General features: G+C 34.3%; 3 protein-coding genes and 1 non-coding gene across 4 annotated transcripts; 2 read left to right on the forward strand and 2 right to left on the reverse strand.

Moving 5' to 3' along the window:
* Window positions 1-1,391: 1,391 nt before the first annotated feature.
* On the reverse strand, window positions 1,392-1,498 carry LOC133039534 (small nucleolar RNA R71). Its single transcript, XR_009688672.1, has one exon. It is a non-coding gene; the product is annotated as a small nucleolar RNA R71 (small nucleolar RNA).
* Window positions 1,499-19,628: 18,130 nt separating this feature from the next.
* LOC115724524 (AAA-ATPase At3g50940) lies at window positions 19,629-22,165 on the forward strand. Its single transcript, XM_030653821.2, has 2 exons — window positions 19,629-20,921; window positions 21,594-22,165. Exons 1-2 carry the CDS (start codon window positions 19,881-19,883, stop codon window positions 21,951-21,953), a joined length of 1,401 nt encoding a protein of 466 aa, XP_030509681.2. The 5' UTR covers window positions 19,629-19,880; the 3' UTR covers window positions 21,954-22,165.
* Window positions 22,166-22,958: 793 nt separating this feature from the next.
* Window positions 22,959-25,021, forward strand: LOC115724959 (H/ACA ribonucleoprotein complex subunit 4-like). The gene has a single exon (XM_030654341.2). It carries the CDS (start codon window positions 23,178-23,180, stop codon window positions 24,900-24,902), a length of 1,725 nt encoding a protein of 574 aa, XP_030510201.2. The 5' UTR covers window positions 22,959-23,177; the 3' UTR covers window positions 24,903-25,021.
* A 1,240-nt stretch (window positions 25,022-26,261) lies between these two features.
* LOC115725687 (probable caffeine synthase MTL2) lies at window positions 26,262-35,914 on the reverse strand. The gene is made up of 4 exons (XM_030655276.2): window positions 35,840-35,914; window positions 28,819-29,238; window positions 28,430-28,693; window positions 26,262-27,394 (listed from the first exon to the last, which is right to left on the reverse strand). Exons 1-4 carry the CDS (start codon window positions 35,912-35,914, stop codon window positions 27,023-27,025), a joined length of 1,131 nt encoding a protein of 376 aa, XP_030511136.2. The 3' UTR covers window positions 26,262-27,022.
* Window positions 35,915-60,549: the final 24,635 nt, after the last annotated feature.

The raw sequence follows: 60,549 nt of genomic DNA on the forward strand, positions 1-60,549 counted from the left end.
TGGTTATGGATTTATTTCTGAACTAAATTTCCCATTTAGGGAGGATGATGATTGTTGTTTAATGTTTTGCCTAGTTAATGTTTAATTGCCATTCCTCCATTCTTGTTTGTGAAATTATCTTTAATTATGCTTAATTACATGTTTAAGATTGATCACCTTGTGCATGCTTTATGATCTCAATTCGAAATCTGAAAAGTGAGAATTGAGAATGCTAAAATTGGATAATCGATGTTCTATGTGAAACGAGAGTATTCACATGACTTATGTGACAAGTAGATTATTGCTTAATGCTGATTTCATGTTAGTTTAATTAAGAGATTAATTAGAGAACAAGAGATTTAGAATCTAGAAGATCTGAAAAGAGCTAGGTTAATTTATAATCTGTCATTCACTTCAAGAAAAGGATAGCAATTAGGCATTAACAATTTAGGTAAACATACAACAGGATTCTCCTCCCTATTATCTCATCTTGCTCAACTTTCACTTGTGTTATTTAAATTTTCTGAATTACTTTCATTCTGTTTCAATTATAAAAATTATTGATTTGCCAAATAGAATTATAAGTATAATTTAGTAGTAATTAATCCAATTCCCTGTGGTTCGACCTCACCTGCGTGAGTATACTACTTGATTGCGTGCACTTGCGTAGTGTTTATAAATTATAGCAACAGGTTTTTGGCGCCGTTGCCGGGGAATTGTTAAAGATTAATATTACATAAAATTATACTAACTTCTACTTTGGTATATTTTCTCTTGCTGATTTTTCTAACCTTTTTCTTGCAATATTTTCTTGATCTATTTCAGGAATCCTAAGTGCATGTGTCGTCAAGGACAAGCAGTCATATTACCAGTTGATCCTGAAATCGAGAAAACTTGCAGGAGGAATCGAAAGAACAAGAGGCAAGAAAGAGTTTCAGCAACTGCTGAAACATTAGAAATCATGGCTGCCAATATGAATAATAATGCTGGAAACAATGGGGGTAATAATGGTAATAATGGAGGTGCCGTGGAAGATCAAGCTAATGGCCGTAGCTTGAGAGATTACATTCTCCCTACTCTGACGGGAGTGCAGTCATGTATCAGGCCACCGGCAGTGGATGCAAACAACTTCGAGATTAAACCTGCCATCCTTCAAATGGTGCGCCTTCGCCCGCCTTGGTGGCCTCCCTTCTGAAGATCCTAATCTGCATCTCTCTAACTTCATGGAACTTTGTGAAACTTTTAAGGTTAATGGAGTTAGCGATGATGCTATTCGACTGAGATTGTTTCCATTCTCGCTCAGAGAACGAGCCAAGAGTTGGTTGAATTACTTGCCACCCAATTCTATTGCCACCTGGAATGATCTGGCAACAAAATTCTTGTCAAAGTTCTTTCCTCCAGCCAAGTCTGCAAAGCTGAGAGGAGAAATCAATAATTTCTGCCAACAAGATAATGAATCTCTCCATGAGGCTTGGGAGAGGTTTAAAGATCTGATCAGGAGGTGTCCTCATCATGGTATAGAGAAGTGGATGCTGGTTCACAACTTCTACAACAGGCTGGTTGGTAATACTAGAACTTTAATAGATGCAGCAGCGGGCGGAGCTTTTATGAGAAAGAGTGCTAATGAGGCGTATGATCTATTGGAGGAGATGGCTCTAAACAATCAGCAGTGGCCAACTGAAAGGAGTCAATCTAAGAAGGTAGCTGGTGTGTTAGAAGTTGATGCCATCACAAAGTTAACAACAAAGTTGAGGCATTGACAAAAATAATTGCAGGGCAAGCTAAACAAGCCCAAATTGTTTGTGAGTTATGTGGAGGAAGTCATCACTTTTCGGAGTGTCAAGCAGATGTGGATGATTTGCCAATGGATGAAGCTAAAGCCATTGGGAATTTTTCACAGAACAACAACAACAACAATTATGGGTTCAACCAGGGTAACAACCGAAGAAATAGTGGGTTCTATCAGCAAAGAAATCAGAACCAACAGTTTAATCAGCAACAAGCCTCTGGTGGAAGTTCTAGTTTGCAAACAGATTTACTGCTCCAATTTATGACTGAAACTAGATCTTCAATTAAAGACCTGCAGACTCAGATGGGCCAGCTAGCAACTCAGGTAGCAACCCGCCCTCAAGGAAATTTGCCTAGCACAACTGAAGTCAATCCCAAAGAAAACTGCAAAGCAATTACCCTGAGGAGCGGTATGAAGTATGATGGGCCTGAGCTACCACAACCAGTTGAGGTAGATGAAGAAATAAATGCTCAACCAGTGCAAACATCAACACCAACAGCAGAGAAGGCTACTGAAAGCTCAGCACTACCACAACAGTCTCCACCGATTAGCATTGATCATCATGTGAAGATACCCTATCCTCAGAGGCTCAGAAATTCAAGCTTAGACAAGCAGTTCACCAAGTTTCTAGAAATCTTCAAAAGACTTCACATTAACATTCCCTTTGCTGAAGCTTTAGAGCAGATGCCAAGTTATGTGAAGTTTATGAAGGAAATTTTGTCAAAGAAGAGGAAGATGGAAGATTATGAGACAGTGGCTCTAACTGAAGAGTGTAGCGCTATTCTACAGAAGAAACTCCCTCCAAAACTCAGAGATCCAGGGAGCTTCACTATTCCATGCACTATTGGAAAAATTGAAGGAATAAATGCACTATGTGATTTGGGAGCCAGTATAAACTTAATGCCTTTGTCAGTGTTTAAAAGACTGCAGCTCGGTGAAGCAAAGCCAACCACGGTAACTCTTTAATTGGCAGATCGATCACTAGCTCATCCTAGAGGAGTCATTGAGGATGTGTTAGTAAAAGTTCACAAGTTCATCTTTCCAGCTGACTTCATTGTTCTGGATATGGAAGAAGACAGCAATGTTCCTATCATCCTGGGGAGACCTTTCTCGGCAACAGGGAAAGCACTAATTGATGTTCAGAAAGGAGAGTTAAAGCTGAGGGTACAAGGAGATGAAGTTGTATTTAATGTGCTCAAAGCAATGACCTACCCTACGGCTAGTGACAACTGTTTTGCAATTGATGTGGTGGACCAGTTGGTGGAGACAAAGACGCATGCTGAAGACCCTCTTAATCTGACTTTGGTACAAGAGGAGGTGGTGGAACAAGACGGTAAGGAAGCTTATGAGTATGCTTTGTGGCTCGACTCTTATGGACCGTTGAATAGAAAATACTATGAAGAGTTAGGAGTCATACCAACAAAGCCTACCCCATCTACTGAAAAGCCTCCTCAACTAGAGTTAAAAGTCCTACCAGAGCATCTCAAGTATGAATATTTGGGAGAAAATAAGACACTTCCTGTTATTGTGGCATCTTCCCTATCTTCTGTAGAGACAGACAAGCTATTACGGGTGCTAAGGAAGCATACAAAAGCCATTGGATGGACTTTAGCAGATATTAAAGGGATCAGCCCTTCAACTGTAATGCACAGAATCTTAATGGAGGAAGGAGTGAAGCCAACCATTGATGCACAACGAAGATTAAATCCACCAATGAAGGAGGTTGTCAGAAAAGAAGTCTTAAAGTGGTTAGATGCCGGGGTAGCGTATCCTATTTCAGATAGTAAATGGGTGAGTCCAGTCCAAGTTGTTCCAAAGAAAGGAGGGATGACGGTGGTGAAGAATGAAAAGAATGAACTCATCCCAACCAGAACTGTCACGGGATGGAGAATTTGCATTGACTACCGGAAACTCAACAAGGCCACAAGAAAAGATCACTTTCCACTCCCATTCATTGATCAGATGTTAGACAAGTTGGCAGGTCAAGAGTACTATTGTTTCCTTGATGGGTACTCAGGGTATCACCAAATAGCTATAGCACCGGAGGATCAAGAGAAAACAACATTCACATGTCCATATGGTACTTTTGCTTTTCGACGAATGCCATTTGGGCTGTGTAACGCTCCAGCAACATTTCAGAGGTGTATGATGGCCATATTTTCAGATTTAATAGAAAAGTGCATCGAGGTGTTCATGGATGATTTTTCAGTGTTTGGTTCATCGTTTGACCAATGTTTAAGCAACTTGGAATTGGTTTTAACAAGGTGTGAAGACTCTAATTTGGTGTTGAACTGGGAAAAGTGCCATTTCATGGTTACAGAAGGAATAGTGCTGGGACACAAAATCTCGAAAGAAGGTATTGAGGTTGACAGAGCCAAAGTATCTACAATTGAGAACTTGCCTCCTCCAGTTTCAGTTAAGGGAGTTCGAAGCTTCTTGCGTCATGTCGGGTTCTATAGAAGATTTATCAAAGACTTCTCCAAAGTTGCCAAACCGCTATCCAATCTTCTCGCTAGTGGAGTACCTTTTGAATTTGGGAAAGATTGTCTTGAAGCATTCCAGATTCTCAAGGATAAGTTAATCTCAGCACCGATCGTGACTACACCAAACTGGGAATTACCTTTTGAAATCATGTGCGATGCAAGTGATTATGCCATTGGAGCAGTTTTGGGACAACGGGTTGACAAGGTATTCAGAACCATTTACTATGCAAGAAAAACCTTGAATGATGCTCAACTGAACTACGCTACTACAGAAAAAGAGATGCTGGCTATAGTGTTTGCATGTGACAAATTTCGACCCTACTTGATTGGCAATAAAGTGATAGTGTATACAGATCATTCAGCAATCAAATACTTGATGACTAAGAAGGATGCCAAACCACGACTCATTCGATGGGTTCTTCTTTTGCAAGAATTTGATCTAGACATAAAAGACAAGAAGGGTACTGAAAACTTGGTGGCAGATCACTTGTCAAGACTAGAGCTGGAAGAAAGTCAGAATACGAAAGAGGTACAAATAAATGAACAATTTCCCGATGAACAACTCTTTAGTGTGAGGGAAAGTCTTATGGTACCATGGTATGCTGATTATGTTAACTACTTAGCTGCCAATATCACTCCTCCTGAGCTATCTCGCCAACAATTAAAGAAATTCTTTTCCGAGGTGAAACATTACTACTGGGAAGAGCCAATCCTCTACAAGCACTGTGCAGATCAGATAATAAGAAGGTGTGTGCCTGAAGAGGAGATGTACTCTATTCTTAATCACTGTCATGCTCTACCATGTGGGGGACACTTCAGTGGAACTAGAACAGGTGCCAAGGTGTTGCAAAGCGGATTCTTTTGGCCAACACTTTTCAAAGATGCTAGTACTTTTGTGAAGGCATGTGATCGTTGTCAGCGTACAGGAAACATCTCAAGGAGAAACGAAATGCCTTTGACAGGAATCTTGGAAGTAGAGTTGTTTGATGTATGGGGGATAGACTTTATGGGTCCTTTTCCTTCATCATTTAGCAATCTATACATTTTACTAGTTGTGGATTACGTATCAAAATGGGTAGAAGCTGCAGCAACACCAGCTAATGATGGAAAAACAGTTCTTCGGTTCCTTCAGAAGAATATATTCACACGGTTTGGTACTCCCCGAGCGATCATAAGCGATGAAGGGAGTCATTTCTGCAACAAACAGTTCGAAACACTTCTTTCAAAATATGGTGTTCGTCATAGAACTGCCCTCCCTTATCATCCGCAAAGTAATGGCCAAGCCGAGATTTTTAACCGGGAAATAAAGATGATTCTGGAGAAAACGGTGCAGAGATCATGGAAAGATTGGTCAAGAAAGTTGGATGACGCATTGTGGGCCTATAGAACAGCGTTCAAAACGCCAATCGGGATGTCACCATATCGGTTGGTGTTTGGAAAGGCGTGTCATTTACCGGTGGAGTTAGAACACAAAGCTTATTGGGCAATGAAAACTCTGAACATGGACTTAAAAGCTGCTGGGCAGAAAAGACTACTACAGTTGGATGAGTTGGAAGAATTTCGAAACGAAGCTTATGAGAACGCTAAGATTTACAAGGAAAGAACTAAGAGGTGGCATGACCAAAATCTAGTCAGAAAGGAGTTTCAACCTGGTCAACAAGTTCTACTCTTCAACTCAAGACTAAAGTTGTTTCCTGGTAAATTAAAGTCAAGGTGGTCAGGGCCATTTACGGTGATCAAAGTGTTTCCCTATGGAGCAGTGGAACTAAAAGGTGAAGGTCCTAATACTTTCAAAGTGAATGGGCAGCGATTAAAGCTCTACTTGGGGGGTCAATTTGATCAAACCAAGTCCGCCATGATTCTGGCGCCACTGTGAAGATCTCGATCAACGTCTAGCTAAGCGACGATAAAGTTAGCGCTAATTGGGAGGGAACCCAAGTGTTCGTTATGATTTAGTTGAACTCTTTTTAAGTTTTACTGTTATTTTTCTTTTTCTCCATTTTTTTTGTTAGTGAAAAAAAAAAAAAAAACCCTTCAGTGGCCGCGGCGAAGGAATGCTGGCCGCGGCCATTTAAGCCTTACAGAAAGGGGCTTAATTTCACGATTTCTCGCCGCCGCGAGGCTATATACCGCCGCGGCCAGTTAAGCCTTACAGAGAGGGGGGTATTTTCACGATTTCTCGCCGCGGCGAGATTGGTCAGTTAAAGTTTAAAAACCCCAAATCCCTAACATTTCAAAAATCACACCCCATTCAAACCCTCTCCTCTCCACGCCGAAAACACCCTATTTCACCATTTTTCTTCATCTAATCCCATTCAAAATTCCTTTTCACCAAATCTAACCATAAACTTTCATCATCAATCATCCTAAACCCTTATTTCTCTCATCAAACACTAATTCCCACTCAAAATCAACCCCAAATCCCTAAAACCTCACCCAAAAATTTAAAAACCCTTATTCATCCTTTTCTTTCTCAAAAGCTTCAAGATTTCAACAATGGAGGATGATTAAAGGAGGAATTGTCATTGAGGTATTGATTCTAAGACTTCCAATCCAATTTTTATTGAAGAATTTGTGAATTTGTTGGATAGTTTTGGATTATTTGTTGGATATTTGGGATTTTTGCTATATACATTGTTGAAATTATTTGTGTGAATAGAATTGGGTTAGATTGAAAGGGAATTAAGTCCCGGGAAGTCGATTTTTAAGGGGAAGTGCTGTCGAAATTTTGAAAAATCTTGAGAGTTAGAAAAGAATTTTGGTGAGATGGGTCCAAAGAGGTCAAGAGTCAATGAGGAAGGGGGAGCTTCATCATCCAACCCACCTAGGGGTCGCTCTAATCTTGATAGAGTTAGGTTTACCAACATGGATGCTCAAGAGCGGTTTTTGAAATTGAAAGATAGGGCATTCATTGAAGATAGAGGGATAGACATTGTGAACCTAAGCCAAACTGCCAACATTCCCCCTGCATTTGCATCTATTAGGGATCAAATCCTACATAGGCAGTGGACTAAGTTCGTGGATGTCACTGAGCGTGGTAACCAAACTCTAGCTTTGGAATTTTTAGCCAACTGGCCTGAAAGAGAGAGGATAGCAAGGTAAGAGTTAGGGGGGTTAGAGTGCCTGCTACCACAGCCGATATTCATGCTCTTTACGACCTCCCCACTTTCACTGTAGAGGAGCAACCCTTGAAACGGCAATTTCGAGAAAGAAGTTTGAATTATGTGGATATTGCTGAAACTCTAGGGTATCCTGGCCTGAGGTTCCATGAGCTTGCTGGAGAACCATACCAATTGTACCGATGTGAACTTAACCCAGTGGCCAAGGCTTGGCTTTACTTTGTTAGTGCAAGGTTGCTCCCAAACAAGCATTTTTCTGATGCTCAAATAGACAGGATTAAATGGGTTTATGGCATCATGAAAGGGTATAATTTGAATGTGGGGGATATTATTCGAGTGACCTTTGACATAATGGTTGAGGGATCTTCCGGTGGAGGACTTGGGCTGGCTGGAATTATCACTGATTTGTGTGAGAAACATGGGGTACCGCAGTACTCATATGATACCAAAGCACCGCCACAGCGCCCTATTAACTTGGCCACTGTTCTTCGCTTCAAACCTCCTCATCCTCATGGTCAACCGCCAGTTCAAAGAGGTCCTCCAGCAAGAGAAGAAGAGGAACATGAGGACATCGAACCACCACGTCTTGTCGGGCCTCTTGACCCCGCCATGCAGTACACTCACGACCAGCTGAATTATCTGATTCGGCAGAACATGCATATGCAGAATTACATGGCCCAGCGGAGTATCTTTGATGAGCAGCAGGTGGCTCAATTGAACACACTTGTCACGAGAATGAATATCGGTGTGGACGATCTGAACTATTTTGCCATGCCACCCCGCTTCAACCCTTATGACCAGCCACCGCCGCCAAACCCCTTCTAAGGGGCTCAGGTAAGTTTCTCTCACCCTGGTTTATTTTCACACATTCGCGTTTATTTTTTTTAGTTTAGTTTGTTTTAGTTTTGTTAGTCCTGTGTGATAGCTAAATTGAAAGATTGATTGAATTGTTGTTATTCACTTGTGCAATGGATTAAAACATAACTGTGTGCTTGACTTGCAACTGTTTGAATTAAGATGGATGTGTGCTAGGAAGTGATTCATGTAGACTTAAAACATTTGTTATTCTCGCATATCACTTCTGTTCTATTTGGTTTGTGGAATGATTGATTGTACATGAAATAGAATTTGTTTGACATACTCTCTTGAAGCGAAATGCTTGATTTTTTTTTTTCTGTTTGGAAAGTGATTTAGGCAAGTTTTCTTTGGAACGATTGAGCCTTTCAAGCCTACCTAGAAATTTTTACCATAGTATACCCAAAGTTGAGCCTTAGCCTGTTTTAAAAATTTTCACCACTTAACTGAGCTGAATTTGTTATATTTAACTCTTTTCACCCTGAACATACCTTATTATGCCATGAGCCTTGAAGCAAGTTTGGGGGGGGGGGGGGGAAATAAGTGTTGTAAGTGGAAAAATAAAGTGTAGGGGTGAGAGATTGAGAAAAAAGAATAATATTGTGTGTTGTGCCTCTGAAAAAAAAAAAGAAGAAAAAAAAATGCAAAAATGTCTTCTTGAAGAAAAAAAAAGTTAAGAAAATGATGAGGTACACACATAAGAAAAATTGCAATCTCTTATTTCTGTTTTTGGGATATATGGAAAGAAAGCAAAATAAATGTCTAGGCTTGCTTGGTTAATAGTGCTTATGGTATAGTGTAGCTTAAATGACTTCTCACCTACCCATGTACCTAAGCCATGCGATGTTAACCGAAAAAGACCTATTGATTCCAAATAGAAATTTGTCAACATTAGTGGAGAGAGGTATGTCGTTCAAACTTATTGATCATGTGTTAGTGGGATGTTGGAAAGTTTAGAACAGTTGTGATATTGTTGGCAATTGCGATGTTTTATGTTTGTATGACTTACTTACTTGTAAATTGCACATTCAAATTAGTTCTTAGAGTTGGCGAGTTAAAATTCTGGTTATTGATGGATTGAAGTTGTGCAGGTGGTGGTAACAGTTCAATTGTCGGAAAGTTTAGCTATCATTGTCAGTTTGTTTTTAGTTTAGTCTTAGTTTACTCGGGGACGCGTAAAGAGTCAGTTTGGGGGAGTTTGTTAGGCTATTTTTAGCCTATGTTTTGGATCTAATTTATGTGCGTTTTTCGCTGTGTTGGGACGGAATTACGCTTGTTTTCTATGTTTTCAGGTTCTTTGGAATAAAAGAGGTCTCGGGTGCAGAAATTCGATAAAAGACGTGCTGAGCCGAAGAAAACACAATTTCTGAGTAATTGTGCATATCTGGCCGCGGCTAAACACAACTTGGCCGCGGCTAGATCTCGAAGTGTTTCAAGGTCACAGTCGCCGCGGCGATGAAGAGTCTCGCCGCGGCCATTTAAGAGATACAGAAAGACCCCTAATTTGCTATTATCTCGCCGCGGCGAGAAGAAGCTTAGCCGCGGCGAGATCCCGTACGGACCAGGGGCATTTTCGTCCATCGAACCCTAAATTTTAGTTATAAATAGAAAACTGCGATTGGAAGTCTGGGGAAGCAATTCGGAACCCTAAAAGACAGCAGAGAGCGGCAGGAAGAGCACAGAGATTGAAGTGAAGATCCAGAATTCATCCACCAACAGTTCTTTTCTTTATTCCTCTTTAATTTATTTATGTTGAATATTGCTATAGGAATGGTTATGGATTTATTTCTGAACTAAATTTCCCATTTAGGGAGGATGATGATTGTTGTTTAATGTTTTGCCTAGTTAATGTTTAATTGCCATTCCTCCATTCTTGTTTGTGAAATTATCTTTAATTGTGCTTAATTACATGTTTAAGATTGATCACCTTGTGCATGCTTTATGATCTCAATTCGAAATCTGAAAAGTGAGAATTGAGAATGCTAAAATTGGATAATCGATGTTCTATGTGAAACGAGAGTATTCACATGACTTATGTGACAAGTAGATTATTGCTTAATGCTGATTTCATGTTAGTTTAATTAAGAGATTAATTAGAGAACAAGAGATTTATAATCTAGAAGATCTGAAAAGAGCTAGGTTAATTTATAATCTGTCATTCACTTCAAGAAAAGGATAGCAATTAGGCATTAACAATTTAGGTAAACATACAACAGGATTCTCCTCCCTATTATCTCATCTTGCTCAACTTTCACTTGTGTTATTTAAATTTTCTGAATTACTTTCATTCTGTTTCAATTATAAAAATTATTGATTTGCCAAATAGAATTATAAGTATAATTTAGTAGTAATTAATCCAATTCCCTGTGGTTCGACCTCACCTGCGTGAGTATACTACTTGATTGCGTGCACTTGCGTAGTGTTTATAAATTATAGCAACACCAGGGCGACACACTGGGTCGAATAAACCCAATGTCAAGCATCCCCTGAAGTTGTAACTTAAGCTCCTTGAGTTCTGCTGGAGCCATCCTATATGGAGCTTTAGAAACAGGTTCAACTCCAGGTGCCAAATCAATTACAAAGTCAATCTCTCGCTGTGGCGGCAATCCCGGCAACTCCTCGGGAAACACATCAAGAAAATCTTTCACCACCCGGACTACCTCAGGCCCAAATGTTTCAGGTCTGCTGGAGTCAAATACCACCGATAGAAATCCTACACAACCATTGCATAGTAAATCCCTAGCTCTCAGCACAGAAATAACCGGGATCCGAGACCCCTGAACCGATCCAACATAAACAAATGGATCTTCACCTTCCGGCTGAAAAGTCACCATTTTACGCCTACAATCTATACTAGCCGAATACTTGGATAAGAAATCCATTCCCAGTATAATATCAAACTCAGTTAGTTTCAATTCTATGAGGTCAGTATTCAATTCCCTATCTTCGATCCTAATTGGCATAGACCTAATGCGCCTATTAGAGATAACCAATTCCTCGCTAGGCATTAGGGTTCCAAACCCTCTTTCTAAAATATCACAAGGCCTACCCAAAAGGTCAATCACTCTTGTAGCCACATATGAACGTGTAGCTCCCGAGTCAAATAATACTGTAAATAACAAGTTGTTGACGGGAAGCTGACCTGTCACAACAGAAGGACTGGCTGCAGCATCAGCTTGGGTAATAGCAAACACACGAGCAGGTTCCGGTTTCACCTCAGCTTTCGACTCCTCTTGCTTTGCCTGGGGGCAATCTTTCTTGAAATGCCCCACCATGCCACACAGAAAGCATGTCTTCCGGTTACATTCTCCTGGATGATGTTTCTTGCACCGTGGACACTCAGGGTAGGAGTAACCCTGGCGTCCTCCTCTGCCTTGGTTCCCACGAAACCGCTTGCTTTGCCCCGAGCCACCAGAAGCTGGAACAACTTTTCTTTTCTGCTCAGTGGTGGAGTCACCACCATCCCTACCATAAACAGGAGTAGGAACAGTGGGGGTTCCACCAACACTCGAGGTCACTCGGGGCTCCTGAAGGAATTTCACTGCTCCCTCGGCTCTCAAAGCCTTTTCAACCATCTCCGCATATGTGGTTGCTTCAGTGGTGGTAATCACTAGGTCATGTCGAATCTTTGCACTTAAACCCGCCAAATATTTTTCTTTCTTGCTAAAATCAGTCGGCACAATTCCCGTCGCCAACTTAGCCAACCGATCAAACTTTGTCGTGTATTCAGTAACCGACATTCCCTCGGTTTGAACTAGATAAGTGAACTCTTTTCGCTTTGCACTGCGGACTGCTTCATTGTAATACTTGGAGTTAAACAACTCCTTGAATTCTTCCCAGGTCATCAACGTGACGTCTCGAGTGAGGGTTATCAACTCCCACCACACGAGAGCGTCTTCCTGAAACTGGAAAGTGGCGCAGGTCACCCGGTCATTTCCAACCACTCCCACAAAATTGAGGATGCGTTCAATCACTGAAAGCCACTGCTCGGCCTTCATCACATCAGGGCCTCCCAAAAACACTGGAGGTGCCTGTTTCCAGAATCTTTCATACAGCGGCTCCATACAGTTGCCAACAACAGGTTGTTCTGCTGGCACCGCAGGAACTGCAACGGCCTGAACCACTTGAGGAGGCACAGCAGGAGGACCCTGTTGCCTCAACCTTTGAATCTCTTCATCTTGCTGGCGGATTCTATCTTGCATCTCAGAAAATCTTTGCTCCCAATCAGGAGGAGCTTGAGGTGGATTTACAGGGCGACCACCCTGAGCTCTGCCACGGCCACGGCCGCGACCACGAGGATTTTGAGGATTCCCCTGACTGCCTCCGGTCTCAACCATGCCACCTGACTTCTTGTATTTCGCGGGGCATCCATTTAATAGGACTTAGCCTGCGAATCCATAAGCCAGGCAGGTTAGACAGCGATCAAAACTTAACACCGCTCTTAACGACTTAAAGGCAACACACTTTCTTTTCTTTTTAAAGAAATATATTTAATTTAGATCTAATATGCTTCCTAACAAGCTTTCACATTCATATTTATTTAAAATACTAAACAAGTACGGGCTTACTGAACCGTGAACCGAGCTTTCTCTGATGAAGATTGTACATGTCATAGCAAGCTTCGGTAGACAAACCTGGCGGCTCTGATACCAAAATTGTAGCGCCCTAATGCTAAAGCACGCTACAGTGCTTTTTCAATTATTGTGCAATCTTTGCTAATCAAAGAAATTTCTCGAAAAACGTGTCAAATTAAAACTTTTGCTTTAAATATTAAACTTTGCAATATAATATAATAATTACAAATTCTGGGATCCCTTTTTAAACTTTGTAAAATTTACTTTTCAAACTATACATTCAAAATACACAAGTTCTAGGTCTCACAAGGACTTTCAAAATATAACTCCCAGATGTCCCGAGACCGAACACTCCAGGTCGCGCTGCTTGACATGTACAATCTCATCCGAGCTCAGGTTCACTCCTGTTCAGCCTTCGCCTTTCCTTTACCTACACATAGAAGCAGAAACTGTGAGTCAATGGACTCAGTAAGAAATGCATATAACATACCATATAATTTCCGACCTGTAAATAGGCGCCCATACACCTATTTACAGAGCTTAACAGATGAGTATGAACGTTCAATACCAGGGTACAACCACTATACCACATACACATCGTACCTCACTGTACGAGTGTTGGTAGGGTTTACCCCGATCACTGAGTAACACTAAGTGATGTACCACACACCTTAGCATTTTCCCATGCTTATGTTGGTATCACTGTATCGTACTCACAATCACAATAATCACTATACCAATGCACTCTATAACTTATTCATACAAGTGTTGGTAGTGCTTAACATAATTCAAGCATGCATATATAAACACATATACACACATTCAGATAATCACATAATACATTATACACAGTTCTTACCTGTTTTCCGAATTCAAGTGTGCTGGCCGACCTGAACGGAATTCACGTGCTAGATGGACGCCCTAATCACAATAATTGCAACACAGATGAGTGACTCACTAAATCACTTTCCGGGACTTTAAACTTGAAACTAAAAGTTTCCCTATCGATAAACCTCATGGCAATACCCTAAATATCTCAAAATTGGCCAAAACTAGGGTTCTGGAATTTCCCAAACAGGCAGACCGGTTCCCAACCGGCAATCCGGTTCTGGGTCACCAACCGGTCGACCGATTGGTACTGGTCTCCCAGAACCGGAATTCCGGTTCTGCTGCTGGGAACCAAAAATCATCCCCCTTGATTCAATTCAATCCCAAACCTTACCAAACTCTCCAGTATACCTATACAATGCATAAACAATAGAATCCAAGCAGTAATTCACAGAACAAACCAATAAATCCAATTATGCCATTAAAGCTCAAAGCTTTGAACTTTAAACCTAAAATTGCATAAAAACCATCTACACCCATGAAAACCAGCAGCTAGGACTTAAAATCAACTTAACTAAACCCTAAAATTCGAACCCTAGGCACCTCAAGCCTTAACAGCCCCTAACTTACAATTTCACAAACTCAAATCAAAGAAAAAACTTAAAATCATATCTTTAAAAGTTCTAGGGCTTTACCTTAGTTGAAACCTCTTTGAATTCTAGCTAAATCCCAGAAAAATGGAATGAATATGTTGATCCTTGCCCTGGTTTGCTTCAGCCGAAGGAAAGAGAGAGAGAGAATTCAAGAACAAAGCATTTTTTTTCTAATTTTTCCTTTTCTTAATTTTCCACAAAAGACAAGAGTTTTTCCCCAAAACTCTTTGCTGAAAAACAACTTAGATTAGGTGTCAAACACCTAGGCAGCCACCTCACTCACCTTAAACAAAAGACTAAAATGCCCTTTAGACTTAAAACTAGGGTATTTCTAAAGCTAGGGGTAAAATGGTCAAAATCCATAACCCCGCTCAATCTCGATAATTTAATTTCTCTAAAATATTTCCCACTATGAAATAAGGTTCTAAACTTACCCATGTGATCAATCTAGCCATCCATCGCATTTTTCGTTGTCGCCGAGCAAAAATTACAAAAATAGCATATTACACATATAGGTTAAATAATACCCCTAGAGTTTAATAAAATCTCCGGAATTGAGAAATTATAACTCTAATATTTATTTCTAAATATTGGGGTTCACAATTAAATTAATTCACAAATAATAATAAAATAATAAAAATTAGTGCTAATTGCCTTTACTAATCCAAATTACTAGAGCGGTCATTACAAAGTTCTTGGATGGATACTGCTTTCGAATCCAAGAGATCCTATCTTCGAGATTACGGATCACACCATCCAACTCTCCAAAAAAAATTCTTTTTCCATTTGCAAAGAAAAGTAAACTTAAAGAGGTTTTGCTACCAAAAACAAAAAAATAAGGGGGTTAAATGTATAAAAATTAAAACATAAAGAGCTTTCACCGCAAATTCACCTTAAAAATATTATATAATTGCATTAGTATTCTATTGTTTTTCTTTCCAAATTACTCCAAATTCCCAAAATTTTTCTCTAACTTTCATTCTCTCTTCTCCATTATCAGTCCTATGTCTCTTCATTTTCTTATCAGTTTAGTTTTCTTTCATTATTTTCTAATGTCTAAATTTATCTAACACTTCAGTTGCACTTTTCAAAATAATAATCCATAGTTTTTTTGAGAAATCATCAATAATAGATAGAAAGTACCTCCATCCTGAGTGAGATGCAGTTCTTGAGAGTCCCCCACAGATAATTATGAATGTAGTCAAGTGTTCTCTTGGTTCTCTTCTTTCTAATTATAAATTTGACCCTGTAAGATTTACCAACACACAATAATCACAGAAGTCAAGCTTTTCAAGTTTACTTTTTCAAGCAAACCTTGTTTGCTCAATTCACTTAGTTCTCTTTCACTCACATGGCAAAGTTTCTCGTGCCATAATTCTGTTTCTGAATCCAATTGCTTGCTTGACACACATGCTTTGGTGTTTGTCACACTAACACCTTCAAGAGGATAGATTCCATTTGATTTTCTTCCCCTCATAACTAGCATTGAACCCTGCAAACTTTCATGACTCTATTCTCAATCTTGACAAGAAAACCCTGATCATCTAACATTCCAACAAAGATTAAATTCCTTTTAAGATTTGGTACCATTCCGACATCTTTCAATAGTCTTTCCATGCCATCATGAAGTTTCAGCCTCACAGTTCTAATTCCTACCATTTTGCAAAACTTATTATCACTAAGATACACAGTACCAAAAGTCTCCTGGTCTGAATTCCTCGAACCATGATTAGTTTGGTTTCCTATGAAATGAATACCCAGAATTTTTGATCCATTTAAAATTTAAATTCTCAGAGGTAACAAGCAAAGTACTAGCCGAGTCATATCCATCACTCATCACACCTGCATCTTCTTCAGATCTTGCATCACCTGACTTTGCCTTTTTAGACTAAGCCTTCTATATTTTCTTCTTTCTTGCAATGATAACATTTGATGTTCTTCCAACCACTAAATTGTGATTTCGATCTTGATTTTCCTTTTGTTTCTTTACTGCCTTTTCTATTCTCACTTCTTGTATACAATCCATCACCATTGCTAGAGTTCTTTAACTCACTCCTTTGATTAAGCTCCTTTGAACATCATCGAGTGTAATTGATTCTCTCCCATACAACATTGTACCCTTGAAATGTCCAAATGATTTTGGCAAGGAACTGAGTAATAACAATGCTTGATTTTCATCTTCAATGGTAGCCCCAATGTTCTCAAGATCGAGGATCAATTTGTTAAACTCATCAATCTGTTCTCCAACATATTTTTCTTCCATCATCTTGAATGAATACAAGGACTGCTTTAAATACAATCTATTCACCAAAGATTTGTCATGTACAATCCTTCAAGCTTCAACCAAATTCCAGTAGCTATGGTTTCTTTAGTGATCTTCCTCAAAACCTTATCTCCAAGGTTCAAGATTATTGCACTATGAGCCTTTGCAAGAATCTCCTTCTTGTCTTTGTCAGACATTGCCTTAGGAAGAGCCTTTTCTCCCATGCAGAGCCTCATACAAGCCTTGGTGAACCAGCAAGGCCTTCATCTTCATTCTCCATAGCCCAAAATCATTCGAACCATGAACTTTTCAACATCATATTTTGTGGCAGCAATGACTTCAAGAACCTACTTTGATACAAGTTTGTTGTGAATCAATCAAGGCTTATGATGCAGAGAACAACTAAACAATCAAACACACTTTCAAGAACCAAATTATCTGAGACTCAAAAAATGGTAATGAATAAAAACATAGAATAATAGAAGAGAATAGAATTAACGAGTTCGAGCTAGTTACAATGCTCTACATCTCGGTTGGAACAACAACTATCATTTCTTCCATTGATCATTGTTTAGAAGGTTATAAGAATCTTTCAAAGCCAATTGAGAGTTACAAGACTTACTTCTCTCCCAAAGATTTTACATCTCTCTCTCTCTCTCTCTCTCTCTCTCTCTCTCTCTCTCTCTCTCTCTCTCTCTCTCTCTCTCTCTCTCTCTCTCTCTCTCTCTCTCTCTCTCTCTCTCTCTCTCTCTCTCTCTCTCTCTAACCTTTTAGAATTAAAAATGACTATCTCACTTATGCTCATCTAGTTACAATAGGTACTGATAGGTATAATAGGCTAATGCCATTACTAACCGATTTAACTAACACCCATTCTAAGTTCTCCATGTTATCTCGGGAAACAAGCTCTCTAGAATGGTAACAAGCTTTTTAAAAGGACTTTCTAGACATGCAACAAGCTTAATGGAACAAGCATTCTAGAAGGTCAACAAACCTTTCCGAACTTCTTTTCGGAAGGACAACTAGCTTCCTGAAATTGCTTTCTGGAAGGAAACTAATTTTTTGGAATTGCTTTCCAAAAAGACAATTAACTTTCTGGAAGATGAAACTTGTAACCATAGCTAATAATATTTTTGGAAAAAGGGTAAAAATTAGCATAAATTAGTAACATGTTTAGTTGGGCTAATTATTTTGTTATCGAATTAACTTTTAAGCATAAAATGTTAAAAATTTTCTTTCAATATTACATACTACAATAGAAATTTAGAGAAATATGTTGTCTATGAATTAATGGATGAGAAGGAGAAACTAGCTAAGCTACAAACACCTTAATTAATTCAGCTCTTTTGCATTGAAGGATTGAGTCCAATAATCCTATGTTTACCTTATGTTAACTTACTAATTATTGAAAAAATTTGTAGTGTACTTGAGGCTAGCTCAAGTGGTCATAGGTGGGTGTGTGTATGTTGGAGGTCTTGGGCATGGCCGGCCATGATGGAGTGCAAAGTGGGCTACTGCACAGGGTCCAAAAAAATAAAGGGCCTAATATATTTTTTTCTTTAATGCCTAATAATTTTTTTTTAATGAACCTAACTTTCAAAAGAGCTAACAATTTGTCATTAGTCATTTCTATCCCAATGCTCAAAGCTCATTTTCAATTCTATTAATGCTTTTAAGTAAAAAAAAAAAATATACTACTGCTATTTATTATTTTTTTCAAATTTTTTATATTCTTTTTTCCTTATATTTTTTTTTTGTTCTATTGAAATCAATAACAATTTTTATAAATAGTTGGAATTTGTTGGTGTTTTGTAAAATATATAACTGAATGATAATATTTAAAAATATTATTTATAAATTACATTTTTTTGTAGGGGCCCAAATTTTAAATTAGAACAGGTCCTCCAAAATGTTTAAGACGACCCTGGTCTTGGATTCGAGTCCCTGGTAAAACATGGTTGTAATATATAAACGCTTAAATAAAAGAAAAAAAAAAAAGAAAAAATCGTAGTGCTATCTAAAGATGTATTTTATAGGTCTTTTATCTCTTTTGGCATATAGGTTAGCTAATTTATTTTATTTTATTTTTCTAGAATTGTGTATACTTAGGATTATATGTAAATTTTTAGAAAAATCGAAATAGACAGTAACAAAAATAAAGTTCAAAAATTTATTACCATGTGTATAAGAAAAAAAAATAGTAACACATGCAACACAATAATTTAACCTTATTTTAAACATTATAAACTATTTCAATATTTTTTAAAAGTTTACAAGTGTAACTATATAAAATGACTACACCATAGAATTATTAAAAAAAAAAAAATTAATAAAATGTATCTTAAAACAAAGAGTATTTGACAGTAAAATCTTTAAAATTACTAAACTGTTACTAAATTTATGGTGTCATTCGATTAGAGCTACTATATATTGCTTATGTGTACACTCTTATACACATGATATCTTTGTATTGATACACCTAATATTATTATTTAAAATTTATTTTAAAATTAAATAAAACTACAAAATAAAAAATAAAATATTTAAAAAATATATATTATAAATTTTGAAATTTTTTTAATAATAATATTAGGTGTACTAAGACGTATACAAGAGTATACACATAAGCCGTTTATGTTACATTTAAATGTAAAAAAATAAATGATACTTTAAAAGTGTTTTTTTATTTTTACACTTCAAAACATTTTTTTTTTTTTGTATTTTTACGGAATTCTACATAGAAACTCCTATTGCAACTAACAGAGCAACCTAAAATTAATATAGCAACTTACATAGAAACTACGGTAGAAAATACTTTAAGAAACCCAAATCGTAAATTTAAAAAAAAAATTAAAAAATAATATATAAACTAATTTTCTTATTTTAAATTTACTATTAATTTAATAATTTAAATAATTTTACCACTAAAATTTAAATTAATATAAATGAAATAATAATTGAGACTTATAAGAGTTTAGCCGAAATACTCTAAAACAAATCAAACGTTACGTTAGGGGCATATTACAAGCTTATTTATCCTTAATTATATTATATAAAAATAAAAAATAAATAGAAAGAAATAAGATAATTAAATTTCATTTTTTTTGATTGACTCAACAAAACCAAAGTCGGTCGTTTATGAGAGAGAAATGGGTATGATGAAAGAAGTCAAAGTCAAAGACGAGACTGAAGAAACTTCTCACTCATCTCTCAGATCAAAATTCGTAACACAATTCAACAATCCAACACTAACCCACCATTTCTTTCATCAATTTCTCCAAAACCCATCTTCAAAATCCTCTCAAACTCACCAAAAACCCTTCCTTTCCTCACAACAATGTCTTCATTCAACAATCTTCAAATACCCTCCGCCACAACTATGATATCCACCGCCGCTTCCGCCGCCGCCGTCGCCATGGTAGTCCGGTCATTCGTCAGAGAATACGTCCCTCCCGAGCTTCAACACCTAATCTTCTTGAAACTAAGAAAGTTCACGAGTTCACTCTCTTCCCAACTCACCCTGGTCATCGACGAGTTCGATGGTCTTACATATAATCACATCTTCAAGGCTGCAAAGATTTATCTCAGACCCACTAATGTCCCTTCCGATACAAAGCGATTCAAAGTTGTTTTACCCAAAAAAGATGAAAACTTTTCAATCACATTGGATAGAAATCAAGAGATTGTTGACTCCTTTAATGGGGTCAAACTAAAATGGAGATTCTTTTCAAATCAGATCAAATCTAAGTACATTTCTAGTCCTGGTTCTCGTGGTCCGTACAATTGGAGTGTTAAGTCTGAGCTTAGGTTCTTTGAGTTGAGTTTTCATAAGAAGCATAGAGATATGGTGATTGAGTCTTACTTGCCTTATATTTTGGAGAAATCTAAGAAGATTAAGGAAGAGTTAAAGACATTAAAGCTTTTCTCTTTGAAGAACAGAATGTTGAGAATGAGAGGAGGAATGAATATGTGGGAAGATGTGATTTTTGATCATCCAATGAGTTTTGAAACTCTTGCTATGGATTTAGATATCAAGAAGAAGGTAATGGAGGATCTTGAGAGGTTTGTTGAGAGAAAAGATTATTATAGGAAAGTTGGAAGAGCTTGGAAAAGAGGGTACTTGTTTTTTGGTCCTCCAGGAACTGGGAAATCTAGTTTGATTGCTGCTATGGCAAATTACCTTAAATTTGATGTATATGATTTGGAATTGGCAAGTATTAGGAGTAATTCTGAGCTTAGGAAGTTGTTGATTTCGACTGCGAATCGGTCTATTCTTGTTGTTGAGGATGTTGATTGCTCTATTGAATTGCAGAACAGGCTTAGGAAAGCTAAGCCTAATAATAAGAGTCTCCATCAATCTACAAAAAGGAAATATGAGGTAATTATTAAAGTCTTGTTTTTTTTTTTTTGGTTTCTTAAGAAGTTTATGGACATGAATTGTGAGTTTTTGATTCACCTTGAGTCAACAATGAAATTTCTTAGCAAGAAAATGTGATCAAGAAGAGAGCTGTTGAATGATTTTTAGTTAGTGTAAAGAACAGAGATGTTGCCATATTTAGAAACCTTAAAAAGTTGAATGAATTAGCCTTTGAAAACTTTAAGGTTATGTTTAGAACTTGGATTTTAGCAAGGAAAGAAAAAATGTAGGAAAAAAAAAGTGTGGAGAAGAAAATTTTGTTGGATCAAATTTTTCTCTATACAATTTTTCTGTCCATACCAAAGATGAGATTTTATTTATTTATTTAATCATTTTTTTTGCCTTACTTTTTCTTTCTCCATCAAAATCAAACTTTTAAACATCACCTAAAATATTGTCAAAACTTGATTTTTCATGTTAAGTGAGATTAGAAAGCTTGTCCAATCAAATTATTATATTTATGAGTTCATAAGGTGTTTTTTTTTAATCAAAATACTTAAGTTGAAGTTCCATGCTTGAATAGAAATCCTATGCATTAATTCTTTCAAGCAATTGCATATTAAAATCATACCTATAACAGTCTTATTTTAGATTTGATCACATTTCTCAGCTCTCATTTGGTAAATTTTTCAGGTGACTTTATCAGGATTGCTCAATTTCATAGATGGATTATGGTCTAGCTGTGGCGACGAGCGTATCATAATACTCACAACGAACCACAAAGACCGTCTGGACCCTGCTCTAATTCGCCCCGGTCGTATGGATGTGCATATCCACTTGTCACATTGCACCCCATGTGGATTCAAAATACTAGCCTCCAACTATCTAGGGATCACAGAGCACCAACTCTTCTCGGAAATAGAACAGTTGATAGAGACAACAAAGGTGACTCCCGCCGAAATAGGAGAGGAGTTGTTGAAGATTGAGGAGCCTGAAGCTTCATTGAGAGGTCTAATTGAGTTTCTACAAATGAAGAAAGGAAAAAATTTGTGATGAAAGTAAAACATCTCTTGCTTTGATTAAAAGGTTATAGAGAAGTGAAGATATAATGAAATCTATATTAAATTCTTACATTTACCAAGTTAGACATAAACTGGCTGCTTCTTCAGCTTATTTTATGTTCTTTTATTTTAACCTTTACACTGATTGAAGACACAGGATTTTTCTTACTAAGTCAAATAAAGAAAGTAAAAAAATTCAATAAAGATTAAAGTTTTGTGTGTACAGTAGTGATATTGAATTTGTGGGGATTTGGTACAAAGCAGCCAAAGTTTTGTAGTTGGTTTCCTTTTCAGTAATACTTATTACTGAAATTATAAAAAATAATATGTAAATAAGATTTTGCATTTTATTATGTACTATAATTATATATATATATTTTTTTTTATCAAGTTAAGAGTCTTATCGTTCTTTTAATCAATCTTCGTGTTTGAAAATTCATGCTGAAATATTATTTTTAAATTTTTTAAATTTTTTTCATGGCGGTATTCGTTACGCTTACAACGTCATTCCTGTAAGTTTTTGAAAATTTTCGAATAGTTTACAGTGCTAAAAATACGTTTGAAGTTTTTTGAATACATGTAGTAAACTGAAATATCAAGAATTCTGTTTTAGGCATTGTAAATTATTTAATTATTTAAAAAATTTAAAGAGATGATACTGTATGTAACTATAACAAATACTGCTATGAAAAAAATTTGAAAAAAAAATATTCAGGACATATGATTTCAGGCGTGGAGGTTAACTAAAAGGTTGTAATAGGAAGTTGTAATTAGCAATCTTCTTAAGCTAAACGTAAATATAAAATTGAGTCTTTGGATTTGAAGGCGGACTTGAAAGGTCACTTGCAGGTTCGAACTTACAATACTACTGATTATCGCTTTGGTAAGCTATTACCTCACCAACTAGCTAATCAAAAATAGGTGAGTAAAACTATGATAATAATGAAAGAAAGTATGTTAAAAATGTAATGATAAATTTATTATGATACTAATGTAATTAATTTAGATAATTGATATTTACCACATTATTGGGCTTTCCCCGGCCCAGCTTCAAATAGCCCAGCCCATGCCTTAATGACGTTGGCTGAGGTTGCAATGGCTTGTCTTCTATCTCTCTCCTTACTAAAACCCCACAAAACCCAAAACCCTAATAACCTACACAGTTAAACCCTAGAAAATCTCTGCTCACAACAATCCTTCTACAGAAAGCTCAGTCATGGCCGCCGTCGAGGTTCGCTCCGAGAAGAAGAAGAAGAAGAAAGATGAGGCACAAGACACGCCCTTTAAACCAGTCGACGGTGAATTGGCTCAGAAGGACACCGATTTCATGATCAAACCACAGAGCTACACTCCCACCATCGACACATCTCAGTGGCCAATCCTTCTCAAGAACTACGATCGTCTCAATGTACGAACCGGACACTACACTCCTCTTCCCTCCGGTTACTCCCCGCTCAAACGCCCACTCGCCGAGTACATAAGGTACGGTATTATGAACCTTGATAAACCCTCTAACCCATCTTCTCACGAGGTCGTGGCTTGGATTAAGCGGATCCTTCGTGTGGAGAAAACGGGTCACAGTGGTACCTTGGATCCCAAGGTCACCGGAAACCTTATTGTCTGTATTGACAGAGCCACAAGGCTTGTCAAGTCTCAGCAAGGTGCCGGGAAAGAGTATGTTTGTATTGCTAGGTTGCATTCTGCGGTGTCCGATGTCGCGAAAGTGGCTCGGGCACTCGAAACCCTTTCTGGGGCTGTGTTTCAGAGACCACCCCTGATTTCTGCTGTGAAAAGACAGCTTAGGATTAGGACTATTTATGAAAGTAAGTTACTTGAGTTTGATGCAGAGAAGCATTTGGTTGTTTTTTGGATTTCTTGTGAGGCTGGAACTTATGTTAGGACTCTTTGTGTTCATTTGGGTCTGATTCTTGGTGTTGGAGCACATATGCAGGAGCTTAGGAGAGTTAGGTCTGGGATTCTTGGTGAGAAAGATAACATGGTTACTATGCATGATGTTATGGATGCTCAATGGGCTTATGATAATTATAGAGATGAGAGTTACTTGAGGAGGGTGATAATGCCACTTGAAGTGATTTTGACTAGTTACAAGAGATTGGTGGTGAAGGATTCTGCTGTAAATGCCATTTGTTATGGTGCTAAGTTGATGATTCCTGGGTTGTTGAGGTTTGAGAATGAAATTGAGGCTGGTGAGGAAGTTGTTCTTATGACAACTAAAGGAGAAGCGATTGCTTTGGGGATTGCTGAGATGACTACTGCTGTTATGGCTACTTGTGATCATGGTGTGGTGGCTAGGATTAAGAGGGTTGTGATGGATCGCGATACTTATCCGAGAAAGTGGGGTCTTGGTCCGAGAGCATCGATGAAGAAGAAGTTGATTGCTGATGGGAAACTCGATAAGCATGGGAAGCCTAATGATAATACACCTCAAGAATGGGCTAGGAATTTGATTTTACCTACTGGCGGGGATTCGATGGTGGCAGGCCTTGCAGCAGCTCCAAGTGAACCCACCACTGTTGCGGAGAAGCAGACTTCTTCAGTAGTTGGTGAAGAGAAAAAGAAGAAAAAGAAGAATAAGGATAAGGATAATGAAGATGATGGCGGACTCAAGAGAAAATTTGATGCAGTGGCGGACGAAGTTTCTGAGGGCAAAGAGAGTAGTAAGAAGAAGAAGAAGAAGAAGGATAAAGAGAATGGGCATGTGGATGACGATGAGGTCAAGGAGGAAGCTGCCTCACCCGAAACAGAGAAATATGAGAAAAAGAAAAAGAAAAAGAAGAACAAAGAAGCTGAGGAGGATGCTATTGCTGCTGCTCAATCTCCCAAAGTCAGTGGCGATGATGACAAAGTTGATAGCGAGGCTGATAAGAGTGAAAAGAAAAAGAAGAAGAAAAAGAAGAATAAAGAAGAAGCAGAAGAATAAAGATGCGGAAGAATGTTAGTTTAAAGTATTAGTATGTTCTGTTTTTGTTGTATCTTTAGCTTTGTTTTCTTCTGTAATGAATTTTTGCATATTTATCTATTAAGCAGTTTTTTGGTGGACTTGTTTTCCAAATCCAGTATTGCTATTTCCAATTGGTTATCTAATATGTTTCCATTAATCGTTTTAAAATTCAAATTTGGTCGTCATTGTCATCAACCAGGTATGAAAACTCTCATGTACAAAACTATGGCGTACCACCATCTTTCACAAGCACCAATGCCCTGGAGCATCAACCACCTCAGCCGTCTGTCTCCACAAATCTACATAGCTTTGTAGACTGACTCGATCGATAGTGATCAGCTCAGTAGTAGTTGTTTCTGAGTAAATGTAATGTTGTGCTCAAATTTGATTTGTGAGAAGTTTCCTTTCTAGTTTCTGGTGCTGCAGACCACTCTGTCAAGTATGGTCGTAGGCCAACTCCCTTTAGTAATTAGCCTAGCTGAGCTATATTTGAATATTTCTTCATAATCATCATCAGAGCCTCACTACAGGCATGGCTTGTTTTTGTGTTCATTGTTTTTGGAAGTCTTGAGGAATTTATGAGTGTGCACTAAGATTTCCATACAGCAAGCAACAATTGCAGAAGAAAACAAGCCTTTTGACTTTTAAACAAGAAAGAGAAAGTCTCTCAACTCAAGAGTCAGAGACCTCAAGTGGGGTCTGGGGTACAATACAACACAGTCTGAGTACAACAACTCAGGATCTTTGAGTATCCAAGTTGATGGACATATTGATGCTAGTACATTTCACTAATGCAATGCAAGAAAGAAAGTTGGGTGATTTTAAAACAAAGACTGAAGATTGAAAAGTTCAAATATATTGCAAAAATTGCCTATGTATATATAGAACGGTTTTCAATTAAGAATGCTTTAGAAAAATTAGAAAATAAAGTAGCAATCGAATTGAGTGGAATGTCCAAGCTCAAGCAATCAATCTAACACCAACATCTCTAATGTTGCAGTATTCTACCAAATTAGTGTGAAATCTTCATACTATTTCACTCCAATAATACACCAAATTATGCACTGAATTCTACAAAATAAAGGAGAACATTTCTACAAATTCAATTATGTGCCTTCTCGCCTATTTTGTTTACAAGTTTCTAAACTCCAATTCAATTCAAATCCATTCCTTAACTGTAAATGTATATATTTGTTTGTATATACGAGTATGATTATTGGTTATACTCTACTCAATCTTTGTATTAATTAATGCACAATCAAGCTGATCAAATTAGATCATTAGATTGAATAATGTTTCAATTGTATGTGTCGTTTTTGCAGTTTTAATGTTTCAATTAGATATATAGCATTGCTATTAGACACTAGTATTGTCGAACACTTTTTATGTGATACTTTATAACTAGGTAGCGATATTTTCAAAAAATTATTTTAAAAATTTATATGGGATCCGATATTTAATTACACTAATAACAGTATGACACCGAAAAGAGTGCTAAGCATCAATAGTGTTTTTTAGCAATTCTCATTAGATATATATTGTTAGAGAAATGATAAAGTACACCAGTAGTGCCTACCATCTTCCTATGTTAAAGACTTTTTCTTATATGGCCATATAGTTTAATATAATAGCTTTTAAGGAGTATCGTTAGCTAATCGCAACGCAACATGTCGAGAAAGTGCTAAGCAGGTGCCTAATAGTAATGCTCGTATTGTTAAGACGTTAGACACCATAAATCTCTACATCAATATGGGTCCAAACTCTCATGAATTTGCTTTTGTATTCTACCCAAAAGACTTCATACCAATTGATTCTCATTTCTAAACAATGCAGAACTTTGATAGTGTACACTCAACATAATAATAAAAAAAAATAACCAAGTTCATTTACAAACCTCTTAAATAATTCATCTATTATTATAGTTTCTCCAATTAAACTTTCATAACTTTTTTTTATTTTAATTAGTGTCACGAATTTTAGTGAAAATATTACAAATACACTTAATAAATTCTCATACAAAAACACACAAACAAACAACTGATGAATAACAAATCTCAGAGTAGCTAGCTATAGTTCATTAAGTAAGATTATATACTTAATTATTTCTTAATCAAAGAAATAACCAAGTTCTTGTATTGCCAATTTTCTTTGGTCATGGACTCAATGACCTTATTAGCAAGCCTCTTAAATAATTCATCAATTATAGTTTCTCCAAATTGTTTCACCAAAATAGACTCCATAGCTGCTCTCATGTAATCAGAAACATATTTTCCTCTCTCAATTAGATTATTATTGTAATTATTATTATTATTTTGATGAGTAGTGAAACCTGCATCCCAAGTAGTCTCAAAAATATTCAGCTTATGTAGAAAGAATGAGCCTTCTTCTTCAATCACATTTCTCACTTCCCTTTCACTTGGACAATATAATGGCATGTTGAAATTGTTCAAGCTTTCTTCTTCAATTATATTCTGTAATTGATAGAGATTTAATAAGTAAACATATATGATTCATGATATATATAAATATATCTATATTTATTATAAATCATTTTTCACTTTCAAAATCGTAAATAATAATATTATAATTGTAATATGCACGCAGACTTTGATAAAGATTTCAGATGATATATAAATACTATTAACTTTTTTATTCTTAATTAAATAATAACATATTATTTTATTATATATATATATAACATTGTTTATTTATTTAAACTTCATATATGATAATTGAAAAATGTAATAACAATATAATATAATATTTTTTTGAAAAAATAAATAAATTAAGCAATAAATGTGCATAGATACTATTTTAGACCATCTGTTTTAAAAAACTTACTGATTAGATTCTCTGTTTTGTTAAATGATAAATTAGACCTTATATTTTTTAAAATAGTACAAAATAGTAAGTTGAGCTAATTTTTTTGTCAAAATAAAACTTAATATAACCCGATCTAGAGGTATTATAAAAAGACTGATTACATTTAATTTCACTACAAAAAACTGTTAGTTTTAGTGACAATCTTTTAGTCATAACATAAATTTTTTGTGACTAAAAGTCACAACAAAAAGTTACATGTGATTAAAACATAGTATTTAGTTACAAGTTGTCGCTAATTTAGTTTTAGTCACAACAAATATTGTGACTAAAAGCACATTTCGTCACAGCAAATTGTAATTTTTGTGACTAATAGCCACGGACCTTTTATTAGTCACAACACAATAATGATAATTTATCATTAGCCACATTTTTTTTTTTTTTTTATCTTTAGTTATAAATTTTGTTGTGACAAAAAGTAAGATTTTTTGTAGTGTTTTTTGTATTTATTCGTGGTAGAATTTATCTTCAAGTTGGTTATATTAGAAAAAAAAATATCAAAAATTAAATTCTACGTACTATTTTGTGTTATTATAAAAAATACAGAATCTAATTTATCATTCAATAAAATAACAAGTCAATATTATTAACCCTTAAAACTTTTACCTAGTATGTATAATCCATACCTGCATGGCCATGTCATTCAATGCTCTTCCCAATATTTCCAAAATACTCTGAGGAGAATCACTTTTAGTACTGCCAATAATTGTAAATACCATAACACCACCATTGACAATTTCTTCAGAACGACATCTTAAGAAATTTGTGAAATCCTTTTGAAATTGCTCCAAATATATTTTGAAAACCATAGGAGGACTTGTGTTTGAAACACAAATGTTTCCTTTGTTATATGCTTCTCTTGTTTGTTTATTTACTAACTCCTTTGGAACCTTAAGTTGTAATTATAAGATTAACCACAAGTAATTAATTAGTCTTACCAATAATAATAAACCTAAAATTGGAAATTGTCTTCTAATTAGAGAATGATAAAAGAAAAATTATTTGTTATGCTTACTTGTGACAACCAATGCAAACTACTAGAAGAATGAACAATATGCATTGAATTATTAGGGAAAAGCCTCCCATAGAAACTCCCCGGTGAAGCTGCGATGAAGCAATGCTCAAACTTGTCGCCTTTTTCTTTCTTTAGCCTTTCATAGAAGCTCGAAAGAGATTGGAAGATGGTGTTGAAATCGTTCCCAGGAAGATCGTTGAGGAAAACTTGGAAGGCTCGAGGTAGGTTTTTCTTGTTCAAGGATTGGGTGCATATGGATTCGATGATGTCAAGAATATCGGACACCACAATTAGTGTGTTGGGGCCTGAGGAGCAACCCAAGTCCGCTATTCTTAAACACTCTGGGAACGCTTTGTTGTTACAATAAGCTTCAGTAATGCTTTCTTTCAGAGTTTGTTTCGCAGTTGATATCATCACTCTCTGTTGTTAGGGTTTACATTATTTTGGATATCTCAACTTTATATATATTGTTAATGTAATACTAATGTGACACTAATATTTCGTGTAGTTTAAGAGTTTAAACAAAAAATACATGCATAAATAACAATATAAAATTGATAATTTATGAAAATATTTATTTGCATTCTCATAATTATTATATGTATATATATTTAGTGTTAATAAATTAAATTTTTACTATCTAAAATTAGTTAATAGACCCACATTTTACAACTATATCTGTGGTTTATGACCGCGTAAGCAAATTATTAAAAATACGATCATTTCTATATAAATTGAACTACAAAAACACTCTTAAGAGTTAAAACATGTAGAAATATTATACAGAATTCATATTACAAACTCTTTTTTTTTTTTGATTTAAACATTTATATATTACAACCATGTTTTACCTGGACTCGAACTCAGGACCTCCAACACACACCCTGGCCACTTGAGTTAGCCTTCAAACTCTAAACTATAATAACCTTCAATTTCAAATATTTACAATCTCGAAACTATTTGGATTGAAATTGAATGTTATATATAAGTTGATAGTACAAAAATAGAAAGGACAAAAAATAGTACAAACTTTTTGTTTTAACATGTAGATTGTCAATCCTACTTGCAATTATGTTTTGATGTAAGTCATCAACATAAATAGATAAAAGAATCTGAGAGACTAACTTATAAAAAAATATTAAAAATGTAGAAATAAATAAAAATATATAATTGTTTAAAGGGATAATACAAACGTCTCACATGTCACTAAGAAAACTAATTTTAGGGACAAATAACTTTTAATCACAATAAAAAGTTACTTGTGATTAAAATATAACTTTTAGATACAAGTTGTCAGTACTAATAACTTTAGTCACGAACTTTTTAATCGCAACATAAAAATAAAGATTTATAATTAGGCACAATTTTTTACTTTTAATTAAAAAATTTTGTGTGACTAAAATTAAAATTTTTTGTATTGTATTATTGCTAAATTCTATTTTCTACCCTCTATTTTAAAAAATTATAAAAATAAGGGGCTTTTTTATTTTTACACTTCAAAATAGTTTTTTTTTTTTTTTTTTTTTTCTTTTTTTGTATTTTTACGAAATTCTACATAGAAACTCCTATTGCAACTAGCGCTGCAACCTAAATTGCAACAAAAATTGTATAGAAACCCCTATTGCAACTAGCGCTACAACCACATCCAAACCGTAAATTTGAAAAAAAAAATTAAAAAAAATAATATATGAAGTAATTCCCCTAAAAATAATTCTCTGATAATTAAAATAAAGTCTAAATTGAAATTTAACTAAAATATAATTGCCAAAAAAAAAAAGCATAAAAATCTTTTGAATATCTAGCTCAGTCCCTACATAGCACAATATATGTATTATATTGACAATCAATGCATGTTGATACATTTAGTGATTGAACCATAAAACTTTTAGTTATATTATTTTAATATATATATTATTTTAATATATATGATGAGTATTACTGTCAATATCTTATTACATTTCTCTTAATTAATTTTTCTAACCAAAAATATATGTCGGGTTAGTTTTTTTCAATTTTTTTTATAGTGGTGTTCGTTATGCTTACAACATATTATCCTTGTAAATTTTTGAAATTTTTTGAATAGCCTACGTACGGTGTCGAAAATAAGTTTAAAGCTTTTTTAAACAAGACTAGTAAACTGGAATGTAAAAATTCTATTTTTTTGATAATTTAAACTTTCTAAAATTTTTAAATATTTACAAATATAATATTGTAACTATTATATATTACTATAAAAAAAATTAAAAAAAAAAATTCGAATAAATTAACTATTTCAATCAAAATATTAAAGGGATATTTCAAAAAAACACATATATAATAAAAAAAATGACAAAATTACAGTTGTACGGAATTTTAAATATTTTTACAATTTTAAAATTTTATTTACATAAATACGTTCTTTTGATGTTTTTTTATGTTGTACTCTTGTTATTTTGATATTGGTTTTTGTTATTTGTATATTATTTTTTTTTATGTTATTTAAATATTATTTTCTTATTATTTTCATGTAGTTTATTTTATTATTTTGGTGTTATTATTATTAACACCATAAAGGTATAAAAAGAAATATTGAAACATAAATTTGTAAAAAATTTGCCAAAAATAATAACTTATGTAAACTTTCCTATATGGTTCTTGTAACAATTTAAATTTGTAAATAATTTTATTTTATTTTATTATTATTATTTTATATTTGAGCGTCTACTATAAATTTACGTCACATTTTTACATGTTTGTTAAATAGTTAATAAATAAAATCAAATCAAGTTAATTATTAGTAATTTATTAATTATTTTTAAATAATTTATAAATTAATAATTACAATAATTCAATAATTAAAACTAATTGTAATCATCACAGTTACATATTGATATATCAATTATAAACTTATCCATATATATATATATATATATATATTTATAATGAGAGGAAATATATGTTAGAGATTTTATTACAATGGAAGAAAATCAAGATATTACAACTCTATTGTAATACAATACAAGGACCAACAAAGAGATTAAATAAATGTTACAACAACATAATATACAATATATATACACTATATATTATATATAAGAAATGTAGAAGAAGATAAGAACACATGTAATATAATATATATAGCAAGAGAATAATATATATAAATATATGTATATACTCACTCACAACCTTGAGTGTAGAATAGTAGGGATCACCATGACTTGAACAAGGTATTACATCTTTGTCCAAAAGCTTATTTCTCCCTATCTCTAAGCACTAAGGGAACTCTCTAGGAAATAGCTTTGGGAATTATCAAGCCTTAGGGTTTTCTAGCAAAGTGCTTTCTTGATAGAAAACTTCATCTCTTACAAATGAGCACCAAAGACCTTATTTTATAATGTATAGGTGATCACTTAGAATTCAAAATACACAACACTCATTTCTCTCATATAAATGAGTATTAATATAGTTTGTAACAACTATATTTCATACCATTTGAATTCTATCATCAAATTGTGTAACAACCCTTTTATTACACTAATAATGTGTGATCAACACATGAGTTACAAGTGACAACAAATTGTAACTCCTCTCTAAGTTACAACATGTAGGTTACAAAAGTGTAGGTTATAAAATCATAGGTTACACATTTATTTACCATACACTTAATATATATTATTCACATATATTTATCACATTTTAATCTACTTTATTATTATATTATAAAATAATATAACAATCCCCCACTAGATTAAAATGTGTGACACACTTGTAACACACTTGTAACATTTATTTAATCAATCAAAATATTATATCAAAATATAACATTCCCCCACTTTGATTGAATAAATATACACTTTTAAAGAAGTCTTGCTTAGGTGCATTAGGTAAAATGTCTTTCGACTTGAATTTTACCTTAGTGTAGTTACCACAAAGTTTGATGAAATTTTGGTTGCCGTAGCATTGAACCACTATCCCTTTAATACAAACCGGTAATAACACACACACCCTCGCTAATGCTCACTTGAGACCGCATGTCTCGCTCTTGCACCGTTAATGGCCATGTGCAAAATTCCAATTCATGGACTCTCTAGAGAATAACTCCCAATTCTCATAAGAGGCGGCACCACCTCTAGTCCATATAGGTGGAGTTTTAGTGTCTCACCACTCTTTAGACACTTCTTAAGCTTAAGTGAGTTTTCTTAAGCTTAAGCTCCATTAAAAAACCTTTTGTTTTTAACCCTCAATTTTCACAACATGTACTCATCCATAGATGGGACAATTGAGTACCATATTCACTCTATTGACTTGTTATTACCTATTGAACTTAAGACTAGATGTTTACTAGTGTCAAGATAGGTTACCATCAATGAGAGAAACACTAAGGGAGTTTAGGCCCCATCCCTCGAAAATTCATGCTTTAATCTTGTACGGAGATTAAGCGATTTGTTATAACCTCTCACTATTGATTCCATGTGAATCATGCATGCCAAAATATAGTGTTCACTTTGTGACCACTTTTCTCCTTAAGTACTTAAGCTTTGAAAATTCAATCATAAAAGATTAATTTTCACACAACTCAAATTCTCAATAATTTTGATACCAAGCATATCAAAATTAAACACTAATTTAGACACCAGACATGTCTAAATTATACTTTATTTTAAGACACCAAGCATGTCTTAAATTTTTCACATTGGAGTATTACCCCCACACTTTCAAATTTCACTATCAAGATAATATCTTGATTTTTAAAAATATAGAAGACCACTTTGTCTCTATAACTCTTTTAATTAATTTCCTTCTTGAAATTATTTTCACTTAACTTTGACACCAAAATATGTCAAAATTTTAGCTATACACATAGCCAAATTTAATTTAGAATTTGAATTCAAAATCAAATAAATTAATCAATAATGTCTCAACACATTTTGATTAAATTTTTGGCTCACCCTCACATTTTTACCATAAAGTGTATATAAAATATCACTTTTGTGCATTTTGCTCTTCAAATAACTCTTTAAGGCCACTTTAAAGATACCATTTGATATTTTTAGTTTTCTTAACAAAACTAAAATATCAAACTCACATCACCACTTACAAAATAATGTGATTATTTTTACTCATAATTTTAAGGTTATCTCCTCATTGAGATTAGCCCAAAATTATACCAAGGTTAACAAAATTCTCATCAATTTTGTTCACCACTTTGATTATTTAAGATTCAAAATTGCTTCTCCAATTTTGTTATCTTTTTCACTATTTTTGAATCCACATTGATTCATTTTATTTTGAGTCCAAAATTGCTCTTCCAATTTATGGCTCATTTCACAAGTTTGGATCCACTTTTGATCCATTTGTTCTTGCTATGACAAGACAATTCTCATGAGTGTAACTCTCATAGTTTACTTTTATTTATCTCATAATATGAGATGATTATCTCTTATAATCCAATAAAAGATGTAACTTCTCAAAAGCCATCTTTTATTATCTCATAAGTGAGATGTTCACCACCAAATTAAATAAAAATTCAAAATATTCTTCATTCACAAAATAAATGATAATAATTTTCACAATAATAATAAACACTATTTTATTACTATCAACATTATTATCATGCTATGTAACTCATATATTAATATAATATGTATGTTACTAATCAACATCTCATATGTAACATACACATAAGATCAATATTAAATTCACAATATATATGTTACATATCTCATATATATATAACATATATACTATAATATACATATATATCATATACACATAATATATACATTAATTACACAACTATCTATGTTACATACCTCACACATATATAACATATATATACACATTAATATACATGATATATATTATATACACATATATAACATATATTATGTATGCATGTATCATATAAATACATAAAAATAATTATTTCTACATATTTAATCTCACTAATATATATTATATCACATGCGCTCTATATATATAATATATATTACTCATATATATACATGTTATATATTATATATCTCACATATATACATAAAATAACATGATATAAATTTTAAATATCATATATATAATATGATATAAACACATGATCACATATATAACTCATATATATCATATATATTATCACATTATATACCACCATGCTCACCCATGAATGGTTTTCACATAAAATCTCTTATCCTTGTATTCTCACAATCTTGATTTATATCTCCTCTTCCATTGAAAAGGGATAAGCTTTTGATTGTTAGAGATTTTATTACAATGGAAGAAAATCAAGATATTACAACTCTATTGTAATACAATACAAGGACCAACAAAGAGATTAAATAAATGTTACAACAACATAATATACAATATATATACACTATATATTATATATAAGAAATGTAGAAGAAGATAAGAACACATGTAATATAATATATATAGCAAGAGAATAATATATATAAATATATGTATATACTCACTCACAACCTTGAGTGTAGAATAGTAGGGATCACCATGACTTGAACAAGGTATTACATCTTTGTCCAAAAGCTTATTTCTCCCTATCTCTAAGCACTAAGGGAACTCTCTAGGAAATAGCTTTGGGAATTATCAAGCCTTAGGGTTTTCTAGCAAAGTGCTTTCTTGATAGAAAACTTCATCTCTTACAAATGAGCACCAAAGACCTTATTTTATAATGTATAGGTGATCACTTAGAATTCAAAATACACAACACTCATTTCTCTCATATAAATGAGTATTAATATAGTTTGTAACAACTATATTTCATACCATTTGAATTCTATCATCAAATTGTGTAACAACCCTTTTATTACACTAATAATGTGTGATCAACACATGAGTTACAAGTGACAACAAATTGTAACTCCTCTCTAAGTTACAACATGTAGGTTACAAAAGTGTAGGTTATAAAATCATAGGTTACACATTTATTTACCATACACTTAATATATATTATTCACATATATTTATCACATTTTAATCTACTTTATTATTATATTATAAAATAATATAACAATATATGTTGACATACTTGAAGAGTGGAGTTATTTGCATAGCTAGTTTGGCCAACACCATTATTCATGTGGAGATCTTCCTCTGCTTCCATTCTATTGCTTTGCTTTTGCTTAAATTCATTACTTATATAAATACTACTAAAGGGACATATAAAAATAATAATAGGTCCCACTAAAATAAAAAAAGAAAAAAAATCAGATTTGATATAAAATATATCTATAGAATTTTATATTCTTTTTTATATAATTAATATATGTACACACTCAAACCTATAATAATTTCGATAAGAAGCCAATCTATTAAAGGCCCTTTCAAATAAACTAATTAAGCATACCAAATCACATGCATATTATTAAAGATGACTACATTATTTAATTATTATTATTTATTTAAATAATATATATATTAACATATAGTTAGATAAATATTGTACACTTTGTTGCTAAATGAAATTGCTTGATATTATCAAAGGTTAAAACACATAAATTTAAAAAAAGTGGTAGCAGGTGCTACGTACCATCAGATCAGCATGTAATAATTCTCCATTGATTAATGTTTTTATTATTTTAATTATTACTTTTTGTACTTTTATTTATTTATTTATTTTTAAAAAAATAATATTAGAAATGTCGTGTATCTAGGAATGGCAAATTGGGGATTTTTCGCGGTTCGAGTCGGGCCCCGATCCGATGGGGCAGCCCCGCCCCGGTACAATTGGATATCTAATCGGGTTTTCGCCCCGCCCCGCCCCGCCCCGGTCAGATTTTTTCGGATCGGGGCTGACCCGATTCGGCAATTCATTATTAACTAAAAACAAAATTAAATTTCAGTTCAAAAATCCCTAAAGCCCTAAATTGCAAATTCGAAGAAGCCCTTTTCCTAGTCTCCTTCCTCAAATACAGTAAGAAGAACAAGAAGAACCAGCAGGAACAACCGAACAAGAAAAGAAAAGAAAGCTCCACTGCTTGGTTATAGCCAGCAAGAAGAACCACCACTGCTGGGCACGTTTTTTTCTCTCTCCATCTCTTTCCACGCCATGTATCTTTCTGCTCATTGAATTCGGAAACAATATTTAAAAAGCCGAAAAGGGACCAATTGAATGTTGAGCCGCGTCATTTGAGGTAAAAATTCCATATAATATATTTATTATTGTTATTTTGGGTTGCTTTAATGGATGATATCTTGAGTTTCATGATTTATTATCTGGGTTTGTTTAAATTTCATTTATTTATTTAATATTTTCCTGAAATTGCTAAGTGGAGGATGAGTCCAAGAAGATGAACTAATCATGTTATGTTACGGCTTCTTTGAAATATGAGAATGCTAATTTTGTGTCTCCCTAATAATAATAAAATATATGGAAAAAAAAATTACACATAATAATAGCAATCACTTTTAGAAAAGAAAATTAAGAACTTATCCATGAATAATAAATCAAATAACTAATAACTTCAATAATTTTGACTAATACTAATAATAAAATCTTCAGTATTCATAAATGCTTGGGCAAATAGAGAAAAATGACCATGATAAAATTCAAAAGAATGACTAAAGAAAGACTAAGCAAAAAAGAAAAACAATTCAAAGAAAATTTGTTTGTATACATCTTAGTAAACATATATACTGATCGTATGTATATTTATGTAAAACTGAAAAATCATCATAATTATATCTACAAAGCATTATTTGATTGCAGAGACTACAAAGCATTATTTATGTAAAACTGATTTTTTTTTCCGCAAACATGCATATAATATTGATCTGTTTTGGGATATGGACAGAAAAACATATATTCGAAAATAGGTGTAATCATATACAGAGAAAATTACAAAAATAAAGCCCTCCTTGTTCTTAAGGTGCTTGAGTTTTTTTTTTTAACTCTCACTACAGCTAGCTATCACTATCAAGGGAAGAACATGAAATTGAATACTTTTATATATATATATAACTCATAGATACTTTTATAGGTATTAACTCTTTGTAATTGAATACAATGTCAATGTTCCACCGAATCAGTTAGTACTCAGTTTCACTATTTGAGTGGTCATTTGTTTTCTAATTTTTGTCTACTCATCATTGTCCTTTCATGTACCAAACTGAGAATGCAAATTCTATTCTTATTTCTTAGGCTTTGACGCTTTGCAAGTGGAAATTTTAGTCTCAACTTCTGCAGCAACTTATCACTTGATCTATTACATTGGAGGTATATTTTATATAATTGTTATATTACATATAATTCAATAGAAGAGTTTGAATATCTTATATATTCATCCATAGAGAAGTAGGATCTGTGAAATTTATGTCATAAGGATGAATTGTGTATTATCTGATTGTTTGTGACTGAAATTGACAGATGGTTAGGTTAATAAAATAGGGGAAGTGCTGTCCGATTTTTTAAAAATATATTTATCATATTTTCTAAGTAGTTGTGTGCATTGATAGACATGAGAATATGATGTTATTGTAGGTTGATTAAAGAATAATGTCTGGTCAAATCGGTTCTAATTCGGAGGATGATGTTGATTTTGTGCCATCAACTAATGTTGAAGAAATACAATCTGTTAGTAATACATTAGATGAACATCAGAATACAGGGAGAAAAAGAACTTCTCGTGCATGGGATCATTTTACTCGACAAGAAATTGATGGTAAAATTAAAGCGGTTTGTAATCACTGCGGGCGTAAGTTGGTGGGAGGAAGTACTGCGGGGACTACGCATTTAAATACTCACGTGAAGAGGTGTCCAGTTAGAAAGGCCCAACTTGCTGCTAATCCAACTACAAGTCCTTCAATTCCTTTCAATTTTGATCCTGATTTAGCAAGGATCAAATTGGCTCAAATGATCGTTAAGCATGAGTATCCATTGTCCATGGTTGAGCATAGCGGGTTCATCGAATATTCAAGTACTCTATGTCCTACATTTCAAATGGTGTCAAGGAATACAATTAGGTCTGACATCATGAAAATGTATAAAGCTGAGAAAGAAAAATGTAGGCAAAGTTTGGAAAAAAGTAGGAGTAGAATAGCCATAACCAGTGACATGTGGACTGCTAATCATCAGAAGAGGGGATATATGGCTGTAACAGCTCATTTTATTGATGATTCTTGGAACTTGCACAATCAGATTCTGAGTTTTAAGTATGTTCCATGCCCTCACGATGCTCCAGCACTACTTGAGGCACTAAGATCTTGTCTTAATGAATGGAAAATAGAAGACAAGATCAGTACAGTGACTCTCGATAATTGTAGTGCAAATGATTCCATGATAGATCTTTTGAAAGGACAATTTGAGCCTGACAGTTTTATTTTGAAAGGAAAGTTGCTACATGTGCGTTGTTGTGCACATATTTTAAATCTAATTGTCAAGGATGGCTTATCTGTCATTGGTGATAGTGTTGACAAAATTCGAGACAGTGTTGCTTATTGGTCGGGCACACCAAAAAGACATGAAAAATTTGAGGACACTGCTCGTCAACTTGGAGTACCATACACCAAAAAAATATCACTTGATTGTGTAACAAGGTGGAATTCCACTTTTCTAATGCTTAACACAGCTTTATCGTACAAGACAGTATTTGAACGTGCAAGGTTACGTGAGTTGAGATTGAGGTGTGCCCCTTCGGAAATTGATTGGCAAAATGCTCAACAATTATGTGATAAATTAGAGGTGTTTCATGAAGTGACAGAGCTATTCTCTGGAACAAAGTACCCTACCGCCAATATTTTTTTCCCTAAAATTTGTGAAATTAAGACAAATATTGACTCATGGATGTCATCAGATGTGCCTTTTATTAAGGACATGGCAACTCAAATGATGTCTAAGTTTCAAAAATATTGGAAAGAGATTCATGGGCTTATGTGTGTGGCGGTATGTTTTTATTTAGGTCAATTATAATTTTTTTCTTTTTGAATTTTTAACATATTTTAATCATACCTTCTCAACTTTTTAGGTATAGTTAAAAATTCTTACCAACTATTAAAATTATTAAATTTAAGGACTTCTGTCGAATTTTATTTAATTTTTATAATATGGTAATTGTTTAGTTGCTACATTGTACCCCCCAAATTTTGATATTTACTAAATCATGCATGTGACAGTCAGTAGTCCCGTGATCCGTAAGGGGAAATACCGGGTAAACTGTACAATCTCACACCGCCTGGGGAAGGTCAAGTGGGATGATTCTAAGACTGTATAGGTATGGGACTACACAGTTGAATAGAGCTTAAATGGATTGATTGGTACTACCTATATCAACAAGGTGCATCTTGTTTTTCGGTAGCCCATCTCGAAAGAACTCCACAGTTAAGCGTGCTTGGCCTGGAGCAATTTCAAGGATGGGTGACCTCCTGGGAAGTTTTCCAAGGAAGCGTGCGAGTGAGGACAAAGCACGCTGGAAACACTCGTGTTGGTCTGTAGGGCCAGTCATCAATCCAGGAAGTAGCTAGAGTGGCGTACTCGTGTATAAGAGCCATTCATTCCGTGGGTGTAAGGACCCAATGGAGGCTTGAAGCGGGGACGTTATAATGCATGCCCCTGAATTTTAACATGTACCAAATTGTACCTTCTAATTTTTCATCCATGTCCAACTTTTTTTAGTAAATTTACGGCATGTCTCCCTCTTCAAGCATCCATGATTTATCTATAACGATAGTCCTAACAAAAAAATCTGAAAGTTTAGTACTAAAATACTAACTAGTGATAATGAGAAGAATTTACGCTACAATTTGTCAAGAGGTGATGAATTATGATTTTTAATCATCATTGCATTTGTCATTAATGTTTTAGTTAGAGTTTTATGAGTTTAGTGTGTGTTCATGGTATATTATTTTTATGAGATATTTTATGGTAATTACTAACTAGTAACTAATTATAGTATACTAAATTACTAAATTTTATTGAAATTTTGACTGCATAACGACTATAGTTGAACGTTTCTAAAAATTTAAACCTATTAATAACCACAAAACACAATCTAAAATAATATAAAACAATCACAATAACATTTGACAATACAAAAATTTGTTACCTATCCAATCGCAGTACAAATATTCGCAGAACCTACTATAATATTATGGATGAATATTTAAAATATTTAATTTTTTCTAAGCAATGGTAATTAATTAATAACAAAAGTTAATAAATGTATACAAGTAGCTAGCTAAAAGCCAATAAACACTAAGTAATTCAGAATCTTGCAATTACGTCACAACCTACAATATAAAGAAATACTACAAAATTAAATATTTATTTAATTTTTAACTACTTATTAGTTATATAATATATGAGTACTTAGTAAATAACTAGTTAAATTAGTAATTTATTACTGTCTAGTTACTAATGAGTTATTAGTTATTAAAATAAGTAACTAGTTAGTAATAAAATTACACATGAATAGAAATAAAAATTATTAGTACCTAGTAGCAACTAACTATTAGTTACTATATCTAATTCTCAATTAGTAACTAGTTACGAATAGTATCTAACTATTAGTAACTATTAGTTACTAAATTATGTTTCATTCTCAATTTCTTATCTTTTCATCTTAATATTAATTAACATATACTCATTCAAAAAAAAAAAAAAAATTAACATATACAATATTTAACTTATTTAATCTACAAAATAATATACCTTATCCCAAAATTTAATATCCAATATATATATATATATATATATATATATTTGAGCCAAATACTTGTAATTCTAATATCCAATATTTAATATACAAGCACTATTTAACATATTTAATATACCTTATCACAAAATAATAAAATATATAACATATATTTCACATATACAATATTTAATATTTCTAACATATTAATATTACATAAAACTAATAAACTAATGTACAAAATCAAAATCAAAATCACAACAAACAAAATCTTAATAACAACATAGAAAAACCTTAAGAAAATTTAAAAAATAAAAAAAATAAAGCAATGTACATTAAAAAAATTATTAGAAATTTAATTTATACTTTAATGGACGTTGAGATTCAATAATTTTATGCCCAAAATCGTGACCAGAGCTACAACTACCACAACAACTAATTACTCCTCTCGATTTATACTAAAAATTTAAGAAAAACACGATCAAACACCGAGGATATATTTTTGAGTGTGAAAAATGAAAGTTTTTTTTAAAGAGTAAAAATGGTTGAAAATGGTGAAATATGGGTGTTTTGGGCGGTGGTTGGCGAGAGTTTTGTATTTTAGGTTCGTCTTTGTGGTAGTTTGGATCGTGAAATGAAGAAGACAAAGTGATGAGGAAGATGAAGGAATTTAGGGTTATATATAACCTTATCTCGTCGGTCATTAGAAAAACCGACAACATAGGGCACATGCAGTGGTAGAGCTACATGCTAAGTTTTAGGGCTCTGGCCCCCTCATTAATTCTCAAAATAATTATTTGTTATATATATATATATATTTATATTTATATATTAGTTTATAATAATGATGAGCTAACTAATTTCATAAATATATATTAATAATATAAGATGAGCCACATAATTTATGGTCAAATTACACACTAATCATAGTAGAAAAGGGGTGATGTTGTGGTGGGGTTAGCTTATTCAGATATTCAGAGATCATGTATATATATAAAAAATTTATAATATTTTTTAAGATAAAATATAATGTTCTCTCTTAAATTTAATTAAATACTATACATTATATATATATATAAATGTAACGTAGTATACAATTAGTATAATTTTTTCATTAATATTAGTAGAGTAAATATTAGTACTATTAACCTGAGTCCCTAACACCTTAAATCATCATTTTCAAATTTTCTAATTTCTTATTTAAAATATCTATAAAAATTAAAAATCTTCATATTTTCTTTCATTTTTGTATGCATTGTTTAATTAATTGGCCCCCCTACTATCTCATCTTGACTCCGCCTTAATTTGGGCACACATGTTAGTATAATCGTGTGTCTATACCGTCAGTTATTTCCTAATAATCGACGGGATAGGGTTAATAAAACCCCATTGCGATTTCCAAACCCCAAAACTGACATTGTAGGTATAGTTATACTATATTGTAAAGCCCGCTTAGTTTAATTTGGAAATTAGCAGTTAATTATGATTAATTATGAAATTATTTATAGCCATTTAAATAATTTATTATACTGTTAATAATGGAATTCAGAAATGCATTTTTTATGTCATTCAGTAGTTTACATATTTTGCATTTCCGGTGCCGGGTATTTTGGAACCCGGCGTTTGGCTCAGTAGAAATCACAACTTGGTATGTTAGTAGTTTGGGACGGGTTATTAGACATTGGGAATGTCGGGAATGGCCGAGAATTTAGAATTTCCCAAAAATACCCCTTTAGTGTTAATTATGTGGTTTTAGTGTGGAGGGGCAAAATGGTCTTTTTGCCCCAATGACTTTTTGTCTTTTAGTGAATTTATTAATTGAAAAATAAATGTTTAATTGTTATTATTTGGCTGAAAAGAATTCTTTTTACTCCATTTTACTCTTCAAACCTCATTTCCTACACTTAGAAAAGAATTAGAGAAAAGCTTTCAAAACAAACTCTTGTTGGAAATTATTTTACCAGGATCTAGATTTACTAACAAGTATGTTGGATTAACAACCTAATATGAATTCTAAAACAATGAAAATAAACATATATAAAGTTAGAAAACCTTACAGTGGGTGCATCGGAATAATATGACTCCTTCCGTTCAGATCTCTAGCCCTTGATTCCTTTCTGTAGCAGAGCATCACCAAGATCTGAACATGGATCTTCTTTTCTCCTTATTTGATGCAGAAATTCCATAGTCTTCCATACTATGATTGAGATACCACTTGATGTGTGTGGGCACTACTCATCTCACAAGGATTTCGAATTTTTCTCTCTTTTTCTCTCTTGAATTTCGTGGCTTATGGCTTCATACAAAGATGTGCGAGAGAAGAGAATAAGGGCTGCTATATATAGGGAGAAGGTAGAGCACAACTTCCAAATAAACAGTTTCCTCTTTTACTGTGTAATTGATTAACTGCCTTATTTAGTGTGATCCACCACTTTCCTATTATAGCTAGGCTTTGATTAGCAATTACATGTCAATTAAAATTGAAAATAATAATTGGGAAACAAGCAAAGAGGTACCGGCCATAGGGTGACATGGGCCTCACTTGGATTTTGCAGTTTCCTCAATTTTATTTCAATTTCTCCAAAAATGCCATTTTTCCAATTCTAATCATTTAAATGCCAAAAATAATTATTTAATAACTAAAATAGATTATTAAATAATATTGTCATTTAAAATAATTATTAATTAGACATGCAAAGTCTCTCAATTAATAATTAAACCTAGAAACCCTTTTCTTTACAATTTCATCCTTAAACTGTGAGAATTCATAAAGTAGACATAGTCTAACTTTTAGAATTATAATTGATTAATTAAAATCAATTAACTGAGTCTTACAAGCAGTATGGTCTCAACTAGTATGGGGACCATGGGTCTATATAACCGAGCTTCCAATAAGTCGAACCGAATTTACCAAGTAAATTCCCTAACTTATTAATTCCTCATTGAATCCACACTTAGAACTTGGAATTGCACTCTCAGTCATATAGAAACGATCTATATGTTCCATGATATAGACACGTCATTAGTTATCCATTGTTATAACCCTAATGTGATCAATGATCCTCTATATAGATGATTTACACTGTACAGGGATTAAATTACTGTAACACCCTACAATGTATTTTATCCTTAAAACACTTAACCCTGTATAAATGATATTTCACCTAAGTGAAATGAGATCTCCACCATTTATCTTCGTTTGGTTAAGCTCGAAGGAAATCATCCTTTACTTCTATTTGCCAAATAGAAGCTATAGATTCCATATTTATGTTAGCGCTCCCACTCAATTGCATTACCGTGTTCCCAAAATGTACGTATCACCCTGATACAAAACTAGGCTTAACTAACAAATCAAAGAACACGAATAACACTCTTGAGATTGAACCTAACCATATTAGGATTTCGATCATGTGATCTAGGATCAACATGTGATATTGAATTGAACAGATATTACGGTAAATTTTAACATATCTAATCAAAGTTCAATATCGGTCCCTTCCGATGTATACTCCATACATCCGATACTGGTAAACTTTGCCAATGTCCTGGAAAGGACATAACACTTTTCCAAGGTGTAAGAATACCTATCGCTGATTATACCATGTCAGTCTAAATCCAGTGTTCTGACAAATCAGGGAATAAACTTTTGAACATATAATAAAGATTATATTCCACTGTGCTGACAACACTATAATCTTTAACCAACTCATATGTTCTGGACTTAAAAAGAATTCATACATTATATACATATAATCATGAAATAAATCATGTGAACCAGGCAACATAAAATATTATTTCTGATCTTTATTAATAAGTAAATCTGATTATATGAAATGAGTTTTATTTAGGGCATAAAACCCAACAACTCTCTCTTTCTTTCCTCTCACTTTCGGCCACCTTGAAGCAGCAAGGAGTTGGTCTTCTCCCTTGAAGTTTTGCTTGTGAATTCATCTCCTTTTAAGGTCCATTTCAAGCTAGGTTAGTTCTTGTTATTTCCTTCTTTAATTTGTTGAAAAAAATGATGAAAATGGTGATGCATGCATGAATTTGTAATATTGTTGCTGCTGTGATTTTGTTGTTGTTTTCTGAGATGTAAGCATGTTGATTAGAGTTTAATTCAGCTTCTTGTAATGCTTGATTGTTAGATTATTTAAAGTTATGATTTTTCTATGCAAAAATGTGATTTTTGAAGGAATTTGTATAATCTGTTGCTGGGATGTTGCTTGATGTTTTTAGTTGTTTTCAGAAGCTTAGTTATGCATATTTAAGTAGATTTAACCAGGTTTGAATGCATGTTAGAGGGGTTTGCTCAAGTTTGAGTTTAGAACTCAAAGCTTGAGCTTTAATGGTGTTTTTCGTATCTGTGATATCTGGGTAGTTTTGGTGCCTTAGAAATGTTCTAGGGGAGGTATAGAACAGGTCTGGAAGGTTTCATGTGATTTGGGGTTGAATTGTGCAAGTTATGAATTTTTATGTTTGCTGCCTACGAGGAACTGGAATTCCGGTTGCGCATCCAGAATTCCGGATGAGGGTTTTGAATTTTCCCAGAACCGGAATTCCGGTTGGGCAACCGGTGTACTGGTTGGGGAAAATTCAGGGACCCTAGTTTTCCTCGTTTTTATGTTTTAGGGGGTATTGCCATGCTTTTTATCGATAGGGAAACTTTTAGTTCCTAGTTTAAGTCCCCGGGAAGTGATTTAGCGTGTCACTTATAGTGTTGTGATTTTTATGGTTTAGGAGCCTGTAATCTCGTCACTAAAGTTCCAAATGTTGACGCACACCCGAATTCGGAATCCGAGTAAGATTAGTATAACAAAGATGCATATGTAGATTACATGTTTAGCGTGCATGTAGGAAGCCTGTTAGATTACATTAGTTATGTATGTTGGCTTCGAACCATCCAACCCTGTCACGTCGGTACAGGCTGGAGTATGACCAGCAGCCGGAGTATGACCGGTTTGACCGATCAGGCTGACACTTGATTGGTGGTTCCGTACTATTGACGTATCCCGTCGGTACAGGCTGGAGTATGATCGGCCGGAGTATGACCGGTTCGACCGATCGGAGGATATAGTAACACGTCGGTACAGCCGGAGTATGACCAAGAATGGAGTATGACCGGTTCGACCGATCAGGTTGTTACGTGTCAATAGTACCGTCCCTATGAACGTTCAGAACTCAGTACCATGTTGGACATGACAGTAGTGGCTCAGTACCGTGTTGGACACGGCAGTAGCGAGACTCAGTATCGTGTTGGACACGGCAGTTAGGGTTGTGATCAGGGGTATGGGCGTCTGATCATGATCGGTTTATGTATGAGTATTATTATGCTTTTCTTACTGAGTCTGTCGACTCACAGTTCTACGTTTATGTGTAGGTAAAGGCAAGGCTAAAGCTGATGGACCGTGAGCGAGCTTATGAAGGTTGTACATGTCGGGGCGGTTAGGCCTGGAGCGTACGATCATCGGGACAGCGAGGCTGATTTTGTAACTAGTCGCTAGGCGACATTATTTTGTATAAACAGTTAAATCTTTTGTAAATGATTTTGTAATTGGGATCCCGAGTCTTTTGTAATATTATTTTATAAGTTTAATTAAAAAGCAAAAATTTTAATTAATCACGTTTTCCATAAACCTCGTTGATTAGCAACGAGCTGCACATCATGTTTAAAAATCACGTAATACGCCTATGTTAGTTAGGGTGTTACAATTTGGTATCAGAGCCGCCAGGTTGTCTTCCGAAGATCGTCACGACATGTACAATCATCATCAGCAGTTAGCTCGTTTCACGGTTCAGTAAGCCTTTATTGCTTTAGTAGTTTATTTTATTCAGTTATGAAAAAGAAAAGTCTGTTAGGAAACATGTTAGTAGCCTGATAGTAGAATAGGCGCATGTTTCGTTTTTAATTTCCAAATTAAGCGGCATTAGTAAGCTCTCCTTGAATACGACCTGATATGCCAACTCTTGGTTTCGCAGGCGGTTCTAATCAGATGGACGCCAGGCGGACTACCAGGAGTCAGGGCAACTCAGGAGTCAGGTCCCCGAGGCAGGGCTCGTGGTCGGGGTGATGAGAACCCGCCACAGGCTGCCCAGGCTCCCCCAGCCGATCAGGGAGCCCAGAATTGGGAGTTACGGTTTGCGGAAATGCAAGCCCGGATTGAAGAGCAAGACCTCGAGATTCAGAGGTTGAGACAAGCGAGGTGCTCCCGCAGCCCAATGCCCGTAGTTCCGTGGCACCTCGCCCTCGCCGCCTGTGCCGAGTTAGTGGTGGCGGCCAATAGATTGGAACCCCTGTATGAACGGTTCCGGAAGCAAGCACCTCCGGTTTTCCTGGGAGGTCCGGACGTGATGAAAGCCGAGCAATGGCTGACGGTGATTACCAAGATCCTGAACTTTATGGGTGTCACCGGTAATGACAGAGTGATGTGTGCCACTTTTCAGTTCCAGGAGGACGCTTTGGTCTGGTGGGACATGGTGTCTCAAATTCACGACGTCACCACCATGACCTGGGAAAGGTTCTAGGAACTCTTCAATGCGAAGTACTACAATGAGGCGGTCAGAAGCGCCAAGAGGAAAGAGTTCGCTCACCTGACCCAGCGTGAGAATATGAGCGTCACCGAGTATACTACTCAGTTTGATCGGTTGGCGAGGTTAGCCTCGGGAATTGTGCCGACCGACTTCAGCAAGAAAGAGAAGTACCTGGATGGGTTGAATGCCAGGATCAAGCATGATTTGATGATTACCACGGACGACAGCACTACCTATGCTTAGATGGTGGAGAAGGCACTGCGAGCTGAGGGCGCAGTTGGGTGTATGTCGGAGTCAGCTAGCACTCCGGCGAGTGGCGGGGCTCCTACCCCTCCTGCATCAGGCTTTAGCAGGGGGAGTAGTGGTTCGGCCATTGATCAGAGGAAAAGAGCACCCACTGCTTCCAGTGGCTCGAGTCAGAACAAGAGGTTCCGGGGGAACCAGAACAGAGGGAGTCGTCCTGGTGGTACTGAGACCCGATTCTCCTATCCCGAGTGCCCTAGCTGCAAGAGGCACCATCGGGGTGAGTGCAAAGGTCAGGGATGCTTTCACTGTGGCATGCCCGGACACTTTAAGAGGGACTGTCCCCAGCTCCGATCAGAGGCACCGAGAGCTCCAGCGATACCCACTCCAGCCAGGGTGTTCGCTATCACTCAGGCTGATGTAGATGCCAGCCCATCGCCTGTCACAGTCGCCTTTCTATTAATAACTCGCTATATTCAGTGCTGTTTGATTCTGGGGCTACACATTCTTATGTGGCGGCCAGAGTCTTTAGTAAATTGGGTAGACCATACGATAGATATGAATCAGGGTTTGGAACCCTATTACCTGGCGGAGAATTGGTTATCTCCAATAGGTGGATTAGGTCTATGCCGATCAGGATAGATGGTAGAGAGTTAAGTGCTGATCTGATAGAGATGAGTTTAGTCGAATTCGATATTATTTTAAGAATGGATTTCCTATCTAAATATTCGGCGAGCATTGATTGTAAAAGGAAGATGGTGATCTTCCAACCGGAAAGTGAAGAACCATTTGTGTTTGTTGGTTCAGTTCAGGGATCTCGGATCCCAGTGATTTCGGCCATGTCAGCTAGAGATTTATTGCATGGCGGTTGTTTAGGGTTTTTGGCCGTGGTGGTGGACACCACTCGGCCAGATACCATTCGGCCAGAGGACATCAAGGTGGTTCGGGAATTTTTGGATGTTTTTCCCGAAGAACTTCCAGGGTTACCACCTCCGCGGGAGATTGACTTCGTGATAGACTTGGCACCAGGGGTGGAACCGATTTCCAAAGCCCCGTATAGAATGGCTCCAGCTGAACTTAAGGAATTAAAGATTCAGCTCCAAGGGTTGCTTGACATAGGGTTTATTCGGCCCAGTGTGTCACCCTGGGGAGCCCCGGTTTTATTCGTCAAGAAGAAGGATGGATCGATGAGGATGTGCATCGACTACAGGGAATTGAACAAGCTGACGGTGAAGAATAAATATCCATTACCTAGGATCGATGATTTGTTCGATCAGCTTCAGGGGAAGACGGTCTTTTCTAAGATTGATCTCCGTTCGGGTTATCATCAGTTGAGAATCCGAGAGGAGGACATTCCGAAGACGGCTTTCCGCACTAGGTATGGACATTACGAATTTCTGGCTATGTCGTTCGGACTAACCAATGCTCCTGCGGCATTCATGGACTTGATGAATAGAGTATTCAAGGATTTCCTCGATATCTGTGTGATTGTGTTTATCGACGACATCCTCGTGTACTCTCAATCAGAAGAGGAGCATGAGTTACATCTTCAAATGGTACTGCAACGACTTCGAGAACATAAGCTTTATGCCAAGTTCAAGAAATGTGAGTTCTGGCTATCTCAAGTGTCCTTCCTAGGGCACATTGTGAGCAAAGATGGGATCAAGGTGGATCCCGGGAAGATTGAATCCGTCAGGGATTGGCCGAGACCGAACACAGTGATAGAGATCAGAAGCTTCTTGGGTTTAGCTGGGTATTATCGTAGGTTCGTGGAAGGGTTTTCAAAAATTTCAATGCCCCTAACCGAGCTTACAAAGAAGAATCAGCGATTTATTTGGTCAGACAAATGCGAAGCTAGTTTCCAAGAGCTGAAACAGAGGTTAATTACCGCTCCAGTGCTAGCTTTGCCTTCAGACAAGGAGAAATTCGTACTTTATTGTGACGCATCCAAACAGGGTTTAGGGTGTGTGTTGATGCAAGCCGATCGGGTCATCGCTTATGCCTCCCATCAGTTAAAGGATTATGAGCAGCGATACCCGATTCATGATCTAGAGTTGGCCGCAGTGGTTTTTGCATTAAAGATTTGGCGGCATTATCTTTACGGGGAAAAGTGTGAAATATATACCGACCATAAAAGTCTCAAGTATTTCTTTACTCAGAAGGATTTGAATATGAGACAAAGGCGTTGGTTGGAATTAGTGAAAGATTACAACTGTGAGATCCTCTATCACCCCGGAAAAGCCAATGTAGTGGTCGATGCCCTGAGCAGAAAGGGTCCCGGGCAAGTAGCTAGTATGGTTCAGATCTCACCTCAGCTAGCAGAGGATATAGTTAGATCCAGCATTGAGTTTGTGGTAGGTCAGCTTCACAACTTAACGCCACAATCTGACTTGTTGGAAAGAATAAAAGTCGCTCAGATGACGGATCTAGAGTTAGTGAAGATCCAAGATGAGGTGTTGGCTGGTCAAGCCAAGGACTTTTCAATGTCAGACAGTGGGATGCTTTTGTATAAAGCCAGGGTTTGTGTTCCGAATAGTGTGGAACTTAGGAATGAGATCTTTGAGGAGGCTCATTCTACCCCGTATTCTCTGCATCCCGGCACCACTAAGATGTACCAAGATTTGAAATCGTACTTCTGGTGGAGCGGTATGAAGAAGAATTTGGTAGAATTCGTATCGAGATGCCTCACTTGTCAGCAGATTAAGGCTGAACATCAGAGACCAGCAGGGTTGTTGCAGCCTCTAACCCTACCAGAATGGAAATGGGAAGATATCACGATGGATTTTGTGGTCGGGTTACCTAGGACCATGGGTTTGTTTGATTCCATCTGGGTAGTGGTGGATCGATTTACGAAATCTGCTCATTTTCTGCCGGTTAGAACAACATTTACAGTGGATCAGTTGGCAGAATTGTATGTTAGGGAGATCGTAAGACTTCACGGAGTACCGAAGTCTATAGTTTCGGACAGGGATCCGAAGTTCACCTCTAAATTTTGGCAAAGTTTGCAAAGAGCAATGGGTACAAAGCTGAAATTCAGTACAGCATTCCATCCTTAGACAAATGGTCAGTCCGAAAGGACAATTCAGATATTGGAGGACATGTTGAGAGCCTGTGTTATGGACTTTGAAGGCTCATGGAATAAGTATCTACCGTTGATAGAATTTTCTTACAACAACAGTTACCAGAGTACGATAGGGATGGCTCCCTATGAACTGTTATACGGTAGGAAATGTAGATCTCCCTGTTGGGTTTTATGCCCTAAATAAAACTCATTTCATATAATCAGATTTACTTATTAATAAAGATCAGAAATAACATTTTTATGTTGCATGGTTCACTTAATCAATTGCTTGTCTATTTGATTTTTAAATTCATCCAAAGCCCTTTTCACATACTTGATCATGTTTATTGTGTTGTCAACACAGTGGAAAATAAACATGACTATGTGAATAAAGTATTCCTAGATTTATCAGAACACTGTGTTTTACTGATATGACAATCTACAACAGAGTTTACTTACATTTGGAGAAATGTTATGTTCTTTCCAGAGCATAGGTTAGAGTAAAGCTCAGGTTGGATGCATGACGTATGCATTGGAATGGACCGATATTGAACTTTGAATTAGATTTTGAAACTTACCGTAAATATCTATTCAATTCAATATCATAAGTTGATCCTAGATCACATGATCGAAATCCTGATATGGTTAGGCTCAATTTCAAGAGTATTATTCGTGTTCTTTGATTTGTTAGTTAAGCCTAATTTTTAGTCTGGGCAATACATACATTTTGGGAACACGGTAGTGCAATTGAGTGGGAGCGCTAACATAAATATGGAATCTATAGCTTCTATTTGGAAAACAGAAGTAAAGGATGATTTCCTTCGAGCTTAACCAAACGAAGATAAATGGTGGAGATCTCATTTCACTTAGGTGAAATATCATTTATACAGGGTTAAGTGTTTTAAGGATAAAATACATTGTAGGGTGTTACGGTAATTTAATTCCTGTACAGTGTAAATCATCTATATAGAGGATCATTGATCACATTAGGGTTATAACAATGGATAACTAATGACGTGTCTATATCGTGGAACATATAGAGCGTTTCTATATGACTGAGAGTGCAATTCCAAGTTCTAAGTGTGGATTCAATGAGGAATTAATAAGTTAGGGAATTTACTTGGTAAATTCGATTCGACTTATTGGAAGCTCGGTTATATAGACCCATGGTCCCCATACTAGTTGAGGTCATACTGCTTGTAAGACTCAGTTAATTGATTTTAATTAATCAATTATAATTCTAAAAGTTAGACTATGTCTACTTTATGAATTCTCACAGTTTAAGGATGAAATCGTAAAGAAAAGGGTTTCTAGGTTTAATTATTAATTAAGAGACTTTGTATGTCTAATTAATAATTATTTTAAATGACAATATTATTTAATAATCTATTTTAGTTATTAAATAATTAGTTTTGGCATTTAAATGATTAGAATTGGAAAAATGGCATTTTTGGAGAAATAGAAATAAAATTGAGGAAACTGCAAAATCCAAGTGAGGCCCATTTCCCTCTATGGCCGAGCACTCCCTTTGTGTTTCCCAATTGTTATTGTTATTTTTTTTAATTGCCATGTAATTGCTAATCAAAGCCTAGCAAAAATAGGAAAGTGGTGGATCACACTAAATAAGACAGTTGATTGATTACACAGTAATTAAGGAAACTGTTTTATTTGGAAAGTTGTGCTCTCCCTTCTCCCTATATATAGCAGCCCTTGTTTTCTTCTCTTGCACATCATATGGATGAAAAGCCACAAAATTAAGAGAGAAAAATAGAGAGAAATTTCGAAATCCTTGTGAGATGAGTAGTGCCCACACACATCAAGTGGTATCTCAATCATAGTATGGAAGACTATGGAATTTCTACATCAAAGAAGGAGAAAAGAAGATCCAGGTTCAGATCTTGGTGATGCTCTGCTACAGAAAGGAATCAAGGGCTAGAGATCTGAACGGAAGGAGTCATAATATTACGCTGCACCCACTGTAAGGTTTTCTAACTTTATATGTGTTTATTTTCATTGTTTTAGAATTCATATTAGGTTGTTAATCCAACATACTTGTTAGTAAATCTAGATCCTGGTAAAATAATTTCCAACAACTGGCACCAGAGCCATGGTAATGATTTACTTTCATGTAATATGAATTAAAACGATGAATGCATGTTTCTGTGTTGATTTGGATGGTTTCATGTTGGTTTATGTGCTTATGTGATGAATGTTAATGTTGTACGAAATTTTTCCATGAAATATATTTTTTCAATTTTTGAAAATATTTTATTTGGATTCCTTGTGAAAAATTGAGCAATTTTTGTTTTTTACGGAACTCAATTCCGATGAAAAACGAAAAAGTTATGATTTTTGGAAAAATCGAATTTCGGGATGCATGGGTGCTCAATCGCACGCGTGGGCTGTGCATCCAGCCCGTGTGCACCCTGCACCTCCGCCCGTGCGCACCCTGCTGCTGACCGAGTTTTCTCGGTCAGGCATGCTGCAGGCGCCGAAGTTCCTCGGCGTCACCCCCTCCTCCGCGCGCGTAAGGGGCTGCTGGCAGCCTCCAGGGCTGCTGCATGCAGCCTCCTGGGTGGCAGTTTCCCAAATTGCAAATTTTTGGGGTTTTTCCCCAAAAATCTAATTTTTTCATGGGATTGTTTCCAAAAATTTATTTTTCCAGTTTAAAATATTTCTAAATTGAAATGTTTCCAATTTTAAATATTTTCAATTTGGAATTTTTTCCAATTTTAAATATTTCTATTTTGGATTGTTTCCAATTTTTAAATATTTCCTATTATGGTCAGATTTAAAAATTTGTTAACTTCTTTAATATTTATTTATTATTTAATTATAAGATTAGATATTTTGATATTTAAGATATTTTAAATTAAAAGATAACTTTGTCTTTTTATTTAAAATATTATATTAAAATTATCTTATATGGCAAATTAAATAATTAATAAATTTGAAATTAACATAGATATTTTTATAGATATACTTACCATAATGTTTTCAAATTCAAAATTTGTTATTTTGTTAAATATTTAATTATTTATAAATTATAAGTATAAAAATGATATTTTTTCTATATATATCATTTTTTCTTTATTAGAAATTTATAAATCATATCTTAAATATTTAAATAACATAGATATTTTTGTAGAGATTTGAATATTGCTTAATTTGAGATATTTTTACATATAATTATGGTAATTATTATTTAACGAAATCTATTTTAAAATTGGTTTATTTTATTAAATTATAAGATCTAAAAGTGATATTGGAGATTCTTTCCTTTTAAATCATTGATCTTATTAGATATTTAATTTAATTTGATTCAAATAAACCTAGATATTTTAAAATTAGTTTCCTTTATTTGGTTAGTTTAAGAATAATAATTTAATTATATTAATATCTTGATTCACATCTGTTACATGGACAATGTTTGTTTATTTATATTGTTTATTCAAAACTTTTTAACAAACCTATTATTTATCTGATCTAAATTGCTATGATTAACTTGTTGACAGATCATGATCCATTGATCTGATTTTAATCATAGTCCAATTGACGATAGATCTTATAAATAATTTGTAACAGGTAAATTTTGTACTTCTTTCATCTGTGTAAACCTAGTAACATGATAGGGTCCATCCAAATCATTTGACCTGTGTGAGCCTATATGTTTGCTATTGGGCTTAGATGCATATAGGGAGCCCATTTAAGTTTTTACTAAGTAAATGGACTAGGTTGCTAAAATAAATTTTGACATAAGGAAATTTATTTAGGCCCAAATAGATTTGGGCTTATTCAATGAATAACAATTGTTTATTTTAAGGTTAAATTCCTCTCTTTTGGGCCTTGTGTGAGAGTTGGGGGCCATAGAAGTGGGTACGACATACTGAACCCAGCTCCCCCTCACATGAACTACCTCAATTGTGAAGGCCCATTTGCCTTATTTAAATAATTGTATTAGGTTAATTATATTAGTCTAACCTAATTAAAATTGAATTAGCAACATAATTAACTTTTAAAATATATGAATTTTTTTTTTCATGTAATATTTTAAAGTTAATTTTAGAAAAACACTTAGTCAATGATATATTCTAGATAGTTATTTCTAGTACTAGTTATTATTTCTAATATTAAATAGGAAAATATCATTGATTGTGAAATTAATTGTCTCATAATTAATTTTGGTACAATCTAAGTTTAGTATATTTTCCTAGTATTAAACTAGAATTAATAATTAAGTTTCCTCTTTACTTAATTATTTATTTCTTGAATTTAATACATTTAATTAAATTGAAAATTTCAATATCTAAGTTGATTTTCATCATGATACTTTAATATTGTTATTTTCATGTTATTTAATTAAAGTTGAAAATTATTTTAAGTTTGGAATCTTATTTCAGAATAACTTAAGTTTGAATAATTTTCAGAATATATTTTATTTTATTTTATTAATCATTTCCCGAAATTTCGAAATTACATTTCTTTAATGTAGAAATTTCGAATTTTATTTGAAAAATAGATTAAAGTTGAAAATTATTTATTTAATTTTGGACCAACTTAAATCATTGATTTTTTCATTTAATGATTAATTAAAATAAATGAACTAAAATATATTATAATTAGAAATTGGATTAATTAGTCTATGAAAGTCTAGATAGATATTATCTGTTTTGCTTGAAGTATTTTTCTAAGTGTATTTAATTAAATAGAAAATTAATATTTAAGTTGATTTTTTAATCATGATACTTAAATATTTGAAATTTTTCTTAGATATTTAATTAAATAGGAGAATTATAATATTTTGTTGAAAATTAATTTTTATTAATTTTGGGCCAACATAAAATTAGAGTAATTTTTCAGGATTTATTTTATTTTATTTTAAAGCATTTTCGAAATGCAATATATATTTATAGAAAATTAAATTTGAGTTGTAAATTAATTCAAATTAATTTTGAAACAACTTATATTGAATAATTTTCTAAATATTTATGGAAATTATTACTAAGATGGAAATAATTCACGTTATTTCGTATCCATCTAAGTATAATTTATAAATATTAAATTAAAATTTATATTTGGAATTTTTCATTCTAAATTGGAAATTTTAATTAAATAAATATATATTTAAAATAAATGGATTAAAATAAATATTAGAAGAAAATACAACCCTTCATTAAATAATGAGCTTTATTATTATAAGGATATTCGATCTCCATTGTTGGTTTTACATAGCTATTGTTTTAGTGAGTAATCCTCCCTAATGGAGGAACGTTCATTAGCAAGTTAGCACCGTTTAATCTCGAAAGATAAGTAATCTTGCAAGTTTTTTTTTTTTTTTATATAGTTTATGACCACCCTAATGGTGGCGACTGTATAAGACTTGCAAGAATATGAAACAATGGTGGAAGCTCATAAGATAGAATAGCCTTGACTCTCGCCTAAACGGGACAACGCGGATTCACATCTTGATCGAATAAAAGGTTCCTAGAATGTTTGACATTTTAGATGAGCTGACAACTCTATTCAATGGATGATAGCTTTGACTCTCGCCTAAACGGGACACTGATATCAGTTTGTTGAAAACCTTGGAAATTATTTAGGATTGTATGTTTTAGTATTTTCACTTGTCATTCCTACTTGCTATGTGCTTCATAATTTCTGAATTGTGTATGAATTTGAATTGAACCATGTTATTTTCTGTTATTAAATTGTAGTTTAATTTCGAATCTTCATTGTTGGTCTAACTTGATTTGTTTTTCTAATGAGATAAATCCCTAATGGATTTTCACCATTAGACTAACATAATAGTGTTAGATCTCGAAAGATAAATATTGTATATGCAACATCTAGCTGTTCATCAATTGATGACATCTTAGACTAGTGTTTTACAATATGAAACAAGAAGATTGTATAAATAAGATTACTTTGACTCTCGCTAACCGGAGCATCGTTGGATTCTTATTTAAAAAGAAATTATCCTAATTCCTCTTATCTTATTCATTTCGAATTAGCTTAATGACATATCATTGGATGAATGGTCTATAAATCATATAAAGTCTTATTTTCTCTTAAGAAATTAGATGACGCATATGATTATATTCCCGGAATTCTATCCCTAAATGATACAAATCCTCAATCTTAGATATCTCCTACTTGTATAGGCAAATCATAGAGTTAGATTAGTAGTGGTGGTACAAGAAAGAATGACTAATTATACAGTTACACTTTCACAAGTGTTTTATAACCATTTTCTTTCAATGGATTTAAACTGTATGAGTTTAGTATTCTGTGACCAGAATCCACTTGCACTATTCTAAGAACTCTTTGATGTTGATGTAACTTAAGTCATCAAAAGATACAACCACATATTTTATAAATCTAAGGCATTTGTATCTTGTTCATAGTGGTTTTGACAAGATCATTCTCTGCAAAGAGTTAATATGCCTATATCCACTGAAAGTAATTTCATCTCATTCGCAAATGGATGTACATTCAGGGGTGGATATGAGTTTTCGTTGTATTCTTAAAACGGTCACTCTAGATTTTACCTTATGCAAAAGAAATTTGAAATGTTTGAAAAATTTCATGAATTTCTAGCAATGGTGAAGGTAAGTGGTTAAAGATCTTGCGAACTGATAGGGGTGGAGAAAAAGGTAGTAGATATGCAGTTCAAAGATCATTAATTTAATTTTTGAATTATATCCAAACTTACCTCCCCAGAAATTCGAATTGCATATTGATGATTAGTTACTAGTTGTTGCCTAAATCCTTCTATGGAAATAAAATTTCAGAATGATGCAATGGTTGTATACTTAATGTAAATCATTACTAGATTCATGGATGACCTAATCGAAATCTTAAGAAAAGCTAGAACTGCTAATCCTGATTTGCATGTTTATTAGCCATTCTAAGTGATTAGGGGTGGAGCATCCCGTAGTCATTAGATAAGAAAGTGTTCGTTTAAACAAATACTGCTTTTCTAAGAAAATGACTAAGTCTGAAAATAAAGTAGCAAATAAAGGAGATATTTTTTTTTCTTGATTCCAAAAGTGTTCTATCATCTTATTTTACAAGATGATCCCACTGCCTCTGTTGTCTTAACACAACTGAAGAGGTCTATACCATTTAGTTTTCTTTGACATAGTTCACGGTACCTTGTTGTAGTGGGAGAGTTTCTAGGAACTCACCTTCTTATAACATGGAAGACACTAGTGATTAAAATCCATTGTGAGTTTAAACAAGTAATGGATTGTCAAGATAAGAAACTAAGAAGAAAGCCAATAGAACTATGGTTTGATCCATTCACATGGAGTAACCTAAGGTTTTCTATTACAAGGACATGAAAGGAAATTTTCGTTCATAAGTCTATTCAATGGACTTAACAAAACTTCCTATTCCTAATATTATAGGTTTGAGTTTATCTAAACCTATGGCTTGTGGTATACCTGGAAATTACTTACTCTAATGCAAGCATGAGATGCTGATGCATTTTCTTTCCAATGGAAATCTATAGAAGCTTCACAACTTCTTAGGTATAGATTTTATTTATCTAAGGAAAAGTTTCAACTATTCCAGAAAAGATAAAGCCATGAAAGAATTCTTAAATCAACAGTGAGAGGTCTAAGATATGCTTTTGTATGCCTCAGACCAGACACCTGCTGTTGAGTGGGAGTAATGAGTAGATATCAGATTAATCCAGGAGAGGAACATTGGAAGACAATCAAGTAAATCTTAAGATTAAGAAGAGGAACTATATGTTAGTCGATAAGGGTGTATCTAAAACTCTTAGACTACACCACATCAGATTTCAAGACTTGCCTTAGTGCTAGAAAGTCTGCTGATGAGATGGTGATTACTTTGGGGGTGGAGTAGCGATTTTGGAGAAGTGTAAAAACCTATCTGAAATCTCTTGGTCTACCAGAGAGAGACTGAATGTTAAAAGTTGCAGGAAAGATACTTATTCAGTCTAAGGAAAGTTCTATACATTTGTGGCAGTGTTCCAACTTGCCTTAACTACTAGGGTTACTTCCTGTATAACAAAAGAGTAGTTGCCCAAAAGTATAGAATCCAGTATCCCAAAAGAGTAGACATATAGAGAGGAATTTCACATCATCAAGGATTTTGTGATTAAGGAAAAGTAATGGTGGAGAAGAGGTTGTGTTTAATTCAACCTGTCAGATCCCATTACGAGGAGTTTACTACTATTACACTTGATTGGTCTATCAAGGTGTTAATGATTATTTGAAATGCACTTTTTGTTTTATATTAGTGCAAGTGGGAGTTTGTTGGGTTTTATGCCCTAAATAAAACTCATTTCATATAATCAGATTTACTTATTAATAAAGATCAGAAATAACATTTTTATGTTGCACGGTTCACTTAATCAATTGCTTGTCTATTTGATTTATAAATTCATCCAAACCCCTTTTCACATACTTGATCATGTTTATTGTGTTGTCAACACAGTGGAAAATAAACATGACTATGTGAATAAAGTTTTCCTAGATTTATCAGAACACTGGGTTTTACTGATATGACAATCTACAACAGAGTTTACTTACATTTGGAGAAATGTTATGTTCTTTCCAGAACATAGGTTAGAGTAAAGCTCAGGTTGGATGCATGGAGTATGCATTGGAATGGACTGATATTGAACTTTGAATTAGATTTTGAAACTTACCGTAAATATCTATTCAATTCAATATCATAAGTTGATCCTAGATCACATGATCAAAATCCTGATATGGTTAGGCTCAATTTCAAGAGTATTATTCGTGTTCTTTGATTTGTTAGTTAAGCCTAATTTTTAGTCTGGGCAATACATACATTTTGGGAACACGGTAGTGCAATTGAGTGGGAGCGCTAACATAAATATGGAATCTATAGCTTCTATTTGGCAAATAGAAGTAAAGGATGATTTCCTTCGAGCTTAACCAAACGAAGATAAATGGTGGAGATCTCATTTCACTTAGGTGAAATATCATTTATACAGGGTTAAGTATTTTACGGATAAAATACATTGTAGGGTGTTACGGTAATTTAATTCCTGTACAGTGTAAATCATCTATATAGAGGATCATTGATCACATTAGGGTTATAACAATGGATAACTAATGACGTGTCTATATCGTGGAACATATAGAGCGTTTCTATATGACTGAGAGTGCAATTTCAAGTTCTAAGTGTGGATTCAATGAGGAATTAATAAGTTAGGGAATTTACTTGGTAAATTCGGTTCGACTTATTGGAAGCTCGGTTATATAGACCCGTGGTCCCCAT

Source organism: Cannabis sativa, chromosome 6, assembly GCF_029168945.1.
Source record: "Cannabis sativa cultivar Pink pepper isolate KNU-18-1 chromosome 6, ASM2916894v1, whole genome shotgun sequence".
Lineage (NCBI taxonomy): Eukaryota > Viridiplantae > Streptophyta > Magnoliopsida > Rosales > Cannabaceae > Cannabis > Cannabis sativa.

Coding starts and splice junctions, on each gene's coding strand:
- LOC115724524 (XM_030653821.2), top strand. CDS start 19,881: ATGTCTTCATTCAACAATCTTCAAATACCCTCCGCCACAACTATGATA. Junction 20,922..21,593: donor CTACAAAAAGGAAATATGAG/GTAATTATTAAA, acceptor TAAATTTTTCAG/GTGACTTTATCAGGATTGCT.
- LOC115725687 (XM_030655276.2), bottom strand. CDS start 35,914: ATGGAAGCAGAGGAAGATCTCCACATGAATAATGGTGTTGGCCAAACT. Junction 28,694..28,818: donor GTTTGCATTGGTTGTCACAA/GTAAGCATAACA, acceptor TTACAACTTAAG/GTTCCAAAGGAGTTAGTAAA. Junction 27,395..28,429: donor TGAATGACATGGCCATGCAG/GTATGGATTATA, acceptor TATCAATTACAG/AATATAATTGAAGAAGAAAG.
- LOC115724959 (XM_030654341.2), top strand. CDS start 23,178: ATGGCCGCCGTCGAGGTTCGCTCCGAGAAGAAGAAGAAGAAGAAAGAT.